Source organism: Oncorhynchus clarkii, chromosome 19 (assembly GCF_045791955.1).
Source record: "Oncorhynchus clarkii lewisi isolate Uvic-CL-2024 chromosome 19, UVic_Ocla_1.0, whole genome shotgun sequence".
NCBI classification, from domain to species: domain Eukaryota; kingdom Metazoa; phylum Chordata; class Actinopteri; order Salmoniformes; family Salmonidae; genus Oncorhynchus; species Oncorhynchus clarkii.
This window is the reverse complement of record NC_092165.1, coordinates 2,143,205-2,215,293: the sequence shown is the minus strand read 5'-3', so window position 1 is coordinate 2,215,293 and position 72,089 is coordinate 2,143,205. Positions and strand designations below refer to the sequence as shown.

The window sequence follows — 72,089 nt, the reverse complement described above, 5'->3', positions numbered from 1 at the left end:
CCCTCCTTCCCCCTCCTCCCCCCTCCTCACCTCTATCCTGAGGTAAACCACTGAGACAGGAGATCCAGACCGTCCCCCTCCTCCCCCCTCCTCCTCACCTCTATCCTGAGGTAAACCACTGAGACAGGAGACACAGACTGTCCTCGTCCTCCCCCCTCCTCCCCTCGACCTGAGGTAAACCACTGAGAGGAGACAGAGACCGTCCCCCTCCTCCCCTCGACCTGAGGTAAACCACTGAGAGGAGACAGAGACCGTCCCCCTCCTCCCCCCTCCCCCCCTCGACCTGAGGTAAACCACTGAGAGAGGGGGAGGGAGGAGGAGGAGGGAGGAGACACAGACCGTCCCCAGCTGGGGATTAGTTCTGATAAGTTACACTGATCTCTGGTTCATCAGGTTGAAATGACGGAGGAAGGAGAGAGGAAGGAGGAGGGAGATCGGGGTTCCCCTCTGTCTGTCTGTCTGTCTGTCTGTCTGTCTGTCTGTCTGCCTGCCTGCCTGCCTGTCTGCCTGTCTGCCTGTCTGTCTGTCTGTCTGTCTGTCTGTCTGTCTGTCACGTAGCCTAACATCCTAAGAAAGAAATTGAGAAACCTGTCCAACCCAAAACATAGAGACCCTGAAAACCTGAGTCTACGCCTTCACTATGGTGAATCACTAAAACAATACAGAAATACACTACGGAAAAAGAAGGAACAGCACGTCAGAAATCAGCTCAATGCAATTGAAGAATCCATAGACTCTAACCACTTCTGGTTCAGAAATACAGAAAGCTGGAAAACTCCAACCACTTCTGGGAAAATTGGAAAAGTAATTTATCAGACTCTCTTATCTAGAGAGATTTACAGTAGTGAGCCATTTAGCAGATGCTCTCACCCAGAGGGATTTACAGTAGTGAGTAATTTATCAGACTCTCTCACCCAGAGATATTTACAGTAGTGAGTCATTTAACAGACACTCTTATTCAGAGGGATTTACAGTAGTGAGTCATTTATCAGACTCTCTCACCCAGAGAGATTTACAATAGTGAGTCATTTATCAGACTCTCTCACCCAAAGAGATGTACAGTACTGAGTCATTTATCAGACTCTCTCACCCAGAGAGATTTACAGTAGTGAGTCATTTATCAGACTCTCTCACCCAGAGAGATTTACAGTAGTGAGTCATTTATCAGACTCTCTCACCCAGAGAGATTTACAGTAGTGAGTCATTTATCAGACTCTCTCACCCAGAGAGATTTACAGTAGTGAGTGTAGACATGATCAAATACAGATCTTAGAATCAACTATTAAAGACTACCAGAACCCACTGGATTCCAGAACCCACTGGATTCCAGAACCCACTGGATTCCAGAACCCACTGGATTCCAGAACCCACTGGATTCTCTAATTACCTTGAATGAACTACAGGACAAAATACAAACCCTCCAACCCAAAAAGGCCTGTGGTGTTGATGGTTTCCTCAATGAAATGATCAAATATACAGACAACAAATTCCAATTGGCTAAACTTAAACTCTTTAACATCATCCTTAGCTCTGGCATCTTCCCCAATATTGGGATCCAAGGACTGATCACCCCAATCCACAAAAGTGGAGACAAATTTGACCCCAATAATTACCATGGAATATGCGTCAACAGTAACCTTGGGAAAACCCTCTGCATTATTATTAACAGCAGACTCGTACATTTCCTCAATGAAAACAATGTACTGAGAAAATGTCAAATTGGCTTTTTACCAAATTACCGTACAACAGACCACGTATTCACCCTGCACACCCTAAATGAGAAACAAACAAACCAAAGGCAAAGTCTTCTCATGCTTTGTTGATTTCAAAAAAGCTTCAGACTCGATTTGGGATGAGGATCTGCTATACAAATGGATGGAAAGTGGAAAGCTTTGATTATGTACAGACTCAGTGAGCATAGCCTTGCTATTGAGAAAGGCCGCCGTAGGCAGACATGGCTCTCAAGAGAAGACAGGCTATGTACAGACTAGGTGAGCATAGCCTTGCTATTGAGAAAGGCCGCCGCAGGCAGACATGGCTCTCAAGAGAAGACAGGCTATGTACAGACTCAGTGAGCATAGCCTTGCTATTGAGAAAGGCCGCCGTAGGCAGACATGGCTCTCAAGAGAAGACGGGCTATGTACAGACTCAGCGAGCATAGCCTTGCTATTGAGAAAGGCCGCCGTAGGCAGACATGGCTCTCAAGAGAAGACAGGCTATGTACAGACTCAGCGAGCATAGCCTTGCTATTGAGAAAGGCCGCCGTAGGCAGACATGGCTCTCAAGAGAAGACAGGCTATGTGCTCACTGCCCACAAAATGAGGTGGAAACTGAGCTGCACTTCCTAATCTCCTGCCCAATGTATGACTATATTAGAGACACATATTTCCCTCAGATTACACAGGTACACAAAGAATTCGAAAACAAATCAAATTTTGATAAACTCCCATATCTACTGGGTGAAATTCCACAGTGTGCCATCACAGCAGCAAGATTTGTGACCTGTTGCCACAAGAAAAGGTCAACCAGTGAAGAACAACCACCATTGTAAATACAACCCATATTTATGTTGATTTATTTTCCCTTTTGTACTTTAACTATTTGCACATCGTTACAACACTGAATATAGACATAATATGACATTTGAAATGTCTTTATTGTTGTGTAACTTTTGTGAGTCTAATGTTTACTGTTAATTTTATTGTTTATTTCACTATGTTATCTATTTCACTCCCATACAAATAAAGCCCATTGAATTGAATTGAGAGAGAAGAAGACATTGTTTACCTCACAGACATCTCCTGTCATGTTCATGGGCATCCCGGTGGCAACTACATATCCCAGGATGCCCTTCACCAGCTCCTGGTGGGCATGGTTGCTGGAAGACTCTTCCCTCACGCAGCCCGGCGTCGTCAGGGAAACCACCTGGACCAATCCCCTACATCCATCCTGGTCCTGGAGGAACAACAGAAAGAATAAATCAATCAATCAACCAACTAATCAATGAATCAACCAACCAATCATCAAGCCAATCAACCAGCCAATCAATGAATCAATAAATCTAATTCAATCAATATGTCAATCAACCAACTAATCAATGAATCAAACAACCAATCATCAAGCCAATCAATCAACCAGCCAATCAATCAACCAACCAATCAATCAACCAGCCAATCAATTAATCAGTCAACCAGCCATAAGGAGCTAACAGCAGTAGTACCTGTCGGAGCAGAGACAGAAAACAGCGTTCTGCCCACACCACCTCTATAGCATGTTGCAGGGCCCCCTGGCAGAGCTCCGCCACAGAGCCTATCCTCCCAGAGCCTCCAGCCAGTATCTTCATCATCCAGTCACAGCCCTCACCTCGCCCACAGGGCTCACCTCGCCCACAGGGCTCACCTCGCCCACAAGGCTCAGCTCGCCCACAAGGCTCAGCTCGCCCACAAGGCTCAGCTCGCCCACAAGGCTCACCTCGCCCACAGGATCTAGTCCTCCTCGGAGAGCGGGGTGAAGAGCGGGGTGAGGAGCGGGGTGAGCTGGGGGAGTGGGGACAGCGAAGGGAGCGAGAAGAAACGGTGGAGTGGGGGGAGCGAGGGGTACGGGGGGAGCAACTGCCCGCCTTCTCGAGGAGGAGGGGGTCACCCCACTGGGGGGTGGAAAGGGTAGAGGTCTGGTGAGGGGGAGGTTGGGGCAAGGAGGGGATGGAGGTGGAGATCCGGAGGGAGGGGCTGGACAGGGGGAAGGAGTCCCGGCCGCTGCCCAGGAGGAGCATGCTGGAGCTGGGGTCGGACGGAGACCTGCTGGGCCCTCTGGAGGTCTGAGGAGAGGGTAGCGTCTCCACGAACCAGCCTCCCACCATCTCCCTGACACACACACACACACACACACACACACACACACACACACACACACACACAGTGTATCTTAATGCGGGCGCTACATAGCTGTACCCATGTATCAACTCATCATCAAACCATTAATTAGTGGAATCAGGTGTGTAGTGCTAGGGCAAAAAGACCAGGATGAAGATACACTGCCCTATATAGAGCACTATTTAGACCAGGATGAAGATACACTGCCCTATATAGAGCACTATTTAGACCAGGATGAGGAAACACTGCCCTATATAGAGCACTATTTAGACCAGGATGAAGAAACACTGCCCTACTGTATATAGAGCACTATTTAGACCAGGATGAGGAAACACTGCCCTATATAGAGCACTATTTAGACCAGGATGAAGAAACACTGCCCTATATAGAGCACTATTTAGACCAGGATGAAGATACACTGCCCTATATAGAGCTCTATTTAGACCAGGATGAGGAAACACTGCCCTATATAGAGCACTATTTAGACCAAGATGAGGAAACACTGCCCTATATAGAGCACTATTTAGACCCGGATGAAGGAACACTGCCCTATATAGAGCACTATTTAGACCAGGATGAAGATACACTGCCCTGTATAGAGCACTATTCTGACCAGGGTGAAGGAACACTGCCCTATATAGAGCACTATTTAGACCAGGATGAAGAAACACTGCCCTATATAAAGTACTATATAGACCAGGATGTAGAAACACTGCCCTATATAGAGCACTATTTAGACCAGGATGTAGAAACACTGCCCTATATAGAGCACTATTTAGACCAGGATGGAGATACACTGCCCTATATAGAGCACTATTTAGACCGGGATGTAGATACACTGCCCTATATAGAGCACTATTTAGACCAGGATGAGGAAACACTGCCCTATATAGAGCACTATTTAGACCAGGATGAAGATACACTGCCCTATATAGAGCACTATTTAGACCAGGATGAGGAAACACTGCCCTATATAGAGCACTATTTAGACCAGGATGAAGAAACACTGCCCTACTGTATATAGAGCACTATTTAGACCAGGATGAGGAAACACTGCCCTATATAGAGCACTATTTAGACCAGGATGAAGAAACACTGCCCTATATAGAGCACCATTTAGACCAGGATGAAGATACACTGCCCTATATAGAGCTCTATTTAGACCAGGATGAGGAAACACTGCCCTATATAGAACACTATTTAGACCAAGATGAGGAAACACTGCCCTATATAGAGCACTATTTAGACCCGGATGAAGGAACACTGCCCTATATAGAGCACTATTTAGACCAGGATGAAGATACACTGCCCTATATAGAGCACTATTTAGACCAGGATGAAGAAACACTGCCCTATATAGAGCACTATTTAGACCAGGATGAAGATACACTGCCCTGTATAGAGCACTATTCTGACCAGGGTGAAGGAACACTGCCCTATATAGAGCACTATTTAGACCAGGATGAAGAAACACTGCCCTATATAAAGCACTATATAGACCAGGATGTAGAAACACTGCCTTATATAGAGCACTATTTAGACCAGGATGAAGGAACACTGCCCTATATAGAGCACTATTTAGACCAGGATGAAGGAACACTGCCCTATATAGAGCACTATTTAGACCAGGATGTAAAAACACTGCCCTATATAGAGCACTATTTAGACCAGGATGAAGAAACATTGCCCTATATAGAGCACTATTTAGACCAGGATGGAGATACACTGCCCTATATAGAGCACTATTTAGACCGGTATGTAGATACACTGCCCTATATAGAGCACTATTTAGACCAGGGTGAAGGAACACTGCCCTATATAGAGCACTATTTAGACCGGGATGTAGATACGCTGCCCTATATAGAGCACTATATAGACCAGGATGTAGAAACACTGCCCTATATAGAGCACTATTTAGACCAGGATGAAGGAACACTGCCCTATATAGAGCACTATTTAGACCAGGATGAAGGAACACTGCCCTATACAGAGCACTATATAGACCAGGATGAGGAAACACTGCCCATTATAGGGCAAAAAGACCAGGATGAAGGAACACTACCCAATATACAGCACTATTTAGACCAGGATGAAGGAACACTGCCCTATATAGAGCACTATATAGACCAGGATGAGGAAACACTGCCCATTATAGGGCAAAAAGACCAGGATGAAGGAACACTACCCTATAGAGAGCACTATTTAGACCAGGATGAAGGAACACTGCCCTATGTAGAGCACTATTTAGACCAGGATGAAGGAACACTGCCCTATAGAGAGCAATATATAGACCAGGATGAGGAAACATAGGGTAAAAAGACCAGGATGAAGGAACACTACCCTATAGAGAGCACTATTTAGACCAGGATGAGGAAACACTGCCCATTATAGGGCAAAAAGACCAGGATGAAGGAACACTGCCCTATAGAGAGCACTATTTAGACCAGGATGAGGAAACATAGGGTAAAAAGACCAGGATGAAGGAACACTACCCTATAGAGAGCACTATTTAGACCACGATGAGGAAACACTGCCCATTATAGGGCAAAAAGACCAGGATGAAGAAACACTGCCCTACTGTATATAGAGCACTATTTTGACCAGGATGAAGGAACACTGCCCTATATAGAACACTATTTTAACCAGGATGAAGAAACACTGCCCTATATAGAGCACTATTTTGACCAGGATGAAGGAACACTGCCCTATATAGAGCACTATTTGGACCAGGATGAAGAAACACTGCCCTATTTAGAGCACTATTTAGACCAGGATGAGGAAACACTGCCCTATATAGAGCACTAATTTAACCAGGATGGATGAACACTGCCCTATATAGAGCACTATTTAGACCAGGATGAGGAAACACTGCCCTATATAGAGCACTATTTAGACCAGGATGAAGGAACACTGCCCTATAGAGAGCATTATTTTAACCAGGATGAAGAAACACTGCCCTATATAGAGCACCGTTTTAACCAGGATGAGGAAACACTGCCCTACTGTATATAGAGCACTATTTAGAGCAGGTTGAAGATACACTGCCCTATATAGAGCACTATTTAGACCAGGATCTAGAAACACTGCCCTATATAGAGCACTATATAGACCAGGATGAAGGAACACTGCCCTATATAGAGCACTATTTAGACCAGGATGAAGAAACACTGCCCTATATAAAGCACTATATAGACCAGGATGTAGAAACACTGCCTTATATAGAGCACTATTTAGACCAGGATGAAGGAACACTGCCCTATATAGAGCACTATTTAGACCAGGATGAAGGAACACTGCCCTATATAGAGCACTATTTAGACCAGGATGTAAAAACACTGCCCTATATAGAGCACTATTTAGACCAGGATGAAGAAACATTGCCCTATATAGAGCACTATTTAGACCAGGATGGAGATACACTGCCCTATATAGAGCACTATTTAGACCGGTATGTAGATACACTGCCCTATATAGAGCACTATTTAGACCAGGGTGAAGGAACACTGCCCTATATAGAGCACTATTTAGACCGGGATGTAGATACGCTGCCCTATATAGAGCACTATATAGACCAGGATGTAGAAACACTGCCCTATATAGAGCACTATTTAGACCAGGATGAAGGAACACTGCCCTATATAGAGCACTATTTAGACCAGGATGAAGGAACACTGCCCTATACAGAGCACTATATAGACCAGGATGAGGAAACACTGCCCATTATAGGGCAAAAAGACCAGGATGAAGGAACACTACCCAATATACAGCACTATTTAGACCAGGATGAAGGAACACTGCCCTATATAGAGCACTATATAGACCAGGATGAGGAAACACTGCCCATTATAGGGCAAAAAGACCAGGATGAAGGAACACTACCCTATAGAGAGCACTATTTAGACCAGGATGAAGGAACACTGCCCTATGTAGAGCACTATTTAGACCAGGATGAAGGAACACTGCCCTATAGAGAGCAATATATAGACCAGGATGAGGAAACATAGGGTAAAAAGACCAGGATGAAGGAACACTACCCTATAGAGAGCACTATTTAGACCAGGATGAGGAAACACTGCCCATTATAGGGCAAAAAGACCAGGATGAAGGAACACTGCCCTATAGAGAGCACTATTTAGACCAGGATGAGGAAACATAGGGTAAAAAGACCAGGATGAAGGAACACTACCCTATAGAGAGCACTATTTAGACCACGATGAGGAAACACTGCCCATTATAGGGCAAAAAGACCAGGATGAAGAAACACTGCCCTACTGTATATAGAGCACTATTTTGACCAGGATGAAGGAACACTGCCCTATATAGAACACTATTTTAACCAGGATGAAGAAACACTGCCCTATATAGAGCACTATTTTGACCAGGATGAAGGAACACTGCCCTATATAGAGCACTATTTGGACCAGGATGAAGAAACACTGCCCTATTTAGAGCACTATTTAGACCAGGATGAGGAAACACTGCCCTATATAGAGCACTAATTTAACCAGGATGGATGAACACTGCCCTATATAGAGCACTATTTAGACCAGGATGAGGAAACACTGCCCTATATAGAGCACTATTTAGACCAGGATGAAGGAACACTGCCCTATAGAGAGCATTATTTTAACCAGGATGAAGAAACACTGCCCTATATAGAGCACCGTTTTAACCAGGATGAGGAAACACTGCCCTACTGTATATAGAGCACTATTTAGAGCAGGTTGAAGATACACTGCCCTATATAGAGCACTATTTAGACCAGGATCTAGAAACACTGCCCTATATAGAGCACTATATAGACCAGGATGAAGGAACACTGCCCTATATAGAGCACTATTTAGACCAGGATGAAGGAACACTGCCCAATATAGAGCACTATTTAGACCAGGGTGAAGGAACACTGCCCTATATAGAGCACTATTTTGACCAGGATGAAGGAACACTGCCCTGTATAGAGCACTATTTAGACCAGGATGAAGATACACTGCCCTATATAGAGCTCTATTTAGACCAGGATGAAGAAACATTGCCCTATATAGAGCACTATTTAGACCAGGATGAAGGAAAACTGCCCAATATAGAGCACTATTTAGACCAGGGTGAAGGAACACTGCCCTATATAGAGCACTATTTTGACCAGGATGAAGGAACACTGCCCTGTATAGAGCACTATTTAGACCAGGATGAAGATACACTGCCCTATATAGAGCACTATTTAGACCAGGATGAAGGAACACTGCCCTATATAGAGCACTATTTAGACCAGGATGAGGAAACACTGCCCTGCTGTATATAGAGCACTATTTAGACCAGGATGAAGAAGCACTGCCCTATATAGAGCACTATTTGGACCAGGATGAAGAAACACTGCCCTACTGTATATAGGGCACTATTTTGACCAGGATGAGGAAACACTGCCCTATATAGAGCTCTATTTTGACGAAGACCAGGATGAGGAAACACTGCACTATATAGAGCTCTATTTTGACGAAGACCAGGATGAAGAAACCCACTTTCAACACCTGGTAAAGTTCTTACCTGGACGAGTGATCATCCAGCCAAACCTCCACCCTGTTGCTGTCCACTCCGCTCCCAAACCCCCATCGATGTGTCTTGGTCTGACGGCTCCACAGCGGCGAGAAAAACCAACCTGCGCTGGTCACCGCGGGTTGTTGCCTTCCGCCCGGGCAGGGAGAGTCGGAAGGAGAGGGAGTGTCGGGAGTCACACCATCCGAGGCCATCTGCTCCTGCAGCGGTTCGGACTGGAGGCAGGGCATACCTTCCGACAAGTAGCTTGAAAACAGGTCCCTTAAACTCAGTTTGAGCGACGGGAGGCCACCTCCATTATTAACAGACCCGTTCGGAATCAGAGACTGTGAACAACGTGGAGCAGAGGAAGTCTTGAGCCTTAAGAGCACCGCTCACGATTAGAGAGACAGAGACAGAGACAGTCACCGCTTTCAGAGCTCACCCATTATCCTATCAGCTATTGGAGAAACCCAGAGGGAGATATATTTAGGTTAACCTAATCCTGGAGGCCTTGATTTAATGCCGCGAGCTGGCATCGCCCAGGTGTTTTATTCGGTAGGAACATTCAAGGAACGGATTAGCGGCCGATTTGGAGCTGGGACTATTAAGGACACTGAACCCCCAGGGTTCCCCGAGCCAGGCTTGGAATCCCTCCCCATGGTCCTCCCTCTCTCCCCCTTCCTCTCCATGGTCCTCCCTCTCTCCCCCTTCCTCTCCATGTTGGTCCTCCCTCTCTCCCCCTTCCTCTCCATGTTGGTCCTCCCTCTCTCCCCTTCCTCTCCATGTTGGTCCTCCCTCTCTCCCCCTTCCTCTCCATGATGGTCCTCCCTCTCTCCCCCTTCCTCTCCATGTTGGTCCTCCCTCTCTCCCCCTTCCTCTCCATGTTGGTCCTCCCTCTCTCCCCCTTCCTCTCTATGTTGGTCCTCCCTCTCTCCCCCTTCCTCTCTATGTTGGTCCTCCCTCTCTCCCCCTTCCTCTCCATGTTGGTCCTCCCTCTCTCCCCCTTCCTCTCCATGTTGGTCCTCCCTCTCTCCCCTTCCTCTCCATGTTGGTCCTCCCTCTCTCCCCCTTCCTCTCCATGTTGGTCCTCCCTCTCTCCCCCTTCCTCCCTCTCTCTGCCTTCCTCTCCATGTTGGTCCTCCCTCTCTCCCCCTTCCTCTCCATGTTGGTCCTCCCTCTCTCCCCCTTCCTCCCTCTCTCCCCCTTCCTCTCCATGTTGGTCCTCCCTCTCTCCCCCTTCCTCTCCATGTTGGTCCTCCCTCTCTCCCCCTTCCTCTCCATGTTGGTCCTCCCTCTCTCCCCCTTCCTCTCCATGTTGGTCCTCCCTCTCTCCCCCTTCCTCTCCATGTTGGTCCTCCCTCTCTCCCCCTTCCTCTCCATGTTGGTCCTCCCTCTCTCCCCTTCCTCTCCACACCTCCTCACTCTGCTCATCCTCTCCTCCCCACTGCAGAAGGAAGCCCAGAATCATGACCTGAAGAGAGAGTTCTGGGTGACCATGGCAACAAGGACATGGTCAATGTGGTGCTGATCTTTGGCACCCATAATTCTATTTTAGAGGATCTATAATCTACTCTCCAGGAAGACTACAGATCTAGGATCAGCCTCCTACTCCCTCTCCCAGACAGTCCTCTCTCTCTCCCTCTCTACCAGAAACCTCCCACATCCTGAACAGTTTCTTCCCCCGGGCTGTGACCTTCACCAACCGGCCACCTGGCCCATAGAGACTAAAGGACTACAACGTCCATGCTGCACAGTGCATAAAGGACTACAACGTCCATGCTGCACAGCGCATCAGGCCATCTCTGATCCGTACTCTAAATAACTGAACTATACTGCATCAGGCCATCTCTGATCTGTACTCTAAATAACTGAACTATACTGCATCAGGCCATCTCTGATCTGTACTCTAAATAACCTTGTACCCACGGTATATTTGTATATCTGCTCATTCTCCTATAGCGCTGTGATCCATTTACCTGGTAGTGCACACTGAGTGGACAAAACACCTGCTCTCACCATGACCCAGACTGACCAGGTGAATCATTAGGAACACCTGCTCTCACCATGACCCAGACTGACCAGGTGAATCAATAGGAACACCTGCTCTCACCATGACCCAGACTGACCAGGTGAATCATTAGGAACACCTGCTCTCACCATGACCCAGACTGACCAGGTGAAACATTAGGAACACCATGACCCAGACTGACCAGGTGAATCATTAGGAACCCCATGACCCAGACTGACCAGGTGAATCATTAGGAACACCTGCTCTCACCATGACCCAGACTGACCAGGTGAAACATTAGGAACACCATGACCCAGACTGACCAGGTGAATCATTAGGAACCCCATGACCCAGACTGACCAGGTGAATCATTAGGAACACCTGCTCTCACCATGACCCAGACTGACCAGGTGAATCATTAGGAACACCTGCTCTCACCATGACCCAGACTGACCAGGTGAATCATTAGGAACACCTGCTCTCACCATGACCCAGACTGACCAGGTGAATCATTAGGAACACCTGCTCTCACCATGACCCAGACTGACCAGGTGAATCATTAGGAACACCTGCTCTCACCATGACCCAGACTGACCAGGTGAATCATTAGGAACACCTGCTCTCACCATGACCCAGACTGACCAGGTGAATCATTAGGAACACCTGCTCTCTCCATGACCCAGACTGACCAGGTGAATCATTAGGAACACCATGACCCAGACTGACCAGGTGAATCATTAGGAACACCTGCTCTCTCCATGACCCAGACTGACCAGGTGAATCATTAGGAACACCATGACCCAGACTGACCAGGTGAATCATTAGGAACACCTGCTCTCACCATGACCCAGACTGACCAGGTGAATCATTAGGAACACCTGCTCTCTCCATGACCCAGACTGACCAGGTGAATTCAGGTGAAAGCTCTGATCCCTTACTGACGCCACATGTTAAATCCACTACTTGTTTATTGATTTTCTTTAACATTTTCTTTAACAAGGCAAGTCAGTTTTAAGAACAAATTCTTATTTACAATGACGGCCTATCGATCAGTGTAGATGAAGGGGGAGGAGACGGGTTAAAGAAGGATTTTTTAGCCTTGAGACATGGGTTGTGTGTGTGTGTGTCATTCAGAGGGTGAATGGGCAGGACAAAAGATTGAAGTGCCTTTGAACCGGGTGGTAGTAGGTGCCAGGGACACCGGTTAGTGTCAAGAACTGCAACGCTGCTGGGTTTTTAAAGCTCAACAGTATATCAAGAATGGTCCACCACCCAAAGGACATCCAGCCAACTTGACACATCTGTGGGAAGCGTTGGAGTCGACATGGGCCAGCATCCCTGTGGAAGGCTTTCAACACCTTGTAGAGTCCATGACCCGACGAATTGAGGCTCCTCCCCCTCTCCCTCCCTAGTCCTTCTATCCTCAGTCTGCCACACTCCCTCTCCCCCTCTCCTCCCTCTCCCCCCTCTCCCTCCATCTCCTCCCTCCCTCCCTCTCTCTGTCCTTTTTCTACCTCTTTCCCTGCCTCTTTCCCCCTCTCCTCTGTCCCTCCATCTCTTCCTCTCCTCCGTCCCCCTCTCCTCCCTACCTTCCTCTCTTCCTCTCCTCCCTCTTCCTCACCTCCGTCCCCCTCTCCTCCCCCTCTTCCTCTAGTCCCTCCCTCTCCTCCCTCCCTTCCTCCCTCCTTCTCTTCCTCTCCTCCCTCCCTTCCTCTCTCCCTCTATCCATCCATCTCTCTCCTCCCTTCCTCCCTCCTTCTCTTCCTCTCCTCCCTCCCTTCCTCTCTCCCTCTATCCATCCATCTCTCTCCTCCCTTCCTCCCTCCTTCTCTTCCTCTCCTCCCTCCCTTCTTCTCTCCCTCTAGACATCCATCTCTCTCCTCCCTTCCTCCCTCCTTCTCTTCCTCTCCTCCCTCCCTTCTTCTCTCCCTCTATCCATCCATCCCTCTCCTCCCTTCCTCCCTCCTTCTCTTCCTCTCCTCCCTCCCTTCCTCTTTCCATCTATCCATCCATCTCTCTCCTCCCTCCCTCCCTCCGTCAAGTTGCCTTGCCGATGATGAGGATACTCATGAGGAAGACCATGATGAAGAAGATCCACATGAAGAACCGGTCCATCACCTTGGCAACCTTCTTCCACTCCGCCCCTTTAGCACACGTAGCCCGTTGCTCCCGGAAACAGTTGGCGATGTACTGAATGTTATACACCACCTAGAGGAGAGGGAGGGAGGAGGAGGAGGGAGGAGAGATGAGAAACAGTTGGCGATGTACTGAATGTTATACACCACCTAGAGGAGAGGGAGGGAGGAGGAGGAGGGAGGAGAGGGAGGGAGGAGAGGGAGGGAGGGAGGAGAGATGAGAAACAGTTGGCGATGTACTGAATGTTATACACCACCTAGAAGAGAGGGAGGGAGGAGAGGGAGGGAGGAGGGGGAGGGAGGGGGAGGAGAGAGATAGGAAGGGAGAGGGAGGAGAGGGAGGGAGGGAGGGAGGGAGGGAGGGAGGGAGGGAGGGAGGGAGGGAGGGAGGGGGGGAGGGAGGGAGGAGAGGGGGTTCAGGAGAGGAAGGAGAGAGGGTTCAGGCGAGGAATGAGAGAGGGAGGGAGAGGAAGGAGAGAGGGTTCAGGAGAGGAAAGAGAGAGTTCAGGAGAGGAAGGAGAGAGAGTTCAGGAGAGGAAGGAGAGAGGGAGGGAGAGGAAGGAGAGAGGGAGGGAGAGGAAGGAGAGAGGGGTGAGAGGAATGAGAGAGGGAGGGAGAGGAAAGAGAGAGGGTTCAGGAGAGGAAGGGGAGAGGGAGGGAGAGGAAGGAGAGAGGGAGAGAGAGGAAGGAGAGAGGGAGCGAGAGGAAGGAGAGAGGAAGGAGAGAGGGAGGGAGAGAGGGAGAGGAAGGAGAGGGGGAGGGAGAGAGGGAGAGGGAGAGGAAGGAGAGAGGGAGGGAGGGAGAGAGAGGGAGAGAGAGAGAGAGGGAGAGGAAGGAGAGGGGGAGGGAGAGGAAGGAGAGAGGGAGGGAGAGAGAGGGATGGGGAAGGAGAGATGAGAGACACAGAGAGAGACAGCGAGAGAGACAGAGAGAGAGAGAGAGACAGAGAGAGAGACAGAAAGAGAGACAGAGAGAGAGAGACAGAGAGAGAGACAGAGAGAGAGACAGAGAGAGAGACAGAGAGAGAGAGGGAGGGAGGGAGGGAGGGAGGGAGGGAGGGAGGGAGGGAGGGAGGGAGGGAGAGAGAGAGAGAGAGAGAGAGAGAGAGAGAGAGAGAGAGAGAGAGAGAGAGACAGAGAGAGACAGAGAGAGAGAGAGAAGAGGCACAGCTTGATAAATCCTGACTGTGTGATGCAGTGGGCATTAGTCACCTGTTTGTGGTGTGGGCAGGGGCAGGAGCAGGCTGGGGCCGAGGCTGGGTTGAGGTGCTTCTCCTTGGGGTAAGGCAGCGGCTCATTCAGCCCACCATTCTGGAGGTTCCCTGGAGGGGGTGCCTGATAGTCCAGCTCCTCTCTCCCGATGTGGTGGTAATGTCTCAGGGGCTCCCTCTTCTCCTCGCCCCCTTCCCCCTTGGAGGTCTGGCTCGGGTTGCTGTGATGGTTCTGGTTACTACGGTTACTGTAATGATCGTCGCGGTGACCGCCGTTAGCGTAGCGACAGTTGTCGAGGTGATTTTGATGGGTGCTGTGGTGGTTTTGGAGGTGCCCATTGCCGTACTGGTACGGACCGAGGCGATGGCAGTCGTCTTGGTAACAGCCGCCGTCATGGTAGAGGTCGTCGTGGTAATGGTTCCGTGCCAGGGCGGAGTTGCCCGACATTGGTTCCTCACTGTAGAGAGGTGTCCTCTCACTCTCTGGTGTAGTGCAGTTCTCCCCCACCTCGTATACAAACAGGATCTTAGACATGTAGTCAATGATGAGTACCTGGGAACACGAACACACACACACACACACACACACACACACACACACACACACACACACACACACACACACACACACAGTGTCACAGAGATAGAGACATACAGTAAACACACACACACACAGTGACACAGAGCTCCAGACTTTGCCCTACCTTGGCCCAGTGGAGAACAGGCTTGGCCTACCTTGGCCCAGCGAGGAGCAGGCTTGGCCTACCTTGGCCCAGTGAGGAACAGGCTTGGCCTACCTTGGCCCAGCGAGGAACAGGCTTGGCCTACCTTGGCCCAGTGAGGAACAGGTTTGGCCTACCTTGGCCCAGTGAGGAACAGGCTTGGCCTACCTTGGCCCAGTGAGGAACAGGCTTGGCCTACCTTGGCCCAGCGAGGAACAGGCTTGGCCTACCTTGGCCCAGTGAGGAACAGGTTTGGCCTACCTTGGCCCAGTGAGGAACAGGCTTGGCCTACCTTGGCCCAGTGAGGAACAGGCTTGGCCTACCTTGGCCCAGTGAGGAACAGGTTTGGCCTACCTTGGCCCAGTGAGGAACAGGCTTGGCCTACCTTGGCCCAGTGAGGAACAGGCTTGGCCTACCTTGGCCCAGTGAGGAACAGGCTTGGCCTACCTTGGCCCAGTGAGGAACAGGTTTGGCCTACCTTGGCTCAGCGAGGAACAGGCTTGGCCCTACCTTGGCCCAGTGAGGAACAGGCTTGGCCCTACCTTGGCCCAGTGAGGAACAGGCTTGGCCTACCTTGGCCCAGTGAGGAACAGGCTTGGCCCTACCTTGGCCCAGTGAGGAACAGGCTTGGCCCTACCTTGGCCCAGCGAGGAACAGGTTTGGCCTACCTTGGCCCAGTGAGGAACAGGCTTGGCCTCTGCACCACAGAAATGGATGTTCATGATGAAGATGGTCAGAGATGTCGAGGCCGTGATCATTGTCATCGTCGCTATGTAGTACTTCCCTGGAACACACACACACACACACACACACACACACACACACACACACACACACACACACACACACACACACACACACACACACACACACACACACACACACACACACACACACACACAGTAAGTATACTCTCTTAAGGAAAGGCATCATATTATCACCTATATAGGGAACACTCTCTGAGGCATCATATTATCACCTATATAGGGAACACTCTCTGAGGGAGGCATCATATTATCACCTATATAGGGAACACTCTCTGAGGGAGGCATCATATTATCACCTATATAGGGAACACTCTCAGAGGGAGGCATCATATTATCACCTATATAGGGAACACTCTCTGAGGGAGGCATCATGTTATCACCTATATAGGGAACACTCTCTGAGGGAGGCATCATGTTATCACCTATATAGGGAACACTCTCTGAGGGAGGCATCATATTATCACCTATATAGGGAACACTCTCTGAGGCATCATATTATCACCTATAATAGGAACACTCTCTGAGGCATCATATTATCACCCATATAGGGAACACTCTCAGAGGGAGGCATGATATTATCACCTATATAGGGAACACTCTCTGAGGGAGGCATCATATTATCACCTATATAGGGAACACTCTCTGAGGGAGGCATCATATTATCACCTATATAGGGAACACTCTCTGAGGGAGGCATCATATTATCACCTATATAGGGAACACTCTCTGAGGCATCATATTATCACCCATATAGGGAACACTCTCAGAGGGAGGCATGATATTATCACCTATATAGGGAACACTCTCTGAGGGAGACATCATATTATCACCTATATAGGGAACACTCTCTGAGGGAGGCATCATATTATCACCTATATAGGGAACACTCTCAGAGGGAGGCATCATATTATCACCTATATAGGGAACACTCTCAGAGGCATCATATTATCACCTATATAGGGAACACTCTCTGAGGCATCATATTATCACCTATATAGGGAACACTCTCTGAGGCATCATGTTATCACCTATATAGGGAACACTCTCAGAGGGAGGCATCATATTATCACCTATATAGGGAACACTCTCAGAGGGAGGCATCATATTATCACCTATATAGGGAACACTCTCTGAGGGAGGCATCATATTATCACCTATATAGAGAACACTCTCAGAGGCATCATATTATCACCTATATAGAGAACACTCTCTGAGGCATCATATTATCACCTATATAGGGAACACTCTCTGAGGGAGACATCATATTATCACCTATATAGGGAACACTCTCAGAGGGAGGCATGATATTATCACCTATATAGGGAACACTCTCTGAGGGAGGCATCATATTATCACCTATATAGGGAACACTCTCTGAGGGAGGCATCATATTATCACCTATATAGGGAACACTCTCTGAGGGAGGCATCATATTATCACCTATATAGGGAACACTCTCTGAGGGAGGCATCATGTTATCACCTATATAGGGAACACTCTCTGAGGGAGGCATCATATTATCACCTATGTAGGGAACACTCTCTGAGGGAGGCATCATATTATCACCTATATAGGGAACACTCTCTGAGGGAGGCATCATATTATCACCTATATAGGGAACACTCTCAGAGGCATCATATTATCACCCATATAGGGAACACTCTCAGAGGGAGGCATGATATTATCACCTATATAGGGAACACTCTCTGAGGGAGGCATCATATTATCACCTATATAGGGAACACTCTCTGAGGGAGGCATCATATTATCACCTATATAGGGAACACTCTCTGAGGGAGGCATCATATTATCACCTATATAGGGAACACTCTCTGAGGCATCATATTATCACCTATAATAGGAACACTCTCTGAGGCATCATATTATCACCCATATAGGGAACACTCTCAGAGGGAGGCATGATATTATCACCTATATAGGGAACACTCTCTGAGGGAGGCATCATATTATCACCTATATAGGGAACACTCTCTGAGGGAGGCATCATATTATCACCTATATAGGGAACACTCTCTGAGGGAGGCATCATGTTATCACCTATATAGGGAACACTCTCTGAGGGAGGCATCATATTATCACCTATATAGGGAACACTCTCTGAGGGAGGCATCATATTATCACCTATATAGGGAACACTCTCAGAGGCATCATATTATCACCTATATAGGGAACACTCTCTGAGGGAGGCATCATATTATCACCTATATAGGGAACACTCTCTGAGGCATCATGTTATCACCTATATAGGGAACACTCTCAGAGGGAGGCATCATATTATCACCTATATAGGGAACACTCTCAGAGGGAGGCATCATATTATCACCTATATAGGGAACACTCTCTGAGGGAGGCATCATATTATCACCTATATAGAGAACACTCTCAGAGGCATCATATTATCACCTATATAGAGAACACTCTCTGAGGCATCATATTATCACCCATATAGGGAACACTCTCAGAGGGAGGCATGATATTATCACCTATATAGGGAACACTCTCTGAGGCATCATATTATCACCTATATAGGGAACACTCTCAGAGGGAGGCATCATATTATCACCTATATAGGGAACACTCTCTGAGGGAGGCATCATCGTATCACCTATATAGGGAACACTCTCAGAGGGAGGCATCATTGTATCACCTATATAGGGAACACTCTCTGAGGGAGGCATCATATTATCACCTATATAGGGAACACTCTCTGAGGGAGGCATCATATTATCACCTATATAGGGAACACTCTCTGAGGCATCATATTATCACCTATATAGGGAACACTCTCTGAGGCATCATATTATCACCTATATAGGGAACACTCTCAGAGGGAGGCATGCTCTCTGCCACCATTAGTTGGAAGACAGTGAGGGCCAGTAGAACTGTCACGCCCAGAGAAACCTTCTCTCCTGAGTCAGCGGGCAGGTAGAAACCCAGGGGGGCTAGAACAACACAAACAAACAACAGCATTAAATAATATGACCAACAATACAATGTAAACAACAACAATAAACAATACAATACAACCACAAACCCAGATGAGCTAGAACAGAAGAAACAACAGTCACCACAGAATCCTGCATCTCCTCTCAACGGCAACATGAATGTACCATAGAGCTGGATAGAGGGGTCTACCGCCCCAAAGCCTGCTGTAGCAACATGAATGTACCATAGAGATGGATAGAGGGGTCTACCGCCCCAAAGCCTGCTGTAGCAACATTAATGTACCATAGAGATGGATAGAGGGGTCTATCGCCCCAAAGCCTGCTGTAGCAACATGAATGTACCATAGAGATGGATAGAGGGGTCTAATAGTCCCAAAGCCTGCTTTAGCATCATGAATGTACCATAGAGATGGATAGAGGGGTCTATCGCCCCAAAGCCTGCTTTAGCATCATGAATGTACCATAGAGATGGATAGAGGGGTCTACCGCCCCAAAGCCTGCTGTAGCAACATGAATGTACCATAGAGATGCATAGAGGGGTCTATCGCCCCAAAGCCTGCTTTAGCATCATGAATGTACCATAGAGATGGATAGAGGGGTCTATCGCCCAAAAGCCTGCTGTAGCAACATGAATGTACCATAGAGATGGATAGAGGGGTCTATCGCCCCAAAGCCTGCTTTAGCATCATGAATGTACCATAGAGATGGATAGAGGGGTCTATCGCCCAAAAGCCTGCTGTAGCAACATGAATGTACCATAGAGATGGATAGAGGGGTCTACCGCCCCAAAGCCTGCTGTAGCAACATGAATGTACCATAGAGATGGATAGAGGGGTCTACCGCCCCAAAGCCTGCTTTAGCAACATGAATGTACCATAGAGATGGATAGAGGGGTCTACCGCCCCAAAGCTTGCTGTAGCAACATGAATGTACCATAGAGATGGATAGAGGGGTCTACCGCCCCAAAGCCTGCTGTAGCAACATGAATGTACCATAGAGATGGATAGAGGGATCTACCGCCCCAAAGCCTGCTTTAGCAACATGAATGTACCATAGAGATGGATAGAGGGGTCTACCGCCCCAAAGCCTGCTGTAGCAACATGAATGTACCATAGAGATGGATAGAGGGGTCTACCGCCCCAAAGCCTGCTGTAGCAACATGAATGTACCATAGAGATGGATAGAGGGGTCTAAGCCTGCTATAGCAACATGAACTATAGAGATGGATAGAGGGGTCTAATAGTCCCAAAGCCTGCTTTAGCATCATGAATGTACCATAGAGATGGATAGAGGGGTCTAATAGTCCCAAAGCCTGCTGTAGCAACATGAATGTACCATAGAGATGGATAGAGGGGTCTAATAGTCCAAAAGCCTGCTGTAGCAACATGAATGTACCATAGAGATGGATAGAGGGGTCTACCGCCCCAAAGCCTGCTGTAGCAACATGAATGTACCATAGAGATGGATAGAGGGGTCTACCGCCCCAAAGCCTGCTTTAGCATCATGAATGTACCATAGAGATGGATAGAGGGGTCTATCGCCCCAAAGCCTGCTGTAGCAACATGAATGTACCATAGAGATGGATAGAGGGGTCTAACGCCCCAAAGCCTGCTGTAGCAACATTAATGTACCATAGAGATGGATAGAGGGGTCTACCGCCCCAAAGCCTGCTGTAGCAACATGAATGTACCATAGAGATGGATAGAGGGGTCTATCGCCCCAAAGCTTGCTGTAGCAACATGAATGTACCATAGAGATGGATAGAGGGGTCTACCGCCCCAAAGCCTGCTGTAGCAACATGAATGTACCATAGAGATGGATAGAGGGATCTACCGCCCAAAAGCCTGCTTTAGCAACATGAATGTACCATAGAGATGGATAGAGGGGTCTACCGCCCCAAAGCCTGCTTTAGCAACATGAATGTACCATAGAGATGGATAGAGGGGTCTATCGCCCCAAAGCTTGCTTTAGCAACATGAATGTACCATAGAGATGGATAGAGGGGTCTACCGCCCCAAAGCCTGCTGTAGCAACATGAATGTACCATAGAGATGGATAGAGGGGTCTACCGCCCCAAAGCCTGCTGTAGCAACATGAATGTACCATAGAGATGGATAGAGGGGTCTATCGCCCCAAAGCCTGCTGTAGCAACATGAATGTACCATAGAGATGGATAGAGGGGTCTACCGCCCCAAAGCCTGCTGTAGCAACATGAATGTACCATAGAGATGGATAGAGGGGTCTACCGCCCCAAAGCCTGCTGTAGCAACATGAATGTACCATAGAGATGGATAGAGGGGTCTATCGCCCCAAAGCCTGCTGTAGCAACATGAATGTACCATAGAGATGGATAGAGGGGTCTACCGCCCCAAAGCCTGCTGTAGCAACATGAATGTACCATAGAGATGGATAGAGGGGTCTATCGCCCCAAAGCCTGCTTTATACTACTACTAATACCAATATAACTATTCCTAGTAATACTATTAATAATACAAACACTAATAATAACAATAATAATAAGAAACAATAATGACAATAATAACAATGACAATAATAACAATAATATTAATAATAGCAATAATAACATCAATACCAATAATATTAATAATAATAATAATATTAATAATAATACCAATAATAATAATAATAATAACAATGACAATAATAACAATAACATCAATAACAATAATATTAATAATAATAATAACAATAATAATAACAACAACAATAATAATATTAATAATAACAATAATAATAATAATAACAATAACAACAATAATATTAATAACAACAATAATAATGTTAATAATGATGATGCTGGTGATACCAGTACCTAGGAATATTAATAATGATGATGCTGGTGATACCAGTACCTAGGAATATTAATAACAACAACAATAATAATGTTAATAATGATGATGCTGGTGATACCAGTACCTAGGAATATTAATAACAATAATAATAATGTTAATAATGATGATGCTGGTGATACCAGTACCTAGGAATATTAATAATGATGATGCTGGTGATACCAGTACCTAGGAATATTAATAACAATAATAATAATGTTAATAATGATGATGCTGGTGATACCAGTACCTAGGAATATTAATAATGATGATGCTGGTGATACCAGTTCCTAGGAATATTAATAATGATGGTGCTGGTGATACCAGTACCTAGGAATATTAATAATGATGATGCTGGTGATACCAGTACCTAGGAATATGAATAACAATAATAATAATGTTAATAATGATGATGCTGGTGATACCAGTACCTAGGAATATTAATAATGATGATGCTGGTGAAACCAGTACCTAGGAATATTAATAACAACAATAATAATGTTAATAATGATGATGCTGGTGATACCAGTACCTAGGAATATTAATAATGATGATGCTGGTGATACCAGTACCTAGGAATATTAATAACAATAATAATAATGTTAATAATGATGATGCTGGTGATACCAGTACCTAGGAATATTAATAATGATGATGCTGGTGATACCAGTTCCTAGGAATATTAATAATGATGGTGCTGGTGATACCAGTACCTAGGAATATTAATAATGATGATGCTGGTGATACCAGTACCTAGGAATATGAATAACAATAATAATAATGTTAATAATGATGATGCTGGTGATACCAGTACCTAGGAATATTAATAATGATGATGCTGGTGATACCAGTACCTAGGAATATTATTAACAACAATAATAATGTTAATAATGATGATGCTGGTGATACCAGTACCTAGGAATATTAATAATGATGATGCTGGTGATACCAGTACCTAGGAATATTAATAACAACAACAATAATAATGTTAATAATGATGATGCTGGTGATACCAGTACCTAGGAATATTAATAATGATGATGCTGGTGATACCAGTACCTAGGAATATTAATAACAACAACAATAATAATGTTAATAATGATGATGCTGGTGATACCAGTACCTAGGAATATTAATAATGATGATGCTGGTGATACCAGTACCTAGGAATATTAATAATGATGGTGCTAGTGATACCAGTACCTAGGAATATTAATAACAACAATAATAATAATGTTAATAATGATGATACTGGTGATACCAGTACCTAGGAATATTAATAACAACAACAATAATAATGTTAATAATGATGATGCTGGTGATACCAGTACCTAGGAATATTAATAACAACAACAATAATAATGTTAATAATGATGATGCTGGTGATACCAGTACCTAGGAATATTAATAATGATGATGCTGGTGATACCAGTACCTAGGAATATTAATAATGATGATGCTGGTGATACCAGTACCTAGGAATATGAATAACAATAATAATAATGTTAATAATGATGATGCTGGTGATACCAGTACCTAGGAATATTAATAATGATGATGCTGGTGATACCAGTTCCTAGGAATATTAATAATGATGGTGCTGGTGATACCAGTACCTAGGAATATTAATAATGATGATGCTGGTGATACCAGTACCTAGGAATATGAATAACAATAATAATAATGTTAATAATGATGATGCTGGTGATACCAGTACCTAGGAATATTAATAATGATGATGCTGGTGAAACCAGTACCTAGGAATATTAATAACAACAATAATAATGTTAATAATGATGATGCTGGTGATACCAGTACCTAGGAATATTAATAATGATGATGCTGGTGATACCAGTACCTAGGAATATTAATAACAATAATAATAATGTTAATAATGATGATGCTGGTGATACCAGTACCTAGGAATATTAATAATGATGATGCTGGTGATACCAGTTCCTAGGAATATTAATAATGATGGTGCTGGTGATACCAGTACCTAGGAATATTAATAATGATGATGCTGGTGATACCAGTACCTAGGAATATGAATAACAATAATAATAATGTTAATAATGATGATGCTGGTGATACCAGTACCTAGGAATATTAATAATGATGATGCTGGTGATACCAGTACCTAGGAATATTAAACTGGTGATACCAGTACCTAGGAATATTATTTAATACAATGAATAATACCTGTTAATAATGATGATGCTGGTGATACCAGTGAATATTAATAATGATGATGCTGGTGATACAGTACCTAGGAATATTAATAACAACAACAATAATAATGTTAATAATGATGATGCTGGTGATACCAGTACCTAGGAATATTAATAATGATGATGCTGGTGATACCAGTACCTAGGAATATTAATAACAACAACAATAATAATGTTAATAATGATGATGCTGGTGATACCAGTACCTAGGAATATTAATAATGATGATGCTGGTGATACCAGTACCTAGGAATATTAATAATGATGGTGCTAGTGATACCAGTACCTAGGAATATTAATAACAACAATAATAATAATGTTAATAATGATGATACTGGTGATACCAGTACCTAGGAATATTAATAACAACAACAATAATAATGTTAATAATGATGATGCTGGTGATACCAGTACCTAGGAATATTAATAACAACAACAATAATAATGTTAATAATGATGATGCTGGTGATACCAGTACCTAGGAATATTAATAATGATGATGCTGGTGATACCAGTACCTAGGAATATTAATAACAACAACAATAATAATGTTAATAATGATGATGCTGGTGATACCAGTACCTAGGAATATTAATAACAATAATAATAATGTTAATAATGATGATGCTGGTGATACCAGTACCTAGGAATATTAATAATGATGATGCTGGTGATACCAGTACCTAGGAATATTAATAATGATGGTGCTGGTGATACCAGTACCTAGGAATATTAATAATGATGGTGCTGGTGATACCAGTACCTAGGAATATTAATAATGATGATGCTGGTGATACCAGTACCTAGGAATATTAATAATGATGGTGCTGGTGATACCAGTACCTAGGAATATTAATAATGATGATGCTGGTGATACCAGTACCTAGGAATATTAATAATGATGGTGCTGGTGATACCAGTACCTAGGAATATTAATAATGATGATGCTGGTGATACCAGTACCTAGGAATATTAATAACAATAATAATAATGTTAATAATGATGATGCTGGTGATACCAGTACCTAGGAATATTAATAATGATGATGCTGGTGAACCAGTACCTAGGAATATTAATAACAACAACCTAAATAATAATGTTAATAATGATGATGCTGGTGATACCAGTGATGATGCTGGTGATACCAGTACCTAGGAATATTAATAATGATGGTGCTGGTGATACCAGTACCTAGGAATATTAATAATGATGGTGCTGGTGATACCAGTACCTAGGAATATTAATAATGATGATGCTGGTGATACCAGTACCTAGGAATATTAATAATGATGGTGCTGGTGATACCAGTACCTAGGAATATTAATAATGATGATGCTGGTGATACCAGTACCTAGGAATATTAAATGATGATGATGCTGGTGATAATACCTAGGAATATTAATGATGCTGGTGATACCAGTACCTAGGAATATTAATAATGATGATGCTGGTGATACCAGTACCTAGGAATATTAATAATGATGATGATGCTGGTGATACCAGTACCTAGGAATATTAATAACAACAATAATAATGTTAATAATGATGATGCTGGTGATACCAGTACCTAGGAATATTAATAATGATGATGCTGGTGATACCAGTACCTAGGAATATTAATAACAACAATAATAATGTTAATAATGATGATGCTTGTGATACCAGTACCTAGGAATATTAATAACAACAATAATAATGTTAATAATGATGATGCTGGTGATACCAGTACCTAGGAATATTAATAACAATAATAATAATGTTAATAATGATGATGCTGGTGATACCAGTACCTAGGAATATTAATAATGATGATGCTGGTGAATACCTATAATAATAATAATGATGGTGCTGGTGATACCAGTACCTAGGAATATTAATAATGATGATGCTGGTGATACCAGTACCTAGGAATATTAATAATGATGATGCTGGTGATACCAGTACCTAGGAATATTAATAACAACAACAATAATAATGTTAATAATGATGATGCTGGTGATACCAGTACCTAGGAATATTAATAATGATGGTGCTGGTGATACCAGTACCTAGGAATATTAATAATGATGATGCTGGTGATACCAGTACCTAGGAATATTAATAACAATAATAATAATGTTAATAATGATGATGCTGGTGATACCAGTACCTAGGAATATTAATAATGATGGTGCTGGTGATAATAATAATGTTAATAATGATGGTGCTGGTGATACCAGTACCTAGGAATATTAATAACAATAATAATAATGTTAATAATGATGATGCTGGTGATACCAGTACCTAGGAATATTAATAACAATAATAATAATGTTAATAATGATGATGCTGGTGATACCAGTACCTAGGAATATTAATAATGATGATGCTGGTGATACCAGTACCTAGGAATATTAATAATGATGGTGCTGGTGATACCAGTACCTAGGAATATTAATAACAACCAATAATAATGTTAATAATGATGATGCTGGTGATACCAGTACCTAGGAATATTAATAACAATAATAATAATGTTAATAATGATGATGCTGGTGATACCAGTACCTAGGAATATTAATAATGATGATGCTGGTGATACCAGTACCTAGGAATATTAATAATGATGGTGCTGGTGATACCAGTACCTAGGAATATTAATAATGATGATGCTGGTGATACCAGTACCTAGGAATATTAATAACAATATACCAGTACCTAGGAATATTAATAATGATGATGCTGGTGATACCAGTACCTAGGAATATTAATAACAATAATAATAATGTTAATAATGATGATGCTGGTGATACCAGTACCTAGGAATATTAATAATGATGATGCTGGTGATACCAGTACCTAGGAATATTAATAATGATGGTGCTGGTGATACCAGTACCTAGGAATATTAATAATGATGATACCAGTACCTAGGAATATTAATGGTGATACCAGTACCTAGGAATATTAATAATGATGGTGCTGGTGATACCAGTACCTAGGAATATTAATAATGATGATGCTGGTGATACCAGTACCTAGGAATATTAATAACAATGATGCTGGTGATAATAATGTTAATAATGATGATGCTGGTGATACCAGTACCTAGGAATATTAATAATGATGATGCTGGTGATACCAGTACCTAGGAATATTAATAATGATGGTGCTGGTGATACCAGTACCTAGGAATATTAATAATGATGGTGCTGGTGATACCAGTACCTAGGAATATTAATAATGATGATGCTGGTGATACCAGTACCTAGGAATATTAATAATGATGGTGCTGGTGATACCAGTACCTAGGAATATTAATAATGATGATGCTGGTGATACCAGTACCTAGGAATATTAATAATGATGGTGCTGGTGATACCAGTACCTAGGAATATTAATAATGATGATGCTGGTGATACCAGTACCTAGGAATATTAATAACAACAACAATAATAATGTTAATAATGATGATGCTGGTGATACCAGTACCTAGGAATATTAATAATGATGATGCTGGTGATACCAGTACCTAGGAATATTAAACAACAATAATAATGTTAATAATGATGATGCTGGTGATACCAGTACCTAGGAATATTAATAATGATGATGCTGGTGATACCAGTACCTAGGAATATGCTGGTGATACCAGTACCTAGGAATATTAATAATGATGATGCTGGTGATACCAGTACCTAGGAATATTAATAATGATGATGCTGGTGATACCAGTACCTAGGAATATTAATAATGAATATATTAATAATAATGATGATGCTGGTGATACCAGTACCTAGGAATATTAATAATGATGATGCTGGTGATACCAGTACCTAGGAATATTAATAATGATGATGCTGGTGATACCAGTACCTAGGGAATATTAATAACAACAACAATAATAATGTTAATAATGATGATGCTGGTGATACCAGTACCTAGGAATATTAATAATGATGATGCTGGTGATACCAGTACCTAGGAATATTAATAACAACAACAATAATAATGTTAATAATGATGATGCTGGTGATACCAGTACCTAGGAATATTAATAACAATGATGCTGGTGATAATAATGATGATGCTGGTGATACCAGTACCTAGGAATATTAATAATGATGATGCTTGTGATACCAGTACCTAGGAATATTAATAATGATGATGCTGGTGATACCAGTACCTAGGAATATTAATAATGATGGTGCTGGTGATACCAGTACCTAGGAATATTAATAATGATGGTGCTAATACCAGTACCTAGGAATAATAACAACAATAATAATAATGTTAATAATGATGATGCTGGTGATACCAGTACCTAGGAATATTAATAACAACAACAATAATAATGTTAATAATGATGATGCTGGTGATACCAGTACCTAGGAATATTAATAACAACAACAATAATAATGTTAATAATGATGATGCTGGTGATACCAGTACCTAGGAATATTAATAATGATGATGCTGGTGATACCAGTACCTAGGAATATTAATAACAACAACAATAATAATGTTAATAATGATGATGCTGGTGATACCAGTACCTAGGAATATTAATAACAATAATAATAATGTTAATAATGATGATGCTGGTGATACCAGTACCTAGGAATATTAATAATGATGATGCTGGTGATACCAGTACCTAGGAATATTAATAATGATGGTGCTGGTGATACCAGTACCTAGGAATATTAATAATGATGGTGCTGGTGATACCAGTACCTAGGAATATTAATAATGATGATGCTGGTGATACCAGTACCTAGGAATATTAATAATGATGGTGCTGGTGATACCAGTACCTAGGAATATTAATAATGATGATGCTGGTGATACCAGTACCTAGGAATATTAATAATGATGGTGCTGGTGATACCAGTACCTAGGAATATTAATAATGATGATGCTGGTGATACCAGTACCTAGGAATATTAATAACAATAATAATAATGTTAATAATGATGATGCTGGTGATACCAGTACCTAGGAATATTAATAATGATGATGCTGGTGATACCAGTACCTAGGAATATTAATAATGATGGTGCTGGTGATACCAGTACCTAGGAATATTAATAATGATGGTGCTGGTGATACCAGTACCTAGGAATATTAATAATGATGATGCTGGTGATACCAGTACCTAGGAATATTAATAATGATGGTGCTGGTGATACCAGTACCTAGGAATATTAATAATGATGATGCTGGTGATACCAGTACCTAGGAATATTAATAATGATGGTGCTGGTGATACCAGTACCTAGGAATATTAATAATGATGATGCTGGTGATACCAGTACCTAGGAATATTAATAACAACAACAATAATAATGTTAATAATGATGATGCTGGTGATACCAGTACCTATGAATATTAATAATGATGATGCTGGTGATACCAGTACCTAGGAATATTATTAACAACAATAATAATGTTAATAATGATGATGCTTGTGATACCAGTACCTAGGAATATTAATAACAACAATAATAATGTTAATAATGATGATGCTGGTGATACCAGTACCTAGGAATATTAATAACAATAATAATAATGTTAATAATGATGATGCTGGTGATACCAGTACCTAGGAATATTAATAACAATAATAATAATGTTAATAATGATGATGCTGGTGATACCAGTACCTAGGAATATTAATAATGATGGTGCTAGTGATACCAGTACCTAGGAATATTAATAACAACAATAATAATAATGTTAATAATGATGATACTGGTGATACCAGTACCTAGGAATATTAATAACAACAACAATAATAATGTTAATAATGATGATGCTGGTGATACCAGTACCTAGGAATATTAATAACAACAACAATAATAATGTTAATAATGATGATGCTGGTGATACCAGTACCTAGGAATATTAATAATGATGATGCTGGTGATACCAGTACCTAGGAATATTAATAACAACAACAATAATAATGTTAATAATGATGATGCTGGTGATACCAGTACCTAGGAATATTAATAACAATAATAATAATGTTAATAATGATGATGCTGGTGATACCAGTACCTAGGAATATTAATAATGATGATGCTGGTGATACCAGTACCTAGGAATATTAATAATGATGGTGCTGGTGATACCAGTACCTAGGAATATTAATAATGATGGTGCTGGTGATACCAGTACCTAGGAATATTAATAATGATGATGCTGGTGATACCAGTACCTAGGAATATTAATAATGATGGTGCTGGTGATACCAGTACCTAGGAATATTAATAATGATGATGCTGGTGATACCAGTACCTAGGAATATTAATAATGATGGTGCTGGTGATACCAGTACCTAGGAATATTAATAATGATGATGCTGGTGATACCAGTACCTAGGAATATTAATAACAATAATAATAATGTTAATAATGATGATGCTGGTGATACCAGTACCTAGGAATATTAATAATGATGATGCTGGTGATACCAGTACCTAGGAATATTAATAATGATGGTGCTGGTGATACCAGTACCTAGGAATATTAATAATGATGGTGCTGGTGATACCAGTACCTAGGAATATTAATAATGATGATGCTGGTGATACCAGTACCTAGGAATATTAATAATGATGGTGCTGGTGATACCAGTACCTAGGAATATTAATAATGATGATGCTGGTGATACCAGTACCTAGGAATATTAATAATGATGGTGCTGGTGATACCAGTACCTAGGAATATTAATAATGATGATGCTGGTGATACCAGTACCTAGGAATATTAATAACAACAACAATAATAATGTTAATAATGATGATGCTGGTGATACCAGTACCTATGAATATTAATAATGATGATGCTGGTGATACCAGTACCTAGGAATATTATTAACAACAATAATAATGTTAATAATGATGATGCTTGTGATACCAGTACCTAGGAATATTAATAACAACAATAATAATGTTAATAATGATGATGCTGGTGATACCAGTACCTAGGAATATTAATAACAATAATAATAATGTTAATAATGATGATGCTTGTGATACCAGTACCTAGGAATATTAATAACAACAATAATAATGTTAATAATGATGATGCTGGTGATACCAGTTCCTAGGAATATTAATAATGATGGTGCTGGTGATACCAGTACCTAGGAATATTAATAACAACAATAATAATAATGTTAATAATGATGATACTGGTGATACCAGTACCTAGGAATATTAATAACAACAACAATAATAATGTTAATAATGATGATGCTGGTGATACCAGTACCTAGGAATATTAATAACAACAACAATAATAATGTTAATAATGATGATGCTGGTGATACCAGTACCTAGGAATATTAATAATGATGATGCTGGTGATACCAGTACCTAGGAATATTAATAACAACAACAATAATGTTAATAATGATGATGCTGGTGATACCAGTACCTAAATATTAATAACAATAATAATAATGTTAATAATGATGATGCTGGTGATACCAGTACCTAGGAATATTAATAACAATAATAATAATGTTAATAATGATGATGCTGGTGATACCAGTACCTAGGAATATTAATAATGATGATGCTGGTGATACCAGTACCTAGGAATATTAATAATGATGGTGCTGGTGATACCAGTACCTAGGAATATTAATAATGATGGTGCTGGTGATACCAGTACCTAGGAATATTAATAATGATGATGCTGGTGATACCAGTACCTAGGAATATTAATAATGATGGTGCTGGTGATACCAGTACCTAGGAATATTAATAATGATGATGCTGGTGATACCAGTACCTAGGAATATTAATAATGATGGTGCTGGTGATACCAGTACCTAGGAATATTAATAATGATGATGCTGGTGATACCAGTACCTAGGAATATTAATAACAATAATAATAATGTTAATAATGATGATGCTGGTGATACCAGTACCTAGGAATATTAATAATGATGATGCTGGTGATACCAGTACCTAGGAATATTAATAATGATGGTGCTGGTGATACCAGTACCTAGGAATATTAATAATGATGGTGCTGGTGATACCAGTACCTAGGAATATTAATAATGATGATGCTGGTGATACCAGTACCTAGGAATATTAATAATGATGGTGCTGGTGATACCAGTACCTAGGAATATTAATAATGTTAATAATGATGATGCTGGTGATACCAGTACCTAGGAATATTAATAATGATGGTGCTGGTGATACCAGTACCTAGGAATATTAATAATGATGATGCTGGTGATACCAGTACCTAGGAATATTAATAACAACAACAATAATAATGTTAATAATGATGATGCTGGTGATACCAGTACCTATGAATATTAATAATGATGATGCTGGTGATACCAGTACCTAGGAATATTATTAACAACAATAATAATGTTAATAATGATGATGCTTGTGATACCAGTACCTAGGAATATTAATAACAACAATAATAATGTTAATAATGATGATGCTGGTGATACCAGTACCTAGGAATATTAATAACAATAATAATAATGTTAATAATGATGATGCTGGTGATACCAGTACCTAGGAATATTAATAACAATAATAATAATGTTAATAATGATGATGCTGGTGATACCAGTACCTAGGAATATTAATAATGATGATGCTGGTGAAACCAGTACCTAGGAATATTAATAACAACAACAATAATAATGTTAATAATGATGATGCTGGTGATACCAGTACCTAGGAATATTAATAATGATGGTGCTGGTGATACCAGTACCTAGGAATATTAATAATGATGATGCTGGTGATACCAGTACCTAGGAATATTATTAACAATAATAATAATGTTAATAATGATGATGCTGGTGATACCAGTACCTAGGAATATTAATAACAATAATAATAATGTTAATAATGATGGTGCTGGTGATACCAGTACCTAGGAATATTAATAACAATAATAATAAGGAATATTAATAACAATAATAATAATGTTAATAATGATGATGCTGGTGATACCAGTACCTAGTAATATTAATAACAATAATAATAATGTTAATAATGATGATGCTGGTGATACCAGTACCTAGGAATATTAATAATGATGGTGCTGGTGATACCAGTACCTAGGAATATTAATAATGATGGTGCTAGTGATACCAGTACCTAGGAATATTAATAACAACAATAATAATGTTAATAATGATGATGCTGGTGATACCAGTACCTAGGAATATTAATAACAATAATAATAATGTTAATAATGATGATGCTGGTGATACCAGTACCTAGGAATATTAATAATGATGATGCTGGTGATACCAGTACCTAGGAATATTAATAATGATGGTGCTGGTGATACCAGTACCTAGGAATATTAATAATGATGATGCTGGTGATACCAGTACCTAGGAATATGAATAACAATAACAATAATGTTAATAATGATGATACTGGTGATACCAGAACCTAGGAATATTAATAACAATAATGTTAATAATGATGATGCTGGTGATAATGTTAATAATGATGATGCTGGTGATACCAGTACCTAGGAATATTAATAATGATGATGCTGGTGATACCAGTACCTAGGAATATTAATAATGATGGTGCTGGTGATACCAGTACCTAGGAATATTAATAATGATGATGCTGGTGATACCAGTACCTAGGAATATTAATAATGATGGTGCTGGTGATACCAGTACCTAGGAATATTAATAATGATGATGCTGGTGATACCAGTACCTAGGAATATTAATAACAATAATAATAATGTTAATAATGATGATGCTGGTGATACCAGTACCTAGGAATATTAATAATGATGATGCTGGTGATACCAGTACCTAGGAATATTAATAATGATGGTGCTGGTGATACCAGTACCTAGGAATATTAATAATGATGGTGCTGGTGATACCAGTACCTAGGAATATTAATAATGATGATGCTGGTGATACCAGTACCTAGGAATATTAATAATGATGGTGCTGGTGATACCAGTACCTAGGAATATTAATAATGATGATGCTGGTGATACCAGTACCTAGGAATATTAATAATGATGGTGCTGGTGATACCAGTACCTAGGAATATTAATAATGATGATGCTGGTGATACCAGTACCTAGGAATATTAATAACAACAACAATAATAATGTTAATAATGATGATGCTGGTGATACCAGTACCTAGGAATATTAATAATGATGATGCTGGTGATACCAGTACCTAGGAATATTATTAACAACTAATAATGTTAATAATGATGATGCTGGTGTGATACCAGTACCTAGGAATATTAATAACAACAATAATAATGTTAATAATGATGAAGCTGGTGATACCAGTACCTAGGAATATTAATAACAATAATAATAATGTTAATAATGATGATGCTGGTGATACCAGTACCTAGGAATATTAATAACAATAATAATAATGTTAATAATGATGATGCTGGTGATACCAGTACCTAGGAATATTAATAATGATGATGCTGGTGATACCAGTACCTAGGAATATTAATAACAACAACAATAATAATGTTAATAATGATGATGCTGGTGATACCAGTACCTAGGAATATTAATAATGATGGTGCTGGTGATACCAGTACCTAGGAATATTAATAATGATGATGCTGGTGATACCAGTACCTAGGAATATTATTAACAATAATAATAATGTTAATAATGATGATGCTGGTGATACCAGTACCTAGGAATATTAATAACAATAATAATAATGTTAATAATGATGGTGCTGGTGATACCAGTACCTAGGAATATTAATAACAATAATAATAATGTTAATAATGATGATGCTGGTGATACCAGTACCTAGTAATATTAATAACAATAATAATAATGTTAATAATGATGATGCTGGTGATACCAGTACCTAGGAATATTAATAATGATGGTGCTGGTGATACCAGTACCTAGGAATATTAATAATGATGGTGCTAGTGATACCAGTACCTAGGAATATTAATAACAACAATAATAATGTTAATAATGATGATGCTGGTGATACCAGTACCTAGGAATATTAATAACAATAATAATAATGTTAATAATGATGATGCTGGTGATACCAGTACCTAGGAATATTAATAATGATGATGCTGGTGATACCAGTACCTAGGAATATTAATAATGATGGTGCTGGTGATACCAGTACCTAGGAATATTAATAATGATGATGCTGGTGATACCAGTACCTAGGAATATGAATAACAATAACAATAATGTTAATAATGATGATACTGGTGATACCAGTACCTAGGAATATTAATAACAATAATAATAATGTTAATAATGATGATGCTGGTGATACCAGTACCTAGGAATATTAATAATGATGATGCTGGTGATACCAGTACCTAGGAATATTAATAATGATGGTGCTGGTGATACCAGTACCTAGGAATATTAATAATGATGATGCTGGTGATACCAGTACCTAGGAATATTAATAATGATGGTGCTGGTGATACCAGTACCTAGGAATATTAATAATGATGATGCTGGTGATACCAGTACCTAGGAATATTAATAATGATGATGCTGGTGATACCAGTACCTAGGAATATTAATAACAACAACAATAATAATGTTAATAATGATGATGCTGGTGATACCAGTACCTAGGAATATTAATAATGATGATGCTGGTGATACCAGTACCTAGGAATATTATTAACAACAATAATAATGTTAATAATGATGATGCTGGTGATACCAGTACCTAGGAATATTAATAACAACAATAATAATGTTAATAATGATGATGCTGGTGATACCAGTACCTAGGAATATTAATAACAATAATAATAATGTTAATAATGATGATGCTGGTGATACCAGTACCTAGGAATATTAATAACAATAATAATAATGTTAATAATGATGATGCTGGTGATACCAGTACCTAGGAATATTAATAATGATGGTGCTAGTGATACCAGTACCTAGGAATATTAATAACAACAATAATAATGTTAATAATGATGAAGCTGGTGATACCAGTACCTAGGAATATTAATAACAATAATAATAATGTTAATAATGATGATGCTGGTGATACCAGTACCTAGGAATATTAATAATGATGATGCTGGTGATACCAGTACCTAGGAATATTAATAATGATGGTGCTGGTGATACCAGTACCTAGGAATATTAATAATGATGATGCTGGTGATACCAGTACCTAGGAATATGAATAACAATAATAATAATGTTAATAATGATGATACTGGTGATACCAGTACCTAGGAATATTAATAACAATAATAATAATGTTAATAATGATGATGCTGGTGATACCAGTACCTAGGAATATTAATAATGATGATGCTGGTGATACCAGTACCTAGGAATATTAATAATGATGGTGCTATTAATAATGATGGTGCTGGTGATACCAGTACCTAGGAATATTAATAATGATGATGCTGGTGATACCAGTACCTAGGAATATTAATAATGATGATGCTGGTGATACCAGTACCTAGGAATATTAATAACAACAACAATAATAATGTTAATAATGATGATGCTGGTGATACCAGTACCTAGGAATATTAATAATGATGATGCTGGTGATACCAGTACCTAGGAATATTATTAACAACAATAATAATGTTAATAATGATGATGCTGGTGATACCAGTACCTAGGAATATTAATAACAACAATAATAATGTTAATAATGATGATGCTGGTGATACCAGTACCTAGGAATATTAATAACAATAATAATAATGTTAATAATGATGATGCTGGTGATACCAGTACCTAGGAATATTAATAACAATAATAATAATGTTAATAATGATGATGCTTGTGATACCAGTACCTAGGAATATTAATAATGATGGTGCTGGTGATACCAGTACCTAGGAATATTAATAATGATGGTGCTAGTGATACCAGTACCTAGGAATATTAATAACAACAATAATAATGTTAATAATGATGATGCTGGTGATAACCAGTACCTAGGAATATTAATAACAATAATAATAATGTTAATAATGATGATGCTGGTGATACCAGTACCTAGGAATATTAATAATGATGATGCTGGTGATACCAGTACCTAGGAATATTAATAATGATGGTGCTGGTGATACCAGTACCTAGGAATATTAATAATGATGATGCTGGTGATACCAGTACCTAGGAATATGAATAACAATAATAATAATGTTAATAATGATGATACTGATGATACCAGTACCTAGGAATATTAATAATGATGATGCTGGTGATACCAGTACCTAGGAATATTAATAATGATGGTGCTGGTGATACCAGTACCTAGGAATATTAATAATGATGATGCTGGTGATACCAGTACCTAGGAATATGAATAACAATAATAATAATGTTAATAATGATGATACTGGTGATACCAGTACCTAGGAATATCAATAACAATAATAATAATGTTAATAATGATGATGCTGGTGATACCAGTACCTAGGAATATTAATAATGATGATGCTGGTGATACCAGTACCTAGGAATATTATTAATGATGGTGCTGGTGATACCAGTACCTAGGAATATTAATAATGATGATGCTGGTGATACCAGTACCTAGGAATATGAATAACAATAATAATAATGTTAATAAAATGATACTGGTGATACCAGTACCTAGGAATATTAATAACAATAATAATAATGTTAATAATGATGATGCTGGTGATACCAGTACCTAGGAATATTAATAATGATGATGCTGGTGATACCAGTACCTAGGAATATTAATAATGATGATGCTGGTGATACCAGTACCTAGGAATATTAATAATGATGATGCTGGTGATACCAGTACCTAGGAATATTAATAATGATGATGCTGGTGATACCAGTACCTAGGAATATTAATAATGATGGTGCTGGTATACCAGTACCTAGGAATATTAATAATGATGATGCTGGTGATACCAGTACCTAGGAATATTAATAACAACAACAATAATAATGTTAATAATGATGATGCTGGTGATACCAGTACCTAGGAATATTAATAATGATGATGCTGGTGATACCAGTACCTAGGAATATTATTAACAACAATAATAATGTTAATAATGATGATGCTGGTGATACCAGTACCTAGGAATATTAATAACAACAATAATAATGTTAATAATGATGATGCTGGTGATACCAGTACCTAGGAATATTAATAACAATAATAATAATGTTAATAATGATGATGCTGGTGATACCAGTACCTAGGAATATTAATAACAATAATAATAATGTTAATAATGATGATGCTGGTGATACCAGTACCTAGGAATATTAATAATGATGGTGCTGGTGATACCAGTACCTAGGAATATTAATAATGATGGTGCTAGTGATACCAGTACCTAGGAATATTAATAACAACAATAATAATGTTAATAATGATGATGCTGGTGATAACCAGTACCTAGGAATATTAATAACAATAATAATAATGTTAATAATGATGATGCTGGTGATACCAGTACCTAGGAATATTAATAATGATGATGCTGGTGATACCAGTACCTAGGAATATTAATAATGATGGTGCTGGTGATACCAGTACCTAGGAATATTAATAATGATGATGCTGGTGATACCAGTACCTAGGAATATGAATAACAATAATAATAATGTTAATAATGATGATACTGGTGATACCAGTACCTAGGAATATTAATAACAATAATAATAATGTTAATAATGATGATGCTGGTGATACCAGTACCTAGGAATATTAATAACAACAATAATAATGTTAATAATGATGATGCTGGTGATACCAGTACCTAGGAATATTAATAATGATGATGCTGGTGATACCAGTACCTATGAGTATTAATAATGATGGTGCTAGTGATACCAGTACCTATGAGTATTAATAATGATGATGCTGGTGATACCAGTACCTAGGAATATTAATAACAATAATAATAATGTTAATAATGATGATGCTGGTGATACCAGTACCTAGGAATATTAATAACAACAATAATAATGTTAATAATGATGATGCTGGTGATACCAGTACCTAGGAATATTAATAATGATGATGCTGGTGATACCAGTACCTAGGAATATTAATAATGATGATGCTGGTGATACCAGTACCTAGGAATATTAATAATGATGACTGGTGAACAATAATAATGTTAATAATGATGATGCTGGTGATATCAGTACCTAGGAATATTAATAACAATAATAATAATGTTAATAATGATGATGCTGGTGATACCAGTACCTAGGAATATTAATAACAATAATAATAATGTTAATAATGATGGTGCTGGTGATACCAGTACCTAGTAATATTAATAATGATGATGCTGGTGATACCAGTACCTAGGAATATTAATAACAATAATAATAATGTTAATAATGATGATGCTGGTGATACCAGTACCTAGGAATATTAATAACAACAATAATAATGTTAATAATGATGATGCTGGTGATACCAGTACCTAGGAATATTAATAATGATGATGCTGGTGATACCAGTACCTATGAATATTAATAATGATGATGCTGGTGATACCAGTACCTAGGAATATTAATAACAACAATAATAATGTTAATAATGATGATGCTGGTGATATCAGTACCTAGGAATATTAATAACAATAATAATAATGTTAATAATGATGATGCTGGTGATACCAGTACCTAGGAATATTAATAACAATACTAATAATGTTAATAATGATGGTGCTGGTGATACCAGTACCTAGTAATATTAATAATGATGATGCTGGTGATACCAGTACCTAGGAATATTAATAATGATGATGCTGGTGATACCAGTACCTAGGAATATTAATAACAATAATAATAATGTTAATAATGATGATGCTGGTGATACCAGTACCTAGGAATATTAATAATGATGATGCTGGTGATACCAGTACCTAGGAATATTAATAATGATGGTGCTGGTGATACCAGTACCTAGGAATATTAATAATGATGGTGCTGGTGATACCAGTACCTAGGAATATTAATAACAACAACAATAATAATGTTAATAATGATGGTGCTGGTGATACCAGTACCTAGGAATATTAATAACAATAATAATAATGTTAATAATGATGATGCTGGTGATACCAGTACCTAGGAATATTAATAATGATGATGCTGGTGATACCAGTACCTAGGAATATTAATAATGATGATGCTGGTGATACCAGTACCTAGGAATATTAATAATGATGGTGCTGGTGATACCAGTACCTAGGAATATTAATAATGATGATGCTGGTGATACCAGTACCTAGGAATATTAATAATGATGGTGCTGGTGATACCAGTACCTAGGAATATTAATAATGATGATGCTGGTGATACCAGTACCTAGGAATATTAATAATGATGATGCTGGTGATACCAGTACCTAGGAATATTAATAATGATGATGCTGGTGATACCAGTACCTAGGAATATTAATAACAACAATAATAATGTTAATAATGATGATGCTGGTGATACCAGTACCTAGGAATATTAATAATGATGATGCTGGTGATACCAGTACCTAGGAATATTAATAATGATGGTGCTGGTGATACCAGTACCTAGGAATATTAATAATGATGATGCTGGTGATACCAGTACCTAGGAATATTAATAATGATGATGCTGGTGATACCAGTACCTAGGAATATTAATAACAATAATAATAATATTAATAATGATGATGCTGGTGATACCAGTACCTAGGAATATTAATAACAATAATAATAATATTAATAATGATGATGCTGGTGATACCAGTACCTAGGAATATTAATAACAATAATAATAATATTAATAATGATGATGCTGGTGATACCAGTACCTAGGAATATTAATAACAACAATAATAATGTTAATAATGATGGTGCTGGTGATACCAGTACCTAGGAATATTAATAATGATGATGCTGGTGATACCAGTACCTAGGAATATTAATAATGATGATGCTGGTGATACCAGTACCTAGGAATATTAATAATGATGATGCTGGTGATACCAGTACCTAGGAATATTAATAATGATGATGCTGGTGAAACCAGTACCTAGGAATATTAATAATGATGATGCTGGTGAAACCAGTACCTAGGAATATTAATAATGATGATGCTGGTGAAACCAGTACCTAGGAATATTAATAATGATGATGCTGGTGATACCAGTACCTAGGAATATTAATAACAACAACAATAATAATGTTAATAATGATGGTGCTGGTGATACCAGTACCTAGGAATATTAATAATGATGATGCTGGTGATACCAGTACCTAGGAATATTAATAATGATGATGCTGGTGATACCAGTACCTAGGAATATTAATAATGATGATGCTGGTGATACCAGTACCTAGGAATATTAATAATGATGGTGCTGGTGATACCAGTACCTAGGAATATTAATAATGATGATGCTGGTGATACCAGTACCTAGGAATATTAATAATGATGATGCTGGTGATACCAGTACCTAGGAACATTAATAATGATGATGCTGGTGATACCAGTACCTAGGAATATTAATAATGATGATGCTGGTGATACCAGTACCTAGGAATATTAATAATGATGATGCTGGTGATACCAGTACCTAGGAATATTAATAATGATGATGCTGGTGATACCAGTACCTAGGAATATGAATAACAATAATAATAATGTTAATAATGATGATGCTGGTGATACCAGTACCTAGGAATATTAATAACAACAACAATAATAATATTAATAATGATGATGCTGGTGATACCAGTACCTAGGAATATTAATAACAACAATAATAATATTAATAATGATGATGCTGGTGATACCAGTACCTAGGAATATTAATAACAACAATAATAATAATGTTAATAATGATGGTGCTGGTGATACCAGTACCTAGGAATATTAATAATGATGATGCTGGTGATACCAGTACCTAGGAATATTAATAATGATGATGCTGGTGATACCAGTACCTAGGAATATTAATAATGATGATGCTGGTGATACCAGTACCTAGGAATATTAATAATGATGATGCTGGTGATACCAGTACCTAGGAATATTAATAATGATGATGCTGGTGATACCAGTACCTAGGAATATTAATAATGATGATGCTGGTGATACCAGTACCTAGGAATATTAATAATGATGATGCTGGTGATACCAGTACCTAGGAATATTAATAATGATGATGCTGGTGATACCAGTACCTAGGAATATTAATAATGATGATGCTGGTGATACCAGTACCTAGGAATATTAATAATGATGGTGCTGGTGATACCAGTACCTAGGAATATTAATAATGATGGTGCTGGTGATACCAGTACCTAGGAATATTAATAATGATGATGCTGGTGATACCAGTACCTAGGAATATTAATAATGATGGTGCTGGTGATACCAGTACCTAGGAATATTAATAATGATGATGCTGGTGATACCAGTACCTAGGAATATTAATAATGATGGTGCTGGTGATACCAGTACCTAGGAATATTAATAATGATGATGCTGGTGATACCAGTACCTAGGAATATTAATAATGATGGTGCTGGTGATACCAGTACCTAGGAATATTAATAATGATGATGCTGGTGATACCAGTACCTAGGAATATTAATAATGATGATGCTGGTGATACCAGTACCTAGGAATATTAATAATGATGATGCTGGTGATACCAGTACCTAGGAATATTAATAATGATGGTGCTGGTGATACCAGTACCTAGGAAGGAGATGAGGAAGCAGGGCAGCAGCAGGTTGAAGATGTAGAAGAGAGACCGTCTCTTCAGGTGGAGGGTGTAGGTGATGTCAGGATACGGGTCTGAGCAGCAGCCGTACATGATGACGTTGCGGACCGCCGGCATTCCGTGACACTCCCACTCCACGTTCTCCACAAAGTCCGACAGGTCCCCACTGTCCATCCCCATGGCAATGTCCACCTGGAGACACAGTATACACACTTACAGTATACACACGCACACGGTATACACACACACACACACACACACAGTATACACACTTACAGTATACAGACTGTCCATCCCCGTGGCAACGTCCACCTGGAGACACAGTATACACACTTACAGTATACACACACACACAATCATACACACACAGTATACACACACACACACACACACACACACACACACACACACACACACACACACACACACACACACACACACACACACACACACACACACACACACACTATACACACTTACAGTATACAGACTGTCCATTCCCGTGGCAACGTCCACCTGGAGACACAGTATACACACTTACAGTATACACACACACACAATCATACACACACAGTATACACACACACACACAATGTCTGTTCCTGTGTTGCCAATGTCTCTTCCTGTGTTGCCAATGTCTGTTCCTGTGTTGCCAATGTCCCTTCCTGTGTTGCCAATGTCTGTTCCTGTGTTGCCAATGTCCCTTCCTGTGTTGCCAATGTCTCTTCTGGCTGAAATTATTCAGTTTTTAAGAAATTTAGCAACGTGTGTATTATACCAAACATATATATGTTATATATATAAAAACTCAGTTTTTCACAATCACCACTTTATTTTATATATATATATACTGAGTTTAAATGTATTTGGCTAAGGTAAACTTCCGACTTCAACTGTAAATGCCTCTTTATGTGTGTGTGTGTGTAGACAGACAGACAGACAGACAGACAGACAGACAGACAGACAGACAGACAGACAGACAGAAAGGCAGACAGACAGACAGACAGACCTGGTTGCCGTTGTATGTCCAGGACCCAAACGTGAGGTTACACCACTGCCAGTCGAAGGGAAAGTAGGAGACGTCCACAACACAGGAGCTCTTGGTGATGGCCGGCATGTCCCAGGTTATCTCTCCATTGTAACGTAACACCACGTTGGTGTCTGCTGGACCAGATGCTTCCTCATCAGCCCTACACACAGAGACAGAGACACACACACACAGAGACACACAGACACAGAGACATACAGACGCACGGAGACACACAGACACACACAGAGACAAACGGAAACACAGAGATACACAGACACAGAGAGACACAGAGAGACACACAGAGACACACAGAGACACAGATACACACAGAGACAAACAGACACCCACAGACACACAGAGACACACACAGAGACAAACGGACACACACAGACACACAGAGACACACTCAGAGACACACAGACAAACACAGAGACACATAGAGACACACCCAGTATAAATATACACATAGAGAGGTATATAGAGAGGTATATAGAGACACAGAGAGGTATATAGAGAGGTATATAGAGACACAGAGAGGTATATAGAGAGGTATATAGAGACGTATATAGAGACACAGAGAGGTATATAGAGAGGTATATAGAGAGGTATATAGAGAGGTATATAGAGACACAGAGAGGTATATAGAGAGGTATATAGAGAGGTATATAGAGACACAGAGAGGTATATAGAGAGGTATATAGAGAGGTATATAGAGAGGTATATAGAGATGTATATAGAGACACAGAGAGGTATATAGAGAGGTATATAGAGACACAGAGAGGTATATAGAGAGGTATATAGAGAGGTATATAGAGACACAGAGAGGTATATAGAGAGGTATATAGAGACACAGAGAGGTATATAGAGAGGTATATAGAGACACAGAGAGGTATATAGAGACACAGAGAGGTATATAGAGACACAGAGAGGTATATAGAGACACAGAGAGGTATATAGAGACACAGAGAGGTATATAGAGACACAGAGAGGTATATAGAGACACAGAGAGGTATATAGAGACACAGAGAGGTATATAGAGACAGAGAGAGGTATATAGAGAGGTATATAGAGAGGTATATAGAGAGGTATATAGAGACACAGAAAGGTATATAGAGAGGTATATAGAGAGGTATATAGAGACACAGAGAGGTATATAGAGAGGTATATAGAGACACAGAGAGGTATATAGAGACACAGAGAGGTATATAGAGAGGTATATAGAGAGGTATATAGAGACACAGAGAGGTATATAGAGAGGTATATAGAGAGGTATATAGAGAGGTATATAGAGACAGAGAGAGGTATATAGAGAGGTATATAGAGAGGTATATAGAGAGGTATATAGAGACACAGAGAGGTATATAGAGAGGTATATAGAGAGGTATATAGAGAGGTATATAGAGACACAGAGAGGTATATAGAGAGGTATATAGAGACACAGAGAGGTATATAGAGACACAGAGAGGTATATAGAGAGGTATATAGAGACACAGAGAGGTATATAGAGACACAGAGAGGTATATAGAGACACAGAGAGGTATATAGAGACACAGAGAGGTATATAGAGAGGTATATAGAGACACAGAGAGGTATATAGAGAGGTATATAGAGAGGTATATAGAGAGGTATATAGAGACACAGAGAGGTATATAGAGAGGTATATAGAGACACAGAGAGGTATATAGAGACACAGAGAGGTATATAGAGAGGTATATAGAGACACAGAGAGGTATATATAGACACAGAGAGGTATATAGAGAGGTATATAGAGATACAGAGAGGTATATAGAGACACAGAGAGGTATATAGAGACACAGAGAGGTATATAGAGACACAGAGAGGTATATAGAGACACAGAGAGGTATATAGAGACACAGAGAGGTATATAGAGACACAGAGAGGTATATAGAGACACAGAGAGGTATATAGAGACACAGAGAGGTATATAGAGAGGTATATAGAGATACAGAGAGGTATATAGAGACACAGAGAGGTATATAGAGACAAAGAGAGGTATATAGAGAGGTATATAGAGACACAGAGAGGTATATAGAGAGGTATATAGAGACACAGAGAGGTATATAGAGAGCTATATAGAGACACAGAGAGGTATATAGAGACACAGAGAGGTATATAGAGACACAGAGAGGTATATAGAGACACAGAGAGGTATATAGAGACACATAGAGGTATATAGAGACACAGAGAGGTATATAGAGACACAGAGAGTTATATAGAGACACAGAGAGGTATATAGAGACACAGAGAGGTATATAGAGACATAGAGAGGTATATAGAGACACAGAGAGGTATATAGAGAGGTATATAGAGAGGTATGTAGAGAGGTATATAGAGAGGTATATAGAGAGGTATATAGAGAGGTATATAGAGAGGTATATAGAGACACAGAGAGGTATATAGAGAGGTATATAGAGAGGTATATAGAGAGGTATATAGAGAGGTATATAGAGAGGTATATAGAGACACAGAGAGGTATATAGAGAGGTATATAGAGACACAGAGAGGTATATAGAGACACAGAGAGGTATATAGAGAGGTATATAGAGAGGTATATAGAGAGGTATATAGAGAGGTATATAGAGAGGTATATAGAGACACAGAGAGGTATATAGAGAGGTATATAGAGACAAAGAGAGGTATATAGAGAGGTATATAGAGACACAGAGAGGTATATAGAGACACAGAGAGGTATATAGAGACACAGAGAGGTATATAGAGACACAGAGAGGTATATAGAGACACAGAGAGGTATATAGAGACACAGAGAGGTATATAGAGAGGTATATAGAGAGGTATATAGAGACAGAGAAAGGTATATAGAGAGGTATATAGAGACACAGAGAGGTATATAGAGAGGTATATAGAGAGGTATAAAGAGACACAGAGAGGTATATAGAGACACAGAGAGGTATATAGAGACACAGAGAGGTATATAGAGAGGTATATAGAGACACAGAGAGGTATATAGAGACACAGAGAGGTATATAGAGACACAGAGAGGTATATAGAGACACAGAGAGGTATATAGAGACACAAAGAGGTATATAGAGAGGTATATAGAGAGGTATATAGAGAGGTATATAGAGACACAGAGAGGTATATAGAGAGGTATATAGAGAGGTATATAGAGAGGTATATAGAGAGGTATATAGAGACACAGAGAGGTATATAGAGACACAGAGAGGTATATAGAGAGGTATATAGAGACACAGAGAGGTATATAGAGAGGTATATAGAGACATAGAGAGGTATATAGAGACACAGAGAGGTATATAGAGAGGTATATAGAGAGGTATATAGAGACACAGAGAGGTATATAGAGAGGTATATAGAGAGGTATATAGAGACACAGAGAGGTATATAGAGACACAGAGAGGTATATAGAGACACAGAGAGGTATATAGAGACACAGAGAGGTATATAGAGAGGTATATAGAGACAAAGAGAGGTTATATAGAGAGGTATATAGAGACACAGAGAGGTATATAGAGAGGTATATAGAGAGGTATATAGAGACACAGAGAGGTATATAGAGAGGTATATAGAGACACAGAGAGGTATATAGAGAGGTATATAGAGAGGTATATAGAGAGGTATATAGAGAGGTATATAGAGAGGTATATAGAGAGGTATATAGAGACACAGAGAGGTATATAGAGAGGTATATAGAGAGGTATATAGAGACACAGAGAGGTATATAGAGAGGTATATAGAGACACAGAGAGGTATATAGAGAGGTATATAGAGACACAGAGAGGTATATAGAGACACAGAGAGGTATATAGAGACACAGAGAGGTATATAGAGACACAGAGAGGTATATAGAGACACAGAGAGGTATATAGAGACACAGAGAGGTATATAGAGACAGAGAGAGGTATATAGAGAGGTATATAGAGAGGTATATAGAGAGGTATATAGAGACACAGAGAGGTATATAGAGAGGTATATAGAGAGGTATATAGAGACACAGAGAGGTATATAGAGAGGTATATAGAGACACAGAGAGGTATATAGAGACACAGAGAGGTATATAGAGAGGTATATAGAGAGGTATATAGAGACACAGAGAGGTATATAGAGAGGTATATAGAGAGGTATATAGAGAGGTATATAGAGAGGTATATAGAGACAGAGAGAGGTATATAGAGAGGTATATAGAGAGGTATATAGAGAGGTATATAGAGACACAGAGAGGTATATAGAGAGGTATATAGAGAGGTATATAGAGAGGTATATAGAGACACAGAGAGGTATATAGAGAGGTATATAGAGACACAGAGAGGTATATAGAGACACAGAGAGGTATATAGAGAGGTATATAGAGACACAGAGAGGTATATAGAGACACAGAGAGGTATATAGAGACACAGAGAGGTATATAGAGACACAGAGAGGTATATAGAGAGGTATATAGAGACACAGAGAGGTATATATAGAGGTATATAGAGAGGTATATAGAGAGGTATATAGAGACACAGAGAGGTATATAGAGAGGTATATAGAGACACAGAGAGGTATATAGAGACACAGAGAGGTATATAGAGAGGTATATAGAGACACAGAGAGGTATATAGAGACACAGAGAGGTATATAGAGAGGTATATAGAGATACAGAGAGGTATATAGAGACACAGAGAGGTATATAGAGACACGGAGAGGTATATAGAGACACATAGAGGTATATAGAGACACAGAGAGGTATATAGAGACACAGAGAGGTATATAGAGACACAGAGAGGTATATAGAGACACAGAGAGGTATATAGAGACACAGAGAGGTATATAGAGAGGTATATAGAGATACAGAGAGGTATATAGAGACACAGAGAGGTATATAGAGACAAAGAGAGGTATATAGAGAGGTATATAGAGACACAGAGAGGTATATAGAGAGGTATATAGAGACACAGAGAGGTATATAGAGAGCTATATAGAGACACAGAGAGGTATATAGAGACACAGAGAGGTATATAGAGACACAGAGAGGTATATAGAGACACAGAGAGGTATATAGAGACACATAGAGGTATATAGAGACACAGAGAGGTATATAGAGACACAGAGAGTTATATAGAGACACAGAGAGGTATATAGAGACACAGAGAGGTATATAGAGACATAGAGAGGTATATAGAGACACAGAGAGGTATATAGAGAGGTATATAGAGAGGTATGTAGAGAGGTATATAGAGAGGTATATAGAGAGGTATATAGAGAGGTATATAGAGAGGTATATAGAGACACAGAGAGGTATATAGAGAGGTATATAGAGAGGTATATAGAGAGGTATATAGAGAGGTATATAGAGAGGTATATAGAGACACAGAGAGGTATATAGAGAGGTATATAGAGACACAGAGAGGTATATAGAGACACAGAGAGGTATATAGAGAGGTATATAGAGAGGTATATAGAGAGGTATATAGAGAGGTATATAGAGAGGTATATAGAGACACAGAGAGGTATATAGAGAGGTATATAGAGACAAAGAGAGGTATATAGAGAGGTATATAGAGACACGGAGAGGTATATAGAGACACAGAGAGGTATATAGAGACACAGAGAGGTATATAGAGACACAGAGAGGTATATAGAGACACAGAGAGGTATATAGAGAGGTATATAGAGAGGTATATAGAGACAGAGAAAGGTATATAGAGAGGTATATAGAGACACAGAGAGGTATATAGAGAGGTATATAGAGAGGTATAAAGAGACACAGAGAGGTATATAGAGACACAGAGAGGTATATAGAGACACAGAGAGGTATATAGAGAGGTATATAGAGACACAGAGAGGTATATAGAGACACAGAGAGGTATATAGAGACACAGAGAGGTATATAGAGACACAAAGAGGTATATAGAGAGGTATATAGAGAGGTATATAGAGAGGTATATAGAGACACAGCGAGGTATATAGAGAGGTATATAGAGAGGTATATAGAGAGGTATATAGAGAGGTATATAGAGACACAGAGAGGTATATAGAGAGACAGAGAGGTATATAGAGAGGTATATAGAGACACAGAGAGGTATATAGAGAGGTATATAGAGACATAGAGAGGTATATAGAGACACAGAGAGGTATATAGAGAGGTATATAGAGAGGTATATAGAGACACAGAGAGGTATATAGAGAGGTATATAGAGAGGTATATAGAGACACAGAGAGGTATATAGAGACACAGAGAGGTATATAGAGACACAGAGAGGTATATAGAGACACAGAGAGGTATATAGAGAGGTATATAGAGACAAAGAGAGGTTATATAGAGAGGTATATAGAGACACAGAGAGGTATATAGAGAGGTATATAGAGAGGTATATAGAGACACAGAGAGGTATATAGAGAGGTATATAGAGACACAGAGAGGTATATAGAGAGGTATATAGAGAGGTATATAGAGAGGTATATAGAGAGGTATATAGAGAGGTATATAGAGAGGTATATAGAGACACAGAGAGGTATATAGAGAGGTATATAGAGACACAGAGAGGTATATAGAGAGGTATATAAAGAAGTATATAGAGAGGTATATAGAGACACAGAGAGGTATATAGAGAGGTATATAGAGACACAGAGAGGTATATAGAGACACAGAGAGGTATATAGAGACACAGAGAGGTATATAGAGACACAGAGAGGTATATAGAGAGGTATATAGAGAGGTATATAGAGACAAAGAGAGGTATATAGAGAGGTATATAGAGAGGTATATAGAGAGGTATATAGAGACACAGAGAGGTATATAGAGACACAGAGAGGTATATAGAGAGGTATATAGAGACACAGAGAGGTATATAGAGAGGTATATAGAGACACAGAGAGGTATATAGAGAGGTATATAGTGACACAGAGAGGTATATAGAGAGGTATATAGAGACACAGAGAGGTATATAGAGAGGTATATAGAGACACAGAGAGGTATATAGAGATACAGAGAGGTATATAGAGAGGTATATAGAGACACAGAGAGGTATATAGAGACACAGAGAGGTATATAGAGACACAGAGAGGTATATAGAGAGGTATATAGAGAGGTATATAGACTGACTTGTTATAAAGCACTATGTCAGGTCTCCACAGAATGAGAGAGATCCAGACGGACTCGTTATAAAGCACTATGTCAGGTCTCCACAGAGACAGAGAGACAGTGATCCAGACTGACTCGTTATAAAGCACTATGTCAGGTCTCCACAGAGAGACAGAGACCCAGACTGACTTGTTATAAAGCACTATGTCAGGTCTCCACAGAGAGACAGAGACTGACTTGTTATAGAGCACTATGTCAGGTCTCCACAGAGAGATCCAGACTGACTTGTTATAGAGCACTATGTCAGGTCTCCACAGAGAGATCCAGACTGACTTGTTATAGAGCACTATGTCAGGTCTCCACAGAGAGAGATCCAGACTGACTTGTTATAGAGCACTATGTCAGGTCTCCACAGAGAGACAGAGATCCAGACTGACTTGTTATAGAGCACTATGTCAGGTCTCCACAGAGAGACAGAGACCCAGACTGACTTGTTATAGAGCACTATGTCAGGTCTCCACAGAGAGACAGAGATCCAGCCTGACTTGTTATAGAGCACTATGTCAGGTCTCCACAGAGAGATCCAGACTGACTTGTTATAGAGCACTATGTCAGGTCTCCACAGAGAGATCCAGACTGACTTGTTATAAAGCACTATGTCAGGTCTCCACAGATATCCAGAATGACTTGTTATAAAGCACTATGCCAGGTCTCCACAGAGAGAGACCCAGACTGACTTGTTATAGAGCACTATGTCAGGTCTTCACAGAGAGAGATCCAGACTGACTTGTTATAAAGCACTATGTCAGGTCTCCACAGAGAGACAGAGATCCAGACTGACTTGTTATAAAGCACTATGTCAGGTCTCCACAGAGAGAGATCCAGACTGACTCGTTATAAAGCACTATGTCAGGTCTCCACAGAGTGATCCAGACTGACTCGTTATAAAGCACTATGTCAGGTCTCCACAGAGAGAGACCCAGACTGACTTGTTATAAAGCACTATGTCAGGTCTCCACAGAGAGACCCAGACTGACTTGTTATAAAGCACTATGTCAGGTCTCCACAGAGAGACAGAGACGCAGACTGACTTGTTATAGAGCACTATGTCAGGTCTCCACAGAGAGACAGAGATCCAGAATGACTTGTTATGAAGCACTATGTCAGGTCTCCACAGAGAGACAGAGATCCAGACTGACTTGTTATAGAGCACTATGTCAGGTCTCCACAGAGAGACAGAGACTGACTTGTTATAGAGCACTATGTCAGGTCTCCACAGAGAGACCCAGACTGACTTGTTATAGAGCACTATGTCAGGTCTCCACAGAGAGACAGAGATCCAGAATGACTTGTTATAAAGCACTATGTCAGGTCTCCACAGAGAGACAGAGACTGACTTGTTATAGAGCACTATGTCAGGTCTCCACAGAGAGACCCAGACTGACTTGTTATAGAGCACTATGTCAGGTCTCCACAGAGAGACAGAGATCCAGAATGACTTGTTATGAAGCACTATGTCAGGTCTCCACAGAGAGACAGAGATCCAGACTGACTTGTTATAGAGCACTATGTCAGGTCTCCACAAAGAGACAGAGATCCAGACTGACTTGTTATGAATCACTATGTCAGGTCTCCACAGAGAGACAGAGATCCAGACTGACTTGTTATAGAGCACTATGTCAGGTCTCCACAGAGAGACAGAGATCCAGACTGACTTGTTATAGAGCACTATGTCAGGTCTCCACAGAGAGACAGAGATCGAGACTGACTTGTTATAGAGCACTATGTCAGGTCTCCACAGAGAGACAGAGATCCAGACTGACTTGTTATAGAGCACTATGTCAGGTCTCCACAGAGAGACAGAGATCCAGACTGACTTGTTATAAAGCACTATGTCAGGTCTCCACAGAGAGAGATCCAGACTGACTCGTTATAAAGCACTATGTCAGGTCTCCACAGAGAGATCCAGACTGACTCGTTATAAAGCACTATGTCAGGTCTCCACAGAGAGAGACCCAGACTGACTTGTTATAAAGCACTATGTCAGGTCTCCACAGAGAGACCCAGACTGACTTGTTATAAAGCACTATGTCAGGTCTCCACAGAGAGACAGAGACGCAGACTGACTTGTTATAGAGCACTATGTCAGGTCTCCACAGAGAGACAGAGATCCAGAATGACTTGTTATGAAGCACTATGTCAGGTCTCCACAGAGAGACAGAGATCCAGACTGACTTGTTATAGAGCACTATGTCAGGTCTCCACAGAGAGACAGAGACTGACTTGTTATAGAGCACTATGTCAGGTCTCCACAGAGAGACCCAGACTGACTTGTTATAGAGCACTATGTCAGGTCTCCACAGAGAGACAGAGATCCAGAATGACTTGTTATAAAGCACTATGTCAGGTCTCCACAGAGAGACAGAGACTGACTTGTTATAGAGCACTATGTCAGGTCTCCACAGAGAGACCCAGACTGACTTGTTATAGAGCACTATGTCAGGTCTCCACAGAGAGACAGAGATCCAGAATGACTTGTTATGAAGCACTATGTCAGGTCTCCACAGAGAGACAGAGATCCAGACTGACTTGTTATAGAGCACTATGTCAGGTCTCCACAAAGAGACAGAGATCCAGACTGACTTGTTATGAATCACTATGTCAGGTCTCCACAGAGAGACAGAGATCCAGACTGACTTGTTATAGAGCACTATGTCAGGTCTCCACAGAGAGACAGAGATCCAGACTGACTTGTTATAGAGCACTATGTCAGGTCTCCACAGAGAGACAGAGATCCAGACTGACTTGTTATAGAGCACTATGTCAGGTCTCCACAGAGAGACAGAGATCCAGACTGACTTGTTATAGAGCACTATGTCAGGTCTCCACAGAGAGACAGAGATCCAGACTGACTTGTTATAGAGCACTATGTCAGGTCTCCACAGAGAGACAGAGATCCAGACTGACTTGTTATAGAGCACTATGTCAGGTCTCCACAGAGAGACAGAGATCGAGACTGACTTGTTATAGAGCACTATGTCAGGTCTCCACAGAGAGACAGAGATCCAGACTGACTTGTTATAGAGCACTATGTCAGGTCTCCACAGAGAGACAGAGATCCAGACTGACTTGTTATAGAGCACTATGTCAGGTCTCCACAGAGAGACAGAGATCCAGACTGACTTGTTATAGAGCACTATGTCAGGTCTCCACAGAGAGACAGAGATCCAGACTGACTTGTTATAGAGCACTATGTCAGGTCTCCAGACCAGGTTACTGGGGATGCGGATAACCTCCAGTCCATCGTATTCCTCTTTATCCCACTTCAGGTACGCATCGAACCACGTCTGACGGATCCACAGGTAGGTAGTCAACACCTGGTTCCTCTCGTCCTGGACACACACACACACACACACACACACACACACACACACACACGCACACACACACACAGACACGTAAGACGTCAGGACAGATGAACCTTGACATCCTGGTTATTTGACTAACATTGTTATATCTACATTACGATCCACTGCTGCCCCCTAGAGACATTAAAAATACACTGCACAAATTACATAGATGCAGTACACTAGGAACAGGGTTGGAGAGAGAGTCCTGCAGTAACCCAGGAACAGAGTTGGAGAGTCCTGCAGTAACCAAGGAACAGGGTTGGAGGGCCCTGCAGTAAACCAGGAAGAGGGTTGGAGAGAGAGTCCTGCAGTAACCAATGAACAGTGTTGGAGAGTCCTGCAGTAAACCAGGAACAGAGCTGGAGAGTCCTGCAGTAAACCAGGAACAGAGCTGGAGAGTCCTGCAGTAACCAAGGAACAGGGTTGGAGAGAGAGTCCTGCAGTACACCAGGAACAGGGTTGGAGAGAGAGTCCTGCAGTAACCCAGGAACAGGGTTGGAGAGAGAGTCCTGCAGTAACCCAGGAACAGGGTTGGAGGGTCCTGCAGTAACCCAGGAACAGGGTTGGAGAGTCCTGCAGTACACCAGGAACAGGGTTGGAGAGAGAGTCCTGCAGTAACCCAGGAACAGGGTTGGAGAGAGAGTCCTGCAGTACACCAGGAACAGGGTTGGAGAGAGAGCCCTGCAGTAAACCAGGAACAGGGTTGGAGAGAGAGTCCTGCAGTAACCCAGGAACAGGGTTGGAGAGAGAGTCCTGCAGTAACCCAGGAACAGGGTTGGAGAGAGAGTCCTGCAGTAAACCAGGAACAGAGTTGGAGAGTCCTGCAGTAACCCAGGAACAGGGTTGGAGAGTCCTGCAGTACACCAGGAACAGGGTTGGAGAGAGAGTCCTGCAGTAACCCAGGAACAGGGTTGGAGAGAGAGTCCTGCAGTACACCAGGAACAGGGTTGGAGAGAGAGTCCTGCAGTAACCCAGGAACAGGGTTGGAGAGAGAGTCCTGCAGTAACCCAGGAACAGGGTTGGAGGGTCCTGCAGTAACCCAGGAACAGGGTTGGAGAGTCCTGCAGTACACCAGGAACAGGGTTGGAGAGAGAGTCCTGCAGTAACCCAGGAACAGGGTTGGAGAGAGAGTCCTGCAGTAACCCAGGAACAGGGTTGGAGAGAGAGTCCTGCAGTACACCAGGAACAGGGTTGGAGAGAGAGTCCTGCAGTAACCCAGGAACAGGGTCTGAGAGAGAGTCCTGCAGTAACCCAGGAACAGGGTTGGAGAGAGAGTCCTGCAGTAACCCAGGAACAGGGTTGGAGAGAGAGTCCTGCAGTAACCCAGGAACAGGGTTGGAGAGAGAGTCCTGCAGTAACCCAGGAACAGGGTTGGAGAGAGAGTCCTGCAGTAACCCAGGAACAGGGTTGGAGAGAGAGTCCTGCAGTAACCCAGGAACAGGGTTGGAGAGAGAGTCCTGCAGTACACCAGGAACAGGGTAGGAGGGTCCTGCACTAACCCAGGAACAGGGTTGGAGAGTCCTGCAGTACACCAGGAACAGGGTTGGAGAGAGAGTCCTGCAGTAACCCAGGAACAGGGTTGGAGAGAGAGTCCTGCAGTAACCCAGGAACGGGGTTGGAGAGTCCTGCAGTAACCCAGGAACAGGGTTGGAGAGAGAGTCCTGCAGTAAACCAGGAACAGGGTTGGAGAGAGAGTCCTACAGTAACCCAGGAACAGGGTTGGAGAGAGAGTCCTGCAGTACACCAGGAACAGGGTTGGAGAGAGAGTCCTGCAATAACCCAGGAACAGGGTTGGAGAGAGAGTCCTGCAGTAACCCAGGAACAGGGTTGGAGAGAGAGTCCTGCAGTAACCCAGGAACAGGGTTGGAGAGAGAGTCCTGCAGTAACCCAGGAACAGGGTTGGAGAGAGAGTCCTGCAGTAAACCAGGAACAGGGTTGGAGGGCCCTGCAGTAAACCAGGAAGAGGGTTGGAGAGAGAGTCCTGCAGTACACCAGGAACAGGGTTGGAGAGAGAGTCCTGCAGTAACCCAGGAACAGGGTTGGAGAGAGAGTCCTGCAGTAACCCAGGAACAGGGTTGGAGAGAGAGCCCTGCAGTAAACCAGGAACAGGGTTGGAGAGAGAGTCCTGCAGTAACCCAGGAACAGGGTTGGAGAGAGAGTCCTGCAGTACACCAGGAACAGGGTTGGAGAGAGAGTCCTGCAGTAACCCAGGAACAGGGTTGGAGAGAGAGTCCTGCAGTAACCCAGGAACAGGGTTGGAGAGAGAGTCCTGCAGTACACCAGGAACAGGGTTGGAGAGAGAGTCCTGCAGTAACCCAGGAACAGGGTTGGAGATAGAGTCCTGCAGTAACCCAGGAACAGGGTTGGAGAGAGAGTCCTGCAGGAACAGGGTTGGAGAGAGAGTCCTGCAGTAACCCAGGAACAGGGTTGGAGAGAGAGTCCTGCAGTAACCCAGGAACAGGGTTGGAGAGAGAGTCCTGCAGTAACCCAGGAACAGGGTTGGAGAGAGAGTCCTGCAGTAACCCAGTAACAGGGTTGGAGAGAGAGTCCTGCAGTAACCCAGGAACAGGGTTGGAGAGAGAGTCCTGCAGTAACCCAGGAACAGGGTTGGAGAGAGAGTCCTGCAGTACACCAGGAACAGGGTTGGAGAGAGAGTCCTGCAGTAACCCAGGAACAGGGTTGGAGAGAGAGTCCTGCAGTAACCCAGGAACAGGGTTGGAGAGAGAGTCCTGCAGTAACCCAGGAACAGGGTTGGAGAGAGAGTCCTGCAGTAACCCAGGAACAGGGTTGGAGAGAGAGTCCTGCAGTAACCCAGGAACAGGGTTGGAGAGAGAGTCCTGCAGTAACCCAGGAACAGGGTTGGAGAGAGAGTCCTGCAGTAACCCAGGAACAGGGTTGGAGAGAGAGTCCTGCAGTAACCCAGGAACAGGGTTGGAGAGAGAGTCCTGCAGTAACCCAGGAACAGGGTTGGAGAGAGAGTCCTGCAGTAACCCAGGAACAGGGTTGGAGAGCCCTGCACTCTAGTGAGTCCTCACCATATCTTTGATCTGAGACAGGGTGATGGTCTGTAGTGAGACAGGGTGATGGTCTAAAGTGAGTCCTCACCATATCTTTGATCTGAGACATGGTGATGGTCTATAGTGAGTCCTCACCATATCTTTGATCTGAGACAGGGTGATGGTCTATAGTGAGTCCTCACCATATCTTTGATCTGAGACAGGGTGATGGTCTATAGTGAGTCCTCACCATATCTTTGATCTGAGACAGGGTGATGGTCTGTAGTGAGACAGGGTGATGGTCTGTAGTGAGACAGGGTGATGGTCTATAGTGAGACAGGGTGATGGTCTATAGTGAGTCCTCACCATATCTTTGATCTGAGACAGGGTGATCTGTAGTGTGACGTTCAGGGTCTTGTCCGTGTCTTCTACTGGTCTCAGGGCACTGGAGTAATTTTCCATCAGGTCGTTAAGCAGCTTCTGGGCATAACGACCCTGGGCACTGGTACATACTGGAGGGAGGGGGGAGGGGAGGGAGGGGAGAGAGGGAGGGTAGGGGGGGAGAGGAGGGATGGGGGAGGGGGAGGGGGAGGAAGGGAGAAGGGTGAGAGGGGATGGGATGGGGGAGAGGGAGGGGGGGGGGGATCGAGAAGGGGGAGGGAGGGGATGGGGAGAGGGGGGATGGGATGGGGGAGAGGGAGGGGGAGAGAGGGGGGGGGGGAAGAGGGGGGGAGGGGGGAGAGGGAGGAATTATTGATCTATAATACTAATTAACATGATAGAGGTTCTCTCACCATTTATCTATAATGCTAATTAACATGATAAAGGTTCTCTCACCATTTATCTATAATATGAATTAACATGATAGAGGTTCTCTCACCATTTATCTATAATACTAATTAACAACATGACAGAGGTTCTCTCACCATTTATCTATAATACTAATTAACAACATGACAGAGGTTCTCTCACCATTTATCTATAATACTAATTATCAACATGACAGAGGTTCTCTCACCATTTATCTATAATACTAATTAACATGATAGAGGTTCTCTCACCATTTATCTATAATACTAATTAACAACATGGTAGAGGTTCACCACTTATCTATAATACTAATTAACATCATGATAGAGGTTCTCTCACCATTTATCTATAATACTAATTAACAACATGACAGAGGTTCTCTCACCATTTATCTATAATACTAATCAACAACATGATAGAGGTTCTCTCACCATTTATCTATAACACTAATTAACAACATGGTAGAGGTTCTCTCACCATTTATCTATAATACTAATTAACAACATGACAGAGGTTCTCTCACCATTTATCTATAATACTAATCAACAACATTACAGAGGTTCTCTCACCATTTATCTATAATACTCATTAACAACATGGTAGAGGTTCACCATTTATCTATAATACTAATTAACAACATGATAGAGGTTCTCTCACCATTTATCTATAACACTAATTAACAACATGATAGAGGTTCTCTCACCATTTATCTATAATACTAATTAACAACATGGTAGAGGTTCTCTCACCATTTATCTATAATACTAATTAACAACATGGTAGAGGTTATCTCACCATTTATCTATAATCCTAATTAACAACATGACAGAGGTTCTCTCACCATTTATCTATTATCCTAATTAACAACATGACAGAGGTTCTCTCACCATTTATCTATAATCCTAATCAACAACATGGTAGAGGTTCTCTCACCATCGATCCAGCAGCTGATCCACACCAGTAGCACCACCGTCTTCATGTTGCCCTGCTGCCTCCAACCAACGGATCAATTATTCAACTCGCAAATAACAGAGACGGCCTAGTTAGAATCCTCTTCTATGGAGTCCCATTGTGATCCACAGCCCAGCCACAGAACACTCTGCACAGAACACTCTAGATAGAACACTCTGCACAGAACACTCTGGATAGAACACTCTGGATAGAACACTCTAGATAGAACACTCTGGATAGAACACTCTGGATAGAACACTCTAGATAGAACACTCTAGATAGAGCACTCTGGATAGAACACTAGAATGTAGACATTGTGTTCTAGAGTCTTGACGCTACGCTGGTCGTTATTTTTGTGTTCCGTTGTGTCACTGAACCAGGATATCTCACACACACACACACACACACACACACACACACACACACACACACACACACACACACACACACACACACACACACACACACACACAGACACACACACACGAGCTGGGGATATCAGGTAGCACAAGGACACAGCGTGAAACCAGATACATGAACGTCTATCTGCCCATACACACCCCAAGAAACACAGACACACACCCCAAGACAAACACACACACACACACACACTCACACCCTGCCTTACTGTGTTACACACACACACCCTGAGACAGATGTCAATCAGGCAGAGAACAACCCTTAGATCAGACAGGACAACAGGGGTATCAAAGAGCACTACACACAGTGCACTCGGAAAGCATTCAGACCCCAGGCGGAAGCCACTCCTCAGTAAAAGGCACGACAGCCCTCTTGGAGTTTGCCAAAAGGCACCTAAAGGACTTTCAAGCCTATGAGAAACTAAATTCTCTGGTCTGATGAAACCAAGATTAAACTACTTGGCCTGAATGCCAAGCGTCACGTCTGGAGGAAACCTGGCACCATCCCTACGGTGAAGCATGGTGATGGTAGCATCATGCTGTGGGGATGGTTTTCAGCAGTAGGGACTGGGAGACTAGTCAGGATCGAGGCAAAGATGAACGGAGCAAAGTACAGAGAGGTCCTTGATGAAAACCTGCTCCAGAGCACTCAGGGCCTCAGACTGGGGTGAAGGTTCAGCTTCCAACAGCACAACGACCTTAAGCACACAGGCAAGACAACACAGGAGTGACTTCGGGACAAATCTCTGAATGTCCTTGAGTGGCCCAGCCAGAGCCCGGACTTGAACCCGATCGAACATCTCTAGGGAGACTTGAAAATAGCTGTGCAGCGACGCTCCCCATCCAACCTGACAGAGCTTGAGAGGATCTGCAGAGAAGAATGGGAGAAACTCCCCGAATACAGGTGTGCCAAGCTTGTAGCGTCATACCCAAGAAGAATCGAGGCTGTAATCGCTGCCAAAGGTACTTCAACAAAGTACTGAGTAAAGGGTCTGAATACTTACAGTCCGAAGTTTGGACACACCTACTCATTCAAGGGTCTGAATACTTACAGTCCGAAGTTTGGACACACCTACTCAGTCAAGGGTCTGAATACTTACAGTCTGAAGTTTGGACACACCTACTCAGTCAAGGGTCTGAATACTTACAGTCCGAAGTTTGGACACACCTACTCAGTCAAGGGTCTGAATACTTACAGTCTGAAGTTTGGACACACCTACTCAGTCAAGGGTCTGAATACTTACAGTCTGAAGTTTGGACACACCTACTCAGTCAAGGGTCTGAATACTTACAGTCTGAAGTTTGGACACACCTACTCAGTCAAGGGTCTGAATACTTACAGTCTGAAGTTTGGACACACCTACTCAGTCAAGGGTTTTCCTTTATTATTTTGCATATTACAATAATAGTGAAGACATCAAAACTATGAAATATGGAATCATGTAGTAACCCCCAAAAAATTAAGCATAACAAAATATATTTTAGATTTTTCAAAGTAGCCATCCTTTGCCTTGATGACAGCTTTGCACACTCTTGGCATTCTCTCAACCAGCTTCACCTGGAATGCGTTTCCAACAGTCTTGAAGGAGTCCCCAGATGTGCTGAGCACTTATTGGCTGCTTTTCCTTCACTCAGCAGTCCAACTCATCCCAAACCCTCTCAATTGGGTAAAAGGTTGGGGTGATTGTGGAGGCCAGGTCATCTGATGCAGCACTCCATCACTCTCCTTCTTGGTCAAATAGCCCTTACACAGCCTGGAGGTTCGTTGGTTCATTGTCCTGTTGAAAAACAAATGATAGTCCCACTAAGCGCAAACCAGATGGGATGGCGTATTGCTGCAGAATGCTGTGGTAGCCATGCTGGTTAAGCTGGTTAAGTGTGCCTTGAATTCTAAATAACAGACAGTGTCACCGGCAAAGCATCCCCACACCATAACACCTCCTCCTCCATGCTTCACAGTGGGAACCACACATGCTGAAATCATCTCTTCACCTACTCTGCATCTCACCAAGACAAGGCGGTTTGGACTCATCAGACCAAAGGACAGATTTCCACCGGTCTAATATCCACTGCTTGTGTTTCTTGGCCCAAGCAAGTCTCTTCTTATTATTGGTGTCCTTTAGTAGTGTTTTCTTTGCAGCAATTCGACCATGAAGGCCTGATTCGCTCAGTCTCCTCTGAACAGTTGACGTTGAGATGTGTCGGTTACTTGAACTCTGTGAAGCATGTATTTGGGCTGCAATTTCTGAGGCTGGTAACTCAAATGAACTTATCCTCTGCAGCAGAGGTAACTCTGGGTCTGTGGTGGTCCTCATGAGAGCAGAGATAACTCTGGGTCTGTGGTGGTCCTCATGAGAGACAGGTTCATCATGGCGCTTGGTGGTTTCAGCAGAGGTAACTCTGGGTCTGTGGTGGTCCTCATGAGAGCCAGTTTCATCATGGCGCTTGGTGGTTTTAGCAGAGGTACCTCTGGGTCTGTGGTGGTCCTCATGAGAGCCAGTTTCATCATGGCGCTTGGTGGTTTTAGCAGAGGTAACTCTGGGTCTGTGGTGGTCCTCATGAGAGCCAGTTTCATCATGGCGCTTGGTGGTTTTAGCAGAGGTAACTCTGGGTCTGTGGTGGTCCTCATGAGAGCCAGTTTCATCATGGCGCTTGGTGGTTTCAGCAGAGGACTCTGGGTCTTTCCTGTGGTGGTCCTCATGAGAGCAGAGGTAACTCTGGGTCTTTCCTGTGGTGGTCCTCATGAGAGCAGAGGTAACTCTGGGTCTGTGGTGGTCCTCATGAGAGACAGGTTCATCATGGCGCTTGGTGGTTTTAGCGACGGCACTTGAAGAAACTTTCAACGTTCTTGACATTTTCCAGATTGACTGACCTTCATGTCTTAAAGTAATGATGGACTGTCATTTCTCTTTGCTTACTTGAGCTGTTCTTGACATAATATGGACTTGGTCTTTTAACAAATAGGGCTATCTTCTGTATACCACCCCTACCTTGTCACAAAACAACTGATTGGCTCAAACGCATTAAGAAGGGGGAAAAAATGCACAAATTAACTTTTAACAAGGCACACCCGTTAATTGAAATGCATTCCAGGTGACTACCTCATGAAGCTGGTTGAGAGAATGCCAAGAGTGTGCAAAGCTGTCATCAAGGCAAGGGTGGCTACTTTGAAGAATCTAAAATATAAAATATATTTTGACTTGTTTAACACTTTTTTTTGGTTACTACATGATTCCATATGTGTTATTTCATAGTGTTGGTAAGGTTTATAATACTATATAATACTGTTGGTAAGGTATATATAATACTATATAATATATAATATTGTTGGTATGGTTTATAATACTATATACAACTTTTGGTAAGGTTTATAATACTATACAATATATAATACTATATAATATATAATACTGTTGGTAGGGTTTATAATACTATGTAATACTTTTGGTAAGGTATATAATACTATATAATACTGTTGGTAAGGTTTATAAGACTCTATAATACTTTTCTATAATACTTTTGGTAAGGTTTATAATACTCTATAATACTGTTGGTAAGGTTTATAATACTATATAATATATAATACTGTTGGTAAGGTTTATAATACTATATAATACTTTTGGTAAGGTATAAAATACTATATAATACTGTTGGTAAGGTTTATAATACTATATAATACTGTTGGTAAGGTATATATAATACTATATAATATATAATATTGTTGGTAAGGTTTATAATACTATATACAACTTTTGGTAAGGTTTATAATACTATACAATATATAATACTATATAATACATAATACTGTTGGTAAGGTTTATAATACTATATAATACTGTTGGTAAGGTATATATAATACTATATAATATATAATATTGTTGGTAAGGTTTATAATACTATATAATACTGTTGGTAAGGTATATATAATACTATATAATATATAATATTGTTGGTAAGGTTTATAATACTATATAATACTGTTGGTAAGGTATATACAATACTATATAATATTGTTGGTAAGGTTTATAATACTATATAATACTGTTGGTAAGGTATATATAATACTATATAATATATAATATTGTTGGTATGGTTTATAATACTATATACAACGTTTGGTAAGGTTTATAATACTATACAATATATAATACTATATAATATATAATACTGTTGGTAAGGTTTATAATACTATATAATACAGTTGGTAAGGTATATATAATACTCTATAATATATAATACTGTTGGTAAGGTTTATAATACTCTATAATACTTTTGGTAAGGTATACAATACTATATAATACTGTTGGTAAGGTTTATAATACTATATACTACTTTTGGTACGGTATATACAGTGGGGCAAAAAAGTATTTAGTCAGCCACCAATTGTGCAAGTTCTCCCACTTAAAAAGATGAGAGAGGCCTGTAATTTTCATCATAGGTACACTTCAACTATGACAGACAAAATGAGAAAAAATCAAGGAAATTAAATTTGTAGGATTTTTAATGAATTTATTTGCAAATTATGCTGGAAAATAAGTAAGTACTTCAGTAAAAATACTTTAAAGTACTACCTAAGTTGTTTTTTGGGGTGTATCTGTACTTTACTTTTCATATTTTTGACAACTTTTACCTCTCTATATTCCTAAAGAAAATAATGTACTTTTTACTTCATACATTTTCCCTGACAACCCTGGTCATCCCTACTGCCTCTGATCTGGAGGACTCACTAAACAGAGAACATCCCTGGTCATCCCTACTGTCTCTGATCTGGAGGACTCACTAAACAGAGAACATCCCTGGTCATCCCTACTGCCTCTGATCTGGAGGACTCACTAAACAGAGAACATCCCTGGTCATCCCTACTGCCTCTGATCTGGAGGACTCACTAAACAGAGAACACCCCTGGTCATCCCTACTGCCTCTGATCTGGAGGACTCACTAAACAGAGAACATCCCTGGTCATCCCTACTGCCTCTGATCTGGAGGACTCACTAAACAGAGAACATCCCTGGTCATCCCTACTGCCTCTGACCTGGAGGACTCACTAAACAGAGAACATCCCTGGTCATCCCTACTGCCTCTGATCTGGAGGACTCACTAAACAGAGAACATCCCTGGTCATCCCTACTGCCTCTGATCTGGAGGACTCACTAAACAGAGAACATCCCTGGTCATCCCTACTGCCTCTGATCTGGAGGACCACTAAACAGAGAACCTCCCTGGTCATCCCTACTGCCTCTGATCTGGCAGAGTGTTTGAGTGTTGGAGTGTTGAGTGTTGGAGTGTTGAGTGTTGGAGTGTGGCCCCTGGCTATCTGTACATGATGTCTGAGTGTTGGAGTGTGGCCCCTGGCTATCTGTAAATGATGTCCGAGTGTTGGAGTGTGGCCCCTGGCTATCTGTAAATGATGTCTGAGTGTTGGAGTGTGGCCCCTGGCTATCTGTAAATGATGTCTGAGTGTTGGAGTGTGGCCCCTGGCTATCTGTAAATGATGTCTGAGTGTTGGAGTGTGGCCCCTGGCTATCTGTAAATGATGTCTGAGTGTTGGAGTGTGGCCCCTGGCTATCTGTAAATGATGTCTGAGTGTTGGAGTGTGGCCCCTGGCTATCCGTCAATTTTTTTTTTTTAAGAAAATGGTGCCATCACAAAATTTAAGGAATTTTAAATTATTAACACTTTTACTCCTTAATATATATTTTCGCAATTACCTTTACTTTTGATAGTTAAGTATATTTAAAACCAAATACTTTGACTTTTAGTCAAGTAGTATTTTACTGGGTGACTTTCACTTTTACTTGAGTCATTTTCTATAGTATGACAATTTAGTACTTTTTCCACCACTGTACATAATACTACATAAATACTATATAATACTGTTGGTAAGGTATATACTACTGTATAATATATACTACTGTTGGTAAGGTATATACTACTGTATAATATATACTACTGTTGGTAAGGTATATACTACTGTATAATATATACTACTGTTGGGAAGGTATATACTACTGTATAATATATACTACTGTTGGTAAGGTATATACTACTGTATAATATATACTACTGTTGGTAAGGTATATACTACTGTATAATATATACTACTGTATAATATATACTACTGTATAATATATACTACTGTTGGTAAGGTATATAATACTGTATAATATATACTACTGTTGGTAAGGTATATACTACTGTATAATATATACTACTGTATAATATATACTACTGTATAATATATACTACTGTTGGGAAGGTATATACTACTGTATAATATATACTACTGTTGGTAAGGTATATACTACTGTATAATATATACTACTGTATAATATATACTACTGTATAATATATACTACTGTTGGTAAGGTATATAATACTGTATAATATATACTACTGTATAATATATACTACTGTATAATATATACTACTGTTGGTAAGGTATATACTACTGTATAATATATACTACTGTATAATATATACTACTGTATAATATATACTACTGTTGGTAAGGTATATACTACTGTATAATATATACTACTGTATAATATATACTACTGTTGGTAAGGTATATACTACTGTATAATATATACTACTGTATAATATATACTACTGTATAATATATACTACTGTATAATATATACTACTGTTGGTAAGGTATATACTACTGTATAATATATACTACTGTATAATATATACTACTGTATAATATATACTACTGTATAATATATACTACTGTATAATATATACTACTGTTGGTAAGGTATATACTACTGTATAATATATACTACTGTTGGTAAGGTATATACTACTGTATAATATATACTACTGTATAATATATACTACTGTTGGTAAGGTATATACTACTGTATAATATATACTACTGTATAATATATACTACTGTATAATATATACTACTGTTGGTAAGGTATATACTACTGTATAATATATACTACTGTATAATATATACTACTGTATAATATATACTACTGTATAATATATACTACTGTATAATATATACTACTGTTGGGAAGGTATATACTACTGTATAATATATACTGCTGTTGGTAAGGTATATACTACTGTATAATATATACTACTGTTGGTAAGGTATATAATACTGTATAATATATACTACTGTTGGTAAGGTATATACTACTGTATAATATATACTACTGTTGGTAAGGTATATACTACTGTATAATATATACTACTGTTGGTAAGGTATATACTACTGTATAATATATACTACTGTATAATATATACTACTGTTGGGAAGGTATATACTACTGTATAATATATACTACTGTATAATATATACTACTGTATAATATATACTACTGTATAATATATACTACTGTATAATATATACTACTGTTGGTAAGGTATATACTACTGTATAATATATACTACTGTATAATATATACTGCTGTTGGTAAGGTATATACTACTGTATAATATATACTACTGTTGGTAAGGTATATACTACTGTATAATATATACTACTGTTGGTAAGGTATATACTACTGTATAATATATACTACTGTATAATATATACTACTGTATAATATATACTACTGTATAATATATACTACTGTATAATATATACTACTGTTGGTAAGGTATATACTACTGTATAATATATACTACTGTTGGGAAGGTATATACTACTGTATAATATATACTACTGTTGGTAAGGTATATACTACTGTATAATATATAATACTGTATAATATATACTACTGTATAATATATACTACTGTATAATATATACTGCTGTATAATATATACTACTGTATAATATATACTACTGTATAATATATAATACTGTATAATATATACTACTGTTGGTAAGGTATATACTACTGTATAATATATACTACTGTTGGTAAGGTATATAATACTGTATAATATATACTACTGTATAATATATACTACTGTTGGTAAGGTATATACTACTGTATAATATATACTACTGTATAATATATACTACTGTATAATATATACTACTGTATAATATATACTACTGTATAATATATACTACTGTTGGTAAGGTATATACTACTGTATAATATATACTACTGTTGGTAAGGTATATAATACTGTATAATATATACTACTGTATAATATATACTACTGTTGGTAAGGTATATAATACTGTATAATATATACTACTGTATAATATATACTACTGTATAATATATACTACTGTATAATATATACTGCTGTATAATATATACTACTGTATAATATATACTACTGTTGGTAAGGTATATACTACTGTATAATATATACTACTGTTGGTAAGGTATATAATACTGTATAATATATACTACTGTATAATATATACTACTGTATAATATATACTGCTGTATAATATATACTACTGTATAATATATACTACTGTATAATATATACTACTGTATAATATATACTGCTGTTGGTAAGGTATATACTACTGTATAATATATACTACTGTATAATATATACTACTGTTGGTAAGGTATATACTACTGTATAATATATACTGCTGTATAATATATACTACTGTTGGTAAGGTATATACTACTGTATAATATATACTACTGTATAATATATACTACTGTTGGTAAGGTATATAATACTGTATAATATATACTACTGTATAATATATACTACTGTTGGTAAGGTATATACTACTGTATAATATATACTACTGTATAATATATACTACTGTATAATATATACTGCTGTATAATATATACTACTGTATAATATATACTACTGTATAATATATACTACTGTTGGTAAGGTATATAATACTGTATAATATATACTACTGTATAATATATACTGCTGTATAATATATACTACTGTATAATATATACTACTGTATAATATATACTACTGTATAATATATACTACTGTTGGTAAGGTATATACTACTGTATAATATATACTACTGTTGGTAAGGTATATAATACTGTATAATATATACTACTGTATAATATATACTACTGTATAATATATACTACTGTTGGTAAGGTATATACTACTGTATAATATATACTACTGTTGGTAAGGTATATACTACTGTATAATATATAATACTGTATAATATATACTACTGTATAATATATACTACTGTATAATATATACTGCTGTATAATATATACTACTGTATAATATATACTACTGTATAATATATACTACTGTATAATATATACTGCTGTATAATATATACTACTGTATAATATATACTACTGTATAATATATACTACTGTATAATATATACTACTGTTGGTAAGGTATATACTACTGTATAATATATACTACTGTTGGTAAGGTATATACTACTGTATAATATATACTACTGTATAATATATACTACTGTTGGTAAGGTATATACTACTGTATAATATATACTACTGTTGGTAAGGTATATACTACTGTATAATATATACTGCTGTTGGTAAGGTATATAATACTGTATAATATATACTACTGTTGGTAAGGTATATACTACTGTATAATATATACTACTGTTGGTAAGGTATATACTACTGTATAATATATACTACTGTATAATATATACTACTGTATAATATATACTACTGTTGGTAAGGTATATACTACTGTATAATATATACTACTGTATAATATATACTACTGTTGGTAAGGTATATACTACTGTATAATATATACTACTGTTGGTAAGGTATATACTACTGTATAATATATACTACTGTTGGTAAGGTATATACTACTGTATAATATATACTACTGTTGGTAAGGTATATACTACTGTATAATATATACTACTGTTGGTAAGGTATATAATACTGTATAATATATACTACTGTATAATATATACTACTGTATAATATATACTACTGTATAATATATACTGCTGTATAATATATACTACTGTTGGTAAGGTATATACTACTGTATAATATATACTACTGTATAATATATACTACTGTATAATATATACTACTGTATAATATATACTACTGTATAATATATACTACTGTTGGTAAGGTATATACTACTGTATAATATATACTACTGTATAATATATACTACTGTTGGTAAGGTATATAATACTGTATAATATATACTACTGTATAATATATACTACTGTATAATATATACTACTGTATAATATATACTACTGTTGGTAAGGTATATAATACTGTATAATATATACTACTGTATAATATATACTACTGTTGGTAAGGTATATAATACTGTATAATATATACTACTGTATAATATATACTACTGTATAATATATACTACTGTATAATATATACTACTGTTGGTAAGGTATATAATACTGTATAATATATACTACTGTATAATATATACTGCTGTATAATATATACTACTGTATAATATATACTACTGTATAATATATACTACTGTTGGTAAGGTATATACTACTGTATAATATATACTACTGTATAATATATACTACTGTATAATATATACTACTGTTGGTAAGGTATATACTACTGTATAATATATACTACTGTTGGTAAGGTATATACTACTGTATAATATATACTACTGTTGGTAAGGTATATACTACTGTATAATATATACTACTGTTGGTAAGGTATATACTACTGCATAATATATACTACTGTTGGTAAGGTATATACTGCTGTATAATATATACTACTGTATAATATATACTACTGTTGGTAAGGTATATACTACTGTATAATATATACTACTGTATAATATATACTACTGTATAATATATACTACTGTTGGTAAGGTATATACTACTGTATAATATATACTACTGTATAATATATACTACTGTATAATATATACTACTGTATAATATATACTACTGTTGGTAAGGTATATACTACTGTATAATATATACTACTGTTGGTAAGGTATATACTAATGTATAATATATAATACTGTATAATATATACTACTGTATAATATATACTACTGTATAATATATACTACTGTTGGTAAGGTATATACTACTGTTGGTAAGGTATATACTACTGTATAATATATACTACTGTATAATATATACTACTGTATAATATATACTACTGTATAATATATACTACTGTTGGTAAGGTATATACTACTGTATAATATATACTACTGTTGGTAAGGTATATACTACTGTATAATATATACTACTGTATAATATATACTACTGTTGGTAAGGTATATACTACTGTATAATATATACTACTGTATAATATATACTACTGTATAATATATACTGCTGTTGGTAAGGTATATAATACTGTATAATATATACTACTGTTGGGAAGGTATATAATACTGTATAATATATACTACTGTATAATATATACTACTGTTGGGAAGGTATATACTACTGTATAATATATACTACTGTTGGTAAGGTATATAATACTGTATAATATATACTACTGTATAATATATACTACTGTTGGGAAGGTATATACTACTGTATAATATATACTACTGTTGGTAAGGTATATAATACTGTATAATATATACTACTGTATAATATATACTACTGTATAATATATACTACTGTATAATATATACTACTGTATAATATATACTACTGTTGGTAAGGTATATAATACTGTATAATATATACTACTGTATAATATATACTACTGTATAATATATACTACTGTTGGTAAGGTATATACTACTGTATAATATATACTACTGTTGGGAAGGTATATACTACTGTATAATATATACTACTGTATAATATATACTACTGTATAATATATACTACTGTTGGTAAGGTATATACTACTGTATAATATATACTACTGTTGGTAAGGTATATACTACTGTATAATATATAATACTGTATAATATATACTACTGTATAATATATACTACTGTATAATATATACTGCTGTATAATATATACTACTGTATAATATATACTACTGTATAATATATACTACTGTATAATATATACTGCTGTATAATATATACTACTGTATAATATATACTACTGTATAATATATACTACTGTATAATATATACTACTGTTGGTAAGGTATATACTACTGTACTCTGTATACTGCTGTATAATATATACTACTGTTGGTAAGGTATATACTACTGTATAATATATACTACTGTATAATATATACTACTGTATAATATATACTACTGTATAATATATACTACTGTATAATATATACTACTGTATAATATATACTACTGTTGGTAAGGTATATACTACTGTATAATATATACTACTGTATAATATATACTACTGTTGGTAAGGTATATAATACTGTATAATATATACTACTGTATAATATATACTACTGTATAATATATACTACTGTATAATATATACTACTGTTGGTA

General features: G+C 39.2%; 2 protein-coding genes across 2 annotated transcripts in view; both read right to left on the bottom strand.

Moving 5' to 3' along the window:
- LOC139374087 (cGMP-specific 3',5'-cyclic phosphodiesterase-like) overlaps positions 1–9,777 on the bottom strand; it is a 48,838-nt gene extending 39,061 nt beyond the window's left edge. The window contains exons 1-3 of the mRNA XM_071115080.1: positions 9,414–9,777; positions 3,221–3,863; positions 2,788–2,955 (exon numbers count right to left, since the gene is read on the bottom strand). Of these exons, the coding sequence (XP_070971181.1) occupies positions 2,788–2,955; positions 3,221–3,863; positions 9,414–9,652 (1,050 nt within the window). The 5' untranslated portion in view covers positions 9,653–9,777. The remainder of the gene's footprint in view (positions 1–2,787; positions 2,956–3,220; positions 3,864–9,413) is intronic.
- Positions 9,778–13,449: 3,672 nt separating this feature from the next.
- On the bottom strand, positions 13,450–59,347 carry LOC139374086 (neuronal acetylcholine receptor subunit alpha-9-I). Its single transcript, XM_071115079.1, has 9 exons — positions 59,302–59,347; positions 57,925–58,070; positions 54,390–54,544; positions 44,072–44,252; positions 43,038–43,254; positions 19,075–19,209; positions 16,148–16,263; positions 14,759–15,310; positions 13,450–13,620 (listed from the first exon to the last, which is right to left on the bottom strand). Exons 1-9 carry the CDS (start codon positions 59,345–59,347, stop codon positions 13,450–13,452), a joined length of 1,719 nt encoding a protein of 572 aa, XP_070971180.1.
- Between the last annotated feature and the right edge of the window lie 12,742 nt (positions 59,348–72,089).

Bases quoted from the DNA above. Each gene is read 5' to 3' on its own strand.
- LOC139374086 (XM_071115079.1), bottom strand. From the start codon at position 59,347: ATGAAGACGGTGGTGCTACTGGTGTGGATCAGCTGCTGGATCGATG. The intron at 43,255-44,071 runs GTCTGTCTGTCT...CTGTGTCTCCAG, and splicing joins GGACATACAACGGCAACCAG to GTGGACATTGCCATGGGGAT. The intron at 15,311-16,147 runs GTAGGCCAAACC...TCGTGTTCCCAG, and splicing joins CTGTTCCTCACTGGGCCAAG to GTACTCATCATTGACTACAT.